The sequence below is a fragment of the Lissotriton vulgaris genome, chromosome 8, assembly GCF_964263255.1.
Source record: "Lissotriton vulgaris chromosome 8, aLisVul1.2, whole genome shotgun sequence".
Classification (NCBI taxonomy): domain Eukaryota; kingdom Metazoa; phylum Chordata; class Amphibia; order Caudata; family Salamandridae; genus Lissotriton; species Lissotriton vulgaris.
Genome location: NC_141696.1, coordinates 1,208,904,035 through 1,208,976,123, shown reverse-complemented (window position 1 = coordinate 1,208,976,123; position 72,089 = coordinate 1,208,904,035).

Below are 72,089 nucleotides of genomic sequence, written 5' to 3'. Positions count from 1 at the left end.
ACATGCACATATATAATGTGGCACACAGGCACAGACAGGTGCACCCGAACAAACAATAGACTGCTCAAACATTAAAACACACATATACAAGCATGCATACAAAGACACACACACACATTCACACCCAATTAGATCTGACTCCTCCCCACCCAGCAACCTCAATAAAACTTGCCCACCAGTTGGTACCATCATCTCCTCCTCTACATTTACTCCCAGAACCACTACTGGCGAGGCACCTGACTGGAACGAACCACAACGTTTTTCCTACACAGCCCCAGCAGCTTCACACACATGCAATGCACTGGTCAATAACTTACTGGAAGCTACATGCTGATTAGTCAATGTATTTATTGAAGTTCTGCACCGTTAACCAAACTGGTTTGGCAAATGAGTTAGATATAAGATACTTGGCTATGTGGACCAAATGGGGGGCATACAAACGCAGGCAAAGAGCCATCCTGTTGTCCAGAATAGTGGGTTCCACCACAAGGCCCTCAGACTAAAGATACTTTAAAGGGGAAAACCTGTCACGCTGCAAAGTTCTTGCCCTAATCAATCAATTAATCAGGGAGATTATAATCGCGCTTATCACCCATGAGGATCTCAAGGCGGGGGGGGGGCAGCTCTGGTCAATCGAAGAGCCAGGTCTTGATGGTCTTCCTGAAGATGTGCAGGGTGGGGGGTGTCTGATGTTGATTGGCAGCTTGTTCCAGGTCTTGGTCGTGATGTAGGAGAAGGTTCTTCTACCCGTTCTTGCTCTGTGGATGCGTGGGGGTTCGGCAAGTTTGGCGGATCGGAGGTTCCTCTTGGGTACGTGGAAGAAGATTCTGTTGTTGGGATATTGGGATCCGGTGTTGTGGAGGCATTTGTAGGCATAGGTGAGTATCTTGAAAGTTACTCTTTTCTCGTTCGGGAGCCAGTGGAGGTTACGCAGGTGCTGTCTGATGTGTTCGTGTCAAGAGATGCAGAGGACGAGTGTGGCTGCAGTGTTCTGTATGGTCTGGAGTTTGCGGAGCAGAGACTTGTTGATCCCGGCATGGTGGGCATTTCCGTAGTCTAGTCTGCTGGTTATGAGTGTGTTGGTGACGGTCTTACTTGCTTAGGGAGGATCCATTTGAAGGTCTTTCGGAGGAGGCAGAGGTTGTTGAAGTAGGTGGAGGCGACGGCGTTGACCTGTTGGGTCATGGAGAGGGAGGAGTTGAGTACAATGCTGAGGTTTTGGGCATGGTCCATGGGGGTGGGGGGTCTGCAAAGAGCGGTGGGCCACCAGATGTTATCCTATGCACAGGGGGAGGGTCCGAGGACGAGGACCTCTGTCTTCTCGGAGTTGAGTTTCAGGCAGCTGCTGCTCAACCAGGATGCAACGTTCGTCATTCCTTCCTGGAAGTTGAGTCTGGTGGTGATGGGGTCCTTTGTGAGGGAGAGGATGAGCTGGGTGTCGTCGGCGTAGGATACTATGCTGAGTCTGTGTTGTCTGACGATGGCGGCGAGGGGGGCCATGCAAATGTTGAAGAGCGTGGGGCTGAGCGACAATCCTTGGGGTACTCCGCTGTTGATTTCTGGGGGTTCGGAGAGGAAGGGTGGAAGTCTGAATCTATGGGTTCTGCTGGCGGGGAAGAAGCGGAGCCAGTCGGGGCCGTTCCCTGCATGCCGGCTTCGTGGAGTCTGGCGCTGTGTGTGCGGTGGGAGACGGTGTCAAAGGCTGCAGAGAGGTCGAGTAGGATCAGGGCTGCGGAGTGTTCTTGGTTGAGGAGGGTGCATATGTCATCTGTGGCGGCGAGTAGAGTGGTCTCAGTGCTTTGGTTGCTGCGGAATCCGGATTGGGAGTGGTAGAGGATGGAGATTTTTTTGATGAATTCTGTTAGTAGGACTTTGATGGTCTTTTCTGTGACTTTTGCCGCGAAGGGGAGGAGGGAGATGGGTCAGTAGGTCTTGAGGGCCGTGGGATCTGCTGAGGGCTTCTTGAGTAGGGGTCTGACTTCTGCTCGTTTCCAGTCATCGAGAAAGATGCCGGTTTCGTAGGTGGTGCTGGTGCGTCGTACTTCCGGAGCAATGGTGGCGGCAGCTCTGTGGAAGATATGCGCGGGGCAGGGGGTCCATGGGGGTTCCTGAGTGGATGCCTTTAACGGTTGATGCGGTGTCTTCGGTTGTGACTGGGGTCCAGGAGATGGTGGGCTGGCTGGCGTTGTTGGAGGAGGGAGCGGCTTGGCCCTGCATTACTTTTAATACATTCATGAGACATGAATTATAAAGGCACTGTGGGTTGGGTAGTGGTGGGACAGAAAAAGTTGAGTCTGTCATCAAACACATGTCTTGTACATTAGAGATGAAGAATTGCTACGTATCGTTTGATATGCTCTGGGAGGAAATAATTTAATGAACTCAAATATATCAGCATTTTAGAAATAATACAGAGCCCTCATAACAAGCAACAACATTTTACAATTGTACAACACATCGTTTATGCATTTGTAGTACATATTGGTTATCCGAATAAAAATCATATTTAATGCGTATTAAAACCCATACCTCATACAACTATCTAAAAAGCCTCCGTAGCCCCTACGGTTACCAGGTGGGGCCTTAAAACAAAAAATAAAACTAAGGTTAGTCACCACCAATAACAATCAGTTCCCGTTGTTCAGCAATTTTAGTTTTATGTACACACTGGGTCCTTCTGGCCATTCCTGTTCTACCAGCATAAACCTGCAATTCCATAGGAATCCCCTGCTGTTTCCTTCTGTCAATTAGCCCGTCTCATTATATATTTGTAAGCACAACACCATCACTAATATTCATGCGCCATTCACTGGTGATGTCTTATTGACGAATTTCCCCGTTTTTAATCACAGTTTTGCCTCGAAGTACTCTCGTATTCCATAGAGCAAGCAACATTAATCAGTGGAAAGACTTTGTGGGAGTGATTCGTACCTTTTTCATTATTATTTTGGCCCGTGATTTACCGACATATAACATCACTTTTGTCTGGGGGGTTTTCAGTTGGTAGTATGTAAGTAATTTTTCCCAACAACATTTAAATGTTCGCACGAAGTCTATTAGGTACACGGTTTTAACCTTACATACATCTTTGTTTGTGTCTTTTAGTTGTACTTTGCCCATTTGATCTAAAACGTCTCACGGCTTTGATGATGTCCAACAAGTAATACAAGTGAGTACACTTCCGACAATCTGAATAGACAGGAAATGCAACTTGATCATGTATATTAAGCAAAATCACCCAAAATTCATTGACAGCTCGGGGCTTTTTCTGATTCATGAAATGAATGCACCCTGTCATTCAAATTATTTCCTTTTGTATTTCTACAATGTATTGGCACATTCAGCTCTATTGCATGTATGATCACTGAGCAGTCAGCATGACTTGATAGCTGAATTCTGATAAAATTACTAAGCCTTTGCCCTAGCATGACACAGAGCTATGCAAAGTGACGCCTGCTATTTACTATTCAGGGTAAAAGGTGGTTTTTGCAGTGGAAAGGTGCCCTTCCCACAGTGCAAAAAATGCTTTGAGCTGCTTCGCATCTAGAGGCTCAATAGTAAAAAGGCCATACGTTTTAATGAAAAACCAAATCTATTAAGATAGCCAGGCTTTTTGTAAAAAAAATAACGCCTACTTAATGCAGGTTCAAACAAATGGAAAGGTGTTCATTTCCGAAAAAAACGTCAAATATGGCAGGTAAAGAATGCCATTGTGATATAGTGAAACGGTTGTCATGAATAGGGTAACCGATAGGGTACCCGATAATGTACCCACAAAATTCGGGAACATATTCTATACTACATATTGAGGTGTTTTTTTGCACAGAACTGCCATAGTCTACATTGAAGTCTTGCATTGAAGTGATGCTGCCAGAAATGGTGGTGGACCACTTACTCCAAAATCAGGTAATCATCTTAAAAGTATGTGCATCAGTGATCTTAACACCTTAACTGAAAAGTCCTCCACATGGCACAACCAAGATTTGTGCCTTTTTTAGGTCTCGCCTATGCAGCGCGCATGCGCTGCGTAGGAGACCTTTAGTAATCGATTTTGTTTTTGGCCCAAAAACGTAAATGTGTTGCATTGCTTTCAATGGCAACGCATGCACGTTTGGCGATTCCCTTGCGGGAGCGAGCTTTAAAACCAACTGTTTGTACTTAACAGATGGTTCCTGCTCGCTCCCGCAAGCAAAACAGGCGCAACCCCCTACTCTCTCCCCTCCCCCTGCATCTTTTTACTATGAGCGTGAGGCGTGCACTGATGTTTGGAATGCATTTGCAATGCTGCAGCAGCAACACAGTTTGCAAACTTGTTCAAGTTAGCACAATGTTGCCAGTTTGTTTCTAATTTACCAGACATTGAATTTGCAGGTAAACTCTCCTCACCCACTTACCTCTTGTCCTCCCTATGGTAATAGTATTTATGTATAGCACTTACTACCCCCGACAGCATTGTAATAATATCCAAGTTTTATTGATGCACAGTAACATACTGGCCTTCATTAGTGGATTATCTGCCCTGCCTTTTGGCTTTAGACCCCGCAAAGTATACTTAGACTCTATTAGCAGCCCAGAACACCGCTGTAATAAAACAGCCTAGAGCCCCACTGTCATTACAGCTGTAGGCCCCAAAAACAGCAGTGGACTACATGTTCATTGGGCTTGCACATTCACACCTCACATTGGCAACAACCCGTCCACCAGTGACGTTAAAACCGAGAGACACTTAACTGTGCTTGCTCTAAACAAATCCTTCAGCTCCTTTAAAGAGACCATAAAATGAAGCTGAACTGTGTAAAGTCACATTACATTTTGGTCGGCACTTGGAGATTAAGTGATTCGCCAAGAAAATGCCTGTGCTAAGAGTAGTGCTATATTAGCGCTTTTATTGGTTAGCCAGCACAGACCGGAGTGTATGACTCATTCTGAAGCTGTGATAGAATAAACGACCTCCTAGATGCTGTCTGTGTGGAAAAATCAGGAAAACAAGGATTAACAAAATCAATAGTTCTGGCTTGCATTTTTTGTTTGTCAGTGCATGTGAATATGTTTGTGGGTGGTTATGCGTGCGTGTGTACTTGTGTTGTAGTGTGCGTGCGTTAATCTGTTTTTGAACGACTGGAGCAGTGTATATCTCTAAGTGTGTGTTTTTGTGTGTTTGTGGATTGATGTGTGAGTGTGTCTACTTCTCAGTATGTTTGCATACACTACCCTGTGTTTGTGCGCACACCTGTTTGTTTATGTGACAGTGTATGTTTGCGTGTGTATATCTATACTTATATGTATACATTAGTGCATGTGTGCCTCACTTGTTTGTGTGTCTGTGCATGTTTTAGCATGTGTTTGCATGTGTCTGTCAGTGTGTAATGTGAAAGATAAATATTTCGCCTTTACAAAAGCTACTGCCTTTGGTTAAACTCGTATCCTCTTTGTACTAAATTTACATTTGGTGCTTGTTTTCGCTATCCTAACTTCGGATGTTTTTACGACCACCTTTTTATTACTCGTGAACACATGGCCCTAGTCTGCAGACTTGTTGAAACAGATAAGGCTGTGCAATGACTCCAGGGCAGTTTCTCCTTAGTTGCACTACAAACCCCCCTACCGCCCCACCCACCTCGCCTTAGGCTGTTTCTAGGCAGTTACACAAGGTGTTTGTAAGCAAGGCCGAGTCTCTTCCACCTTACTAAACAAAAACCTTAGCACTTATGGCAGAGCCTTAATAGCCATTTTGGGGTTTAATTTAAACTTGTATTTGTCGGACTGCTTTTACATAACACATGAATACACACCAATAAATGCAACATAAATGCGCTCCATATTATACCACTCGATGCCACATAATTGCATAACACATAATTAAATTATACTAAATACAACACACACCACACATAATACCACTCAATGCCACATAATTAGATATCACATAATTACACATTTCTTAATACAGCATCAGTACAATCTACATAATATAACTCAATGCCACATGTTAACATGCCACATATTTACACTCTACTCAATACAATATAAATACACTCCACACAACAACACACAAAACCACATAATTCGACCACATAATTACACTCTACTGAATGCAACATACACCCCACATACCACTCAATAAAACATAATTACATGCCACATAATTACATGCCAGAAAATTACATTATACTAAATACAACACACACCCCCCATAAAACCATTCAGTGCCACATAATTAAACATCACATAATTAGAATCTACTCAATACAGCATTAATACAATCTGTTGGACTTGGCCCTTTTGCCAGGTTCACCCCTGAACTTTTTGCCTAGTGATTTCTGGTCTTTGCGCACTTTGACACTGTGGCGCAGTGTAAAGTGCGGGCGCTCCCTGAGTGCGTGTGTGAGATTGGCCCGCTCTCCCATAGGAATGCATGGGGAATGTCTGTGTCCCTGGTAGTTCCTGATGCATGAGGCGTGCATGCTCAAGTTTGGTATGTGCGAACTCGTGAGAGTGAATGCTGTGCAATCGTATGTGTGGCGTGTATGTGTCTTGTGCGGAAGCGCCACTTCTAGGAGTTGGCATATTAGTGTAAAATATGCCTAGCGTGTGATTGGCTGGAGCTGGCTGGGATGCCAGGCTCCAGGAAGTCTGTGTGGTTCTGCCCCGGTGGTGAATGGAGAGATTAGTTCTGATGTGAGGGAGGGGCTGCGCCTGTGTCCTGAATGAGGCTGGGTTTCCCCCACACAATGCTGGCTCCGCCCCCTGTGGTGCGACTGATGACCCTAGCCTGCCTGATGAATGAAAGGGGTGGTTGAGCCATCAACAGTGCTCACAGACCAGCCGCGACTGGTTCTGCCCCCACCCTGCACCTACAGACAAAGGAAAAGGTGTATAAAAGAGGGGCTGTGACCCCATGAAAATGTTCTTGTTTTTGACTTGGATCTACCAGGGGCATGCTGCTGCTTGGGCCCAGGGGAAGGCTTGCCCCCCCTGGGCCCTGCCCAGCCCCTGGCTTACTGATGGACCCCACCAGGACTTTGGCTTGACTTTTAGGGACTTTGGGGCCTGGACTTTGCCTCTAGCGCTTGGAAGCGCTTCCTTGTGGCCCTTAGCGCTGGAGAGCGCTTTCTTTTACCCCTGAAGCGTTGAAAGCGCTTTATTTGCGGCCCTAGCGCTCAGAAGCGCTTTATTTATTGGCTAAGCGCTGGGAGCGCTGTCATTGTCCTTCCGCGGCTGCCCACGCCGCTTTTGTCGATTCTAGAGTCCCCTGGCAGGTGCCCACCCTGCCCGGGACATTGCCGCTGTTTTTCTGCCGAGCGAGTGCCCACCTCACTCGGGGTTTGAAATTGGAGCCGGAGCACACCCGGCATTGCCACGTCCTGAGATATTAATTTATCACGAGGGAGCCCACTCCTCGGATAATGGGACCCCGCCTGCCTGCCTAAAACGGGCCGCCGCGCTGCCAGCGACGACCCAGAAGTATTGGGCCGGGCCGGCCAATCCCTGCGCGGCCCGGGAGAGGCAGCCAGAAGTCCCGCCCCCGCAACCAGGCCGCGAGGGAGAGTCACGAAGGAAAGAGCCCCGCCGTCCCCGAGGGGAGAGGAGCCCCGCGCTGCTGCGAAGACACCCGGTGAGTGGCAGTGAAGGGAGAGGGGCGTCGGGACACATTGTCGGTGTCCGCCCCTCCCCCGTAGCGCGACCATGCGCCTGTAATTGTTGAGAGCCTGAGAGGCTCTAGGCGGCCAGTATCTCCCGAGTCCCCCGAGAGGGACTCCAGCGAAAGGGGGCATTTCTGTGTAATTCAAGTCCCCAGGAGGGGGACTCCAACCTGAGCCAGAGAGGCTCTCAGCCCCACTTATTTTAGAGCCCAGAGAGGCTCTTGCTGCCATTTGTCTTCCTGAGTCCTCAGAAGGGGGACTCCACCGAACCGCTGCAGTTGTGTTTTGGGCCCGAGAGGCTCTGGGGCCATTCCTTTGTTTAAAGCCGGAGAGAGGCTCCCTGCGCCCCTTGATGTTTTAGAGCCCTGAGAGGCTCCCTCCTTGCCCACATTGTTCTGGCCAGAGCCTGCGAGGCTCCAGCAGTGGCCCAACAGTGTATCCAGCTGCCCAGCACTTTGTGGGCAGTTGCTCCATTTAGGACCCTGACATTGGGACTGCCACAAGTTGTGGCTTACGTGACTGTGTTGCGTAGTTGCTGGTTCTTATACCTCTGAATGTATTGTTGATGCATCATGTGTTTTCCTCCCCTGCACCTCTGAATGTGTGTTTATGCATCATGTGCCTTGTTCTACACCGCTGAATGTTTTTATGCATCATGTGCCTTGCTCTTACACCGCTGAATGTATTTTGTGCATCATGTGTTATCTGCACCTCTGAATGTGTTTAGGCGTCATGTGTTTTGTTCCCAGGTCTATACCCCTAAATGTATGGTGATATTTAGTTGGTTGTTTTCTCCTAGTACAGGTGGTGCTAGTGAGGTCCTGGTTCCCTGCGTGACCTGTTCCTAAGGTGGTTAGGATTGCGTAGGTGGTACTTACCTGATTACCAGTAGTTACTGATTGTGTACTTGTTTTGTGCTATAGTGATTTTCTGTTATGTTCTAAGTGATATTCCAGGGGCTTGATACTGAGCTCGCCCCCTGACCAGAGTCCCAGGACCAGTGCACTCTATTGTGCCTTCCCTGACAAATTGCAGGGACTTGTCTGATCTCTCTTGGGCCCCTGGGGCCTCGCTGAAATGTGCCTCGCTCATTCCCCTCGGCAGCTCGTGCACGTCAGCCCGTCCAAGCCTCGAGCAGCACCGCTCTACCCTGAGCCGTGCCGCTTCGCTGGGTCTCCCGCATCCTGCCTCCCCCTCCTCTTCTGAGCCGCACACATTGGTCGCCCCAGAGAAAAGCTTGTACCCTGCCGGCCGCCCGCTCAAGCCTCGAGCCGCGCCGCTCTCCCCTGAGTTGCGCCGCTTCGCTGGGCCGCCCGCTCAAGCCTACTAAGGAGGTCACTCGCATTATCCCGCTCAACCGTCCTGGGAGGTACTGTCAGTTAGGCTCTATGTTCTAAGTTCTAGGCCTACAAGTATTGTATTCTAAGTTCTAAAAGTGCTGATTCCTGACAGCGGTCCAGGTGGCCCTGTCTTGTACATATCCCCTGTAAATTCTGCCCGTGCCTGTTGGCACATTGTAAAGTGTGTGTTTTTATCTAATGTGTTTTGGTGTAATACAAGGGCTATTTTTATATATAACCTTGTGTGGAGTTTCCTTTGTGGTGGGCCTTGGGTGTTGTTGCTGGGGTGCGTGCGCAAATACTTAACTCATATCGCCTCCAAGTTTAGCCTTGCTGCTCGCGCCACGTTACCTAGAGGGTGAGCAGGGGTTATCTTGGCGTGTAACTCCCTTGCCCTGACTTAGGAGTGGTGGTCTCTGACTGACTTTGGCGCAAGCCCTGGCCAGCCAAGGGATCCCATTTCTAGCACAATCCACATAAAATCACTCAGTACCACGTATTAACACGCCATATAATTACACTCTACTAAATACAATATCAATACACACCACACAACAACACTCAAAACCACATAATTACACATCATAATGAAACTCGACGAAATGCAACATACACCCCACAAAATACCACTCAATACCACATTGTTACATGTCACATATTTACACTCTACTCAAAACAATATAAATACACTCAACACCACACCACTCAAAACCACATAATTACATCACATAATTACACTCTACCAAATACAACATACACCCCACATAATACCACTTAATAACACATAATTACATGCCACGTAATAACAGTCAACTCAATACAACAATAATACAATCCACCACTTAATAACACACTACAGATTTATAACTACACTCAATGCAATATAAATACACTACACATAACAACACTCAGTATCACATAATTACCCACCACATAATTACACTATACTCAATGCAACATCAATACACTCCTCATAATACAACTAAGTACCACATACAACTCTTTTCAACATAAAACAAGCCCCAATACTCTACAACATAGCAACAAATTCAAAAATAAACACAAAGCCCCAAAAGCGAGACCTATTGGCTATGCCAATGCTTGTTTTTTTAAACAGATTATTAGTACCATTATATAAATCAAGACCGGAAATACCCCAAACACTTTTTAAAAAATATTTTCCAATGTGTTTAAGATGAGCAGCAAAATGAGATTTAAAAAGGGGAAAAGGGACCCATATGTTTAAGGAAATATTGCATGATCTGTCCAAACTATTGAGCATGACTCCTAAACCAAAGTGGGATTTTGATGAGTTAAATTAAGCCCATCAAAGCCATGACACCTTCACTTCCAAAGATTCTCTCAGCTATTTCTTCCCTTACTAAGAAGTCAAAGATCTAGTGAAATGTATGCATAATTTTAGCAATACATAGTTAGTGTTAGTGCATAGTGATATATTTATAGTTCCTTTTACACTTTCTTTCAGACACTCTTGAATACGGAGGTGAGAAGTTCACATCACCTCTGCATTACCTCTTCAAAACAGAAGATATTAAGGTCTCGTCCTCCCCATTCAAGAGCAAAATCCTTTCTGTGTGCACTCATGCAGTGATCCCTACTTAGAGATTTCTACATGACCTTAATTTCCAAGTAGGGATCTACTCTCACTGAGGGTGGAAGTGTCCCCTGACCAAAGAAATGGAAAAGTCTTTCTTCACCCCTTTCTTCAGGGAGTTGTATGGTCAGATTTATCTTCCAAGCCCACTAGATACCAGGGAAAGAAAATCAAAATCAAAGGGATGGAGCAGGCAACCGTAGCATCGGGCCATGCCCCACCATAAAATTACCCTAATAGTCTAACACCCCCCCTCCCGGGGAAGAAATAAACTAGAAAGAAGGGGTGGTGGTGGCCAACCCTGGCCTTAAGCTTCAACAGTGGCCCAAAATGGTCTCAACAACCTTTCTGACCCCCAGAGGCAGATTGAGTCTCCGGGTGGCAAGAAAACCCATTAGAGCCTGGAAAAAAAAGAAACTTAAGGAAGGAATGGGCAGAGCCCGCCCTGCCATGGTGCTGTGCCTCCACACCAAAAATGCCTTGAACAGTCATTCTGCCACCCGCTTTGGGCTGTGGGCTGAAAGCTCACTAGACACCAGGAATAAAACAGAAAAACAAAAAAGAAGGAGTGGGGACAGCCAATGGAGGCACTGGGGCCCCAACAGTTTTTCTGCCCCACTCTGGAGCAGATGGGACCACACCAGGGAGAAAGACAGCTCTACCATACAGCAGGGAAAATAGATAAACCACCCCTGGCATCAAGCTAAGCTTTCACTCCAAAATGGCCCCAATAGTGTTTCTCCTCCCAGGAGGGATATTGGGGATTTCCCCCCAATCTGCCAACACAGCGGAGGCAGAGAGCGCACTACAACCTTGGATTCTTTTTTTTTTAAGGATGGGGTGGGGCGACATGCATTTACCCTTACCTGCACCTCTAAAGCCCAAACTGTCTTTCACACACCTTTGGACCTAGAGCATCCACATCACCAAGGTAAACAAGAGGAAATTTGTATTCTTTTGGCCATAGTTTTGGCATAGGTGCTTGCTAAGTGGAGGTAAATCCCAATTTCGTCTCACTTTCCATGATGAGGGGCTACTCTGTTTGGGCTCTCGGTCAGCCAGCAACCAGAGAACCCTAAAAACCCTGGGACTTTAGGAAACCTAGCTACCCAAGTTAATACAGGGTGGTGTGGCTTGCGTGGATCTCAGCATTAGTGTAGCCATGTAATGTATAACTTCTGGTAGTTTTCCTGGGGTAGGTGGGTATTACCCAGAATCCCCAGCGGGCACACCATTTTGGGAAACTTCAGACATTTTCCTCACAGAAAAAGAGAGAAAATTTCAGAATATGTGGGGTTCCGTCCAGCATTTTGACACTCCAGATAAAAATGGAATCCCGCTTGTGTGGCTGGGCCTATCACCCGCTACATGATAAGTCCAAAATGCTGCATATACAAATCATGTTTTTTTAATGAGAATTGATAGCAGCAGGACTTGGATCTGGACTTTGCTGTCATCCAGGAAAACCTACTCAAGTCCTACTTTTCTACAAGGAGAGTATGTGGTGTTGAGTGCATGAGTAGCTAAGGGGTTAGGCTAAGATTTGGTAAAAACAGCCTTGCGATACACCTCCCTCCAGAAACAGTCCTTTGACAGCACATTATGTATAGGCTTGAGAGAAATTTAAATCATGCCAGGGTTATTTGTGTAATTTGAGGAGTTTAATTTTAGCTTGTCAAGCGGAAGCCCAAAATTCTACCATTTCACATAATTACCACGAATGTTAGCATTTGCAATACAAATGTCCACAAATGCATGGGAACAATAGAACACAAGTGGCTGTTTTCTGCAGTGTTTTTTTTTTAAATGCGTCCTTGTGCCAAACAATTATGCGAAAATGCATTTTGCACTAACCCATAGCCTGGATTGACCAATTTGCATTTGAACTAATTAAGCATACTTTCAAGTTGTTTTGCTGAAAAGTTTGTATAATTAAGCAAAAGCAAATTAAGCAGTTTGCACACCCCTTATTCAGTGTTGATAAATGTACATCCTGTTACTTGTTTCAGAGGACTGGCCACAAGTCCAGTGGTCAAATCTTAGCAGGGCCAAAATAAGCATTCGTTCTTCTGTGTTCCTTTGGCATCAATGATAACTGCATGGTTGATTAAGTGACAAAAGTAAATGTTGTTTCTTTTGTGCATATTATAGTTACTCCTGCTGATTCTAATACAGAAGCCACTGCTCATAGATTATTTCTCAAGCTAAGAAAGTCTATTTTTGCTTTGCTGGCAATGTGGGCACAATACTAAATGCCACTCTTGCCTCTCCTGCTTCTATTACTTTGATCACAGATCAGTCACCAAATTTGTAAAATTACTTATTTGAGACTTACAGTCACATTTGATTTTCTTGGTATCTTGCCTCTTATGTAGGAAACAAAGTTACAGTTCTGGATACATTGTAGTCAAACATTGCCAGAGTGAAACAGTCATTTATGTCTCATCTGTATTCACAATATATTTAGACCTAACATTTAGTTTCATTTTATCTAAAACTTTTTACTATAAAGACCTATTTATACAAAAATAGAGAAGAAATATTGCATGCTCCCCATGAAGATCATCTGCAAATCAGAGGTTGTTGAACTGAGCTTTTTGTACTTGATGTTGACAAGCATATTCCATTATATAGGACCTTTCATACCTCATTCATCTTGAAAAGCTGAGGAGCCCTTAACCCCTTCGCTGCGGCGGCTATTCTGCCGCAGCGCTAAAGGGGCGGGCGGGGCGGCCGCGCGGCGGCCGCATGCTGGTGACGGAGCCGCTCCATCACCAGCCGCGGTTGAGCTATGCTGGTGACGGAGCGGTTCCGTCATGACCCGCCCCGCTCATTAGAACGCCCGCGCAGGCGCGAAATCAGCGCCGCGCAAGCGCGGAGGCTGGGCCATGACGGAACCGCTCCGTCATCAGCACAGCTCAACTGTAGCTGATGACGGAGCAGTTCCGTCATCAGCAGGGGAGGGGTTAAACAGCCTCTTCTCTCTCTCTTTCTCTTGCTCTACCTTTCTCTCGATCTTTGTTTTCAAGGTATCACTGGTTTGCGCCTTAAGTATGAGAGTATGGATGGGCGTGAGATGGTTTCTGTGGTCAAAAGGCCAACTCCTTTTGACCGCAGAGACAATCTCGCCCGCATCCATATCATCGGATGCTGCGTTTTGTCACGGACATTACTGTCTTTATTTTCACCTCACATTTCAAGACTATTTCTATGCCTTATAGACAACTTGCCTTGAGAAATCCCTTTGCCTGCCAGCCACACAGGAGAAACACGTGTCAGCTTTTCGATTGCTCTCTTACATAATGCCAATAAATAAATAGAAAAATACAATATTCAAAAACAGTATTAGAATATGGGATTCATTTTTTTCAGGAATCCATATATATAGTTAAGGCGCATACCTTGAAAACATTGCATTACATGCAGTGGTCTTTGGGTGAAACCACTTGACAGGTTCGGGCCACACAAAGAATTGGATCATGTCCCATTGTGCATGAACCTTGCCAGCACTCAAACACTCCATCTAACTAAAATATTGTCTCGATCTTTATCTCTCTACCTATTGAAAAATATTAATAACACAGTATGTGTAGAATGTCTGGAAAAAAGACTGCAAGCTTAGCATGCAAACCTTGTCCAGTTGAAGTGTCTATGTACGGTGTGGTGATAGCTGAGCTTAGAGAGCCAAAAGCACATACACCTTCTGAGTAAATATTCGTCCCCATAAAAAGTGTAAAGTAAATGTGTGCTATGGCAAGGGAAAGGACAATATATGGCAGTCTAACATTTTACACAGTAGACCTCATCACTCACTATACTGAACAGTTTATTTAACAAGTGAACCATTGGCAGTGTGTCATCTAGATCCTGTTCTAATATCTTCTGAGAAATCAGTGGCCCCAAACCACCTGTGGCAAGCATGAACGCCAAACTCCAATTACTTACTGAAAAGCTTGGTTCAATTGACTAAAGATTAAATTATGCTAAAGCGGGAATCCACGCCAGAGAGGACTGCATGCCTGCCCTAGGAATGCGAAAATCTGTGTGATCTTATTACAAATATCTAATGAGGTACTTTTCAAACTGTAACTGGAGAAACAACATTAGACCACAGCACTTATCACGGAATACAGAAACCCATGGCAGAATTTATACATCTGCTCTTGTCTTTTGCAAATGCTGGATCGGAGTTAAACACAGAATTGCATATTCAGAGATTATACAAAAAGGACCGGATAAATGTATTTTAGGTACATGTCTCACAGAGTATTCTCAGACCCCTTTTCCCCCTGCCCCAACTCACCACACTTAACTGCACCCGGCCACTACTGGGTTGTTGCTGGTTTAGTGTTGCTGCACACTTTCTCACAGCTGCTTAGTGTTAAAGTGCAAGTGCTCTCATTGTAAATTGAATTGTGGATTGGTGTTTCCATGATTGGAATATTTGATTTACTAGTAAGTCCCTAGTAAAGTGCACTTACAGTACCAGGGCCTGTAAATCAAATGCTGCTGGAGGGCTTGCAGCACTGGTTGTGCCACCCACACAAGCAGCTCTGAAAAGGTTTCCCAGACCTGCCACTGCAGTGTCTGTGCGCAATTTGTAACTGCCATGTCGACATGACAAGTGCACCTACTTCACAGGCTCTAATATTCCCTTTTCTTACATAGAAGTCACCCCTAAGGTACGCTCAAGATATCCCCTATGGGCAGGGTGCTGTGTATGTTAAAGGTAGGACATGTACTGGTTTGTGATATTTCTTGGCAGTAAATTACAGTGCATTTCGTTTTTCACTATGGAAAGACTATCTGTCCCATAGGATAGAATGGGAGTTTACTTAAAACATCTTATAAGCAGAACTTTCCATTGGGACGAGATAGGGAAATGGAGTTTAGTATGCCTGGACTCAGAATATAAAAATGCATCTTTTAGTAAAGATGATTTTTATGTTATGTGTTTGGAAATACTACTTTTCGAAAGTAGGTATTTTCTTTCTTAGCCATCCTGTGTGCCTCTGCTGGGTTTGTGGATTGACTGTCTGGCTTTGGAGTGACAGGGGCTAGGGATGTGCATTCTCTTCAGACTGTCACTAGGGGGTTAAGGTGTGTCCTGCCTTTCCTGGATGAGCAGGATGGGCTGAATAGACCTGTGCTGCAGTTAGAGTAGGTGGCGGAGATTTCCTTGTACCTGAATGGGCCTGGTCTGCCTTGGATAACGCTGTCTCCACCTCCTGCTGGGAAGCTAGGCCAGAGAGGACCAAACTGTATTGGACTAAGCACAGGCATTTTCTGCTCCAGAGAACAAAGAGAGATGCAGTATAACTATTGGGGCTCAGACCCCAGAACTTTAGAACTCGCTGGAATCAAGGAACCTGCCAAAGAGAAGAGCTGGAAGAACTGCCAGGACAAGTACTGCCCCTTTGCTGTGTTGTTGCCTTGTTGGGTTGGTCTGCAGTTGCTGCTTGTGCCTTGAGCAGTGAAAGGACTGGACTTTTTTTACTTTTATCCTGAGTATCTCTAAGGGCTTGAAGTAGAGCTTGCCTCCTGTTCTGAAGTCTCAGGGACCGCAAAGACATCACCGACCTCTGGGAACCGCTTCTGGAACTGTGGTTTCAGTTGCTAAAAAGGAGGAAAAGCAACCGCCTTCAACACCAACCTCTCGCTGGCTCCGTGTCATGAAGGCACCGCAGAGGGCACCACTGCATCTCGCACCCCAACCCTGGTCTCACCGACAAGGACACTGCCGCCACCGAGCAGCTGTTTGCACCGTGACCAGTGGAAACCGCACTCAACATGGCCTTCCTTCACAACGCTGCCCTGGTCCCACTGAAGCTGTTGGTGCATGCTGACATCAACACCGATGACCCCATCGTGACTGGGGTACCGATCAAAGTCGAACAGCGCACCGCCTTGTCCCACACCGCAGTCTGGGCTTACTGACACCAGCTCCCGCTAACCGACTCTGTCGCTTGCACCATGACCACCACGGCAACGAGCACTGCCTCACTCCGCATCGCTGCCCTGGTCTCACCAACGCCGCTGGATGACCATCCCCGAGCCGCTGTTTTCACCTCGCCTTGAGGGCACCGCATGACGCACCGCAACGGTTGCCACGACCGACTCACACCAACGTGGTAGGCCGTAACAAAAAGGTACTGTCTACAAGTATGCTGACACCTCAACAGGCGCGTTCAGATAGAACTGTTGGATTCTGTTGTTTTCAGTATCGCTGTAGCACCAGACAGAGCTACTGACTCCAAGGAACTGCATTTTTAAGGGTATTCTTGCAAAGTGCCTATTTTTAAGTTCTGTATGTTGGATTCTTATTTTTTTGGTCTAGTTTTAAATATATAAAGTATTGGATACTTTTCTAAGCAGGTGTGGTGTCCTTTTGTGGTGCTTTCACTGTATTGCTGTTGGTTATGAAGAAATATTTTACCCACTGCCTCCGAGATAAGCTTGACTGCTCGTACCAAGCTACCAAGGGGATGAGCAGGGGTTATTTTAGGAGTGTCTAGGACTAGGAAGAAGGCTCCCTACTTGGAGATAGGTGCAAACCATTGCCCACTAGAGACCCCGATTTCTAACATGGTTCCTCATCCCTTACTTTTGAAGTAAGAGATTGCAAAGGAAAGTGGTGATGGTGTAAACAGGAGTGACCAATACATTCAAAAGATCACTACCCAATCTGTAGACCTTAGTAATGTTTCATTTCAGTTTCAGATTTTCAGAATTGAAAGATTTGCTTACTAGGGTATCTCTGTTATACATTTATCTGATATGGCTAACAAGCACTGGCAAAGCCAATAGGTCTGGCTTGTTTTAGACATATGTTCATTGTTTGTGATAAGCCTGGATGTGATAACCGAAAAATCATAGTCACCCATTAATTGATCATGTAGCGCTTTGTGTGAAGCTGAGTATTCAAGTTCTCGAGTTATGAGATACAACCTTAATAACATAGGGAACACCTTTGGAAGGACTCCTAATTGGCTTTTTTGGCCACGCCTCTTTTAGATACCCCCTCCACTACCTTCTTCAAGCACTGGTGAAGGGGAAAGATAGGAACAGCACAGGCAGACACATACTAACAAAATAGAGCCAATAATATACCCAGAGATCTGCAATGTTGCTAGGTACAATAAACTGACCTGTTTCATTGCACATAAGGCGAACATAGGTGGAAGCTCCGATGCAGCATTGCAATTTTAGCCGCTTATTGCAGTCTAACCCACAAAACGGGTTTCTACATTAACATCCATTATTTTATCAGCTACAGAATATATCTTGGCACCAAATTAAAGATAAACAAAATTGAAAACGAATTCTGAGCAGACTGGTTACTGGCTATATAACTCCTAAACGTTATTTGTAACATTGTTGCCTTCACCAGTGCTCTTAGCATCATCGCTTTGGCAAAGGCTGTCATTTGGAACAACAGCAATGCTTCATCAGAAACAAGCAGCACGCAGTCAGCCAGAATACTCGCGTCGACTATGTTTGGTTTTTGCATTGGCTGACATTTCTTTTGTGACATCTCAAGCTCTAATTGTGTTACATGAAGGGGAACCCACGTCAGGGACGCGGCCTCTAATCATCCCAGCTTTTGATGACAAAGAATTCAACGCTGAAAATGCAGAAAGAAGAAACATTAAAAAAACAACAATAGTTCTTGCCTCCCAAATGAACTATTTTTGCTTTCTCTTGAACTATTGCTCCCACTTGATGGAACAAATAATCCGGAGTGAATCTGCAAATTGTGGAAGGAAATAAAGCAAACACAATGATGAAGGTCACTCATTGAATTGCAGCTTTAAAATGAAGCGAGTGGGTGGATTCGTTTTACAGAGAGGGGGAAAGAAAGAAAAGTCAGATGCGCTCGCTATATACCTACGCCGTAGACTTTTCTTTTTTTTGTTTTTTTTTGTTTAGCTTGCCCAAACCTGACCCGAAGGTATTGGAATACTTCATGTGAGCACCAGTTACATTAAACATGAATTTATTTTTTTCGTAGGCACGGGGAGATTAAGTGATTTGCCCAGAATTACAGGATGTTAAGCCAACCCCGAGACTCGAACCTGGGTCTGCAGCTCCTAAATCAGCAGCTCTGGCCATTACTGCGTCGTTGTGGAACAATCCAACTGGCTTTGGGCAAAGGGATTGTGCTTTCACTTCTGCCAAGCCCCAACCCTAAGTTTAGGTTCAGATTAAGGAAACCGATTTGAGCATCTAATGAGGGCATTTTATCAGTGGCGGCTACTCCGCTAAGGCAGAGGAGCGTCGCCCCACTGCTTTTAAGCAATGTCACTAAAGGAAAAATAAAATGATAATAACTCAAGGGAGGGGAGGAATGGTTTGCAGTCCCTAAAGTGTGCATTAATGTTTGGCCGGCCCTCTGGGGCTGGTCAAACATTCATGCACACTTTGCATGTTCTCCATGCAGGCTGTGTTACAGCCTGCATGGAGAACATGCCTAGCCTTCTATTCTCTGGCTCAGCACCAATCCACGGCGCTCAGACCAATCACAACGATGCATTGCAGCATTGTGATTTGCTATCGGGAGGCTGGGAGCCGATGCGCCCTCCTTCATACCCTGGAAGCGTGGAAGAGGACTGAGAGGAGACAGGTAAGTGTGATTTTTTAATTTTTTATTAATTCATTCCTCCCCCTACCCCAGCTACCCAAGCCTCCATGACCGTCCCCCCGCCCCCCCCCTCCCACTGCCTTTAAATTCCAGCTACCACTGCATTTTATTAGCAATATTTGAATCGCTGGTCAGAGAAAATGTACATTTGCACCAACCGTTCCATTCAAAAACCACTGAGTCTGAAACTATGATTTTGCTTTGATTTGTCTCATCAAACATCAGTACACAATTGAAGCGCACAAATTTTCTCAGACATTTGACCCCTGTCTGTTCTCTTCCATTAATAATATACAAACTTGACCCTTGGAGAAGTGCTGAAGAACCTGAACCCTAATGGGAATTTATGGGCGGGATGCTCGGGCGGCAGGCAGAAATGAGGAGCCCTATTGTTGAAACAGGAAAAGTCACTGCACAGTTATGAGGTATGAATGGTTCAATCATATGCCCACTGGTAGCCCAGGACCGCAGTTTGATAGCATTGATAAAGTAACTAGACAGTTGTACACGGCGGTGAGGGCCCACGCAGCAATCCCATTGGATGAGCTTCGGGGTACTTGGGCTCAGGACGCGGACACAATACTCACGGATAAGGCGTGGCAGGCTATTAGGGAGCATCCTAGCAGGGTATCGCGGAATGTGAAATTTAGGTTTATGCAAACAATGGTACTACATAGGGCGTACCTGACCCCTCAGAGACTACACAGAATGTTTCCAGACTCCCCCCATTGTTGTCCCCGCTGTGGAGTGGAGGAGGCTGGGTTCCTGCATATGCTCTGGTCCTGTCCACGGCTGCGAGGGTATTGGGCGGAAGTCTGCCAGGTGCTGAGAGTTACAACCACCCAGTCTGTGCCTGAAGAGATATTATACTGCCTGGTGGGGTCCCGTACAAGGTCCAAGGCGCTGAAAGCTAAACTTCGTTTCTTGGACCTAGGCCTTCCGTTGGCAGTCAGGGCTCTGACAATGAGGTGGTAGTCCCCAAGACCACCTGGGACGGCTGTGTGGCAGAGGGAACTGGTAAAGTGGGGTAGAGCGGAAGGAGCGACACTGAGAAAGTAGGAGGGGAAAGGTCAGGGGAAGTACCCTATAGCTCAGGAGTGTGAGGTTATGATAATGACCCTGGAGGGGGTGGACCTAGTGCCATCACAGAATAATCAAGGGTAGGAACGGGACGGAGGGAGGGATGACCTGGCTGAATAGCACAGGAATAGCACAGGAGCCCAGAACACTGCACACACACCCTGATTTGACTACACAACAGTATTTGTTACTGTAATACCAGGTGGGAGACAGCACGCGGGGCATTTCTGATGTGACCAGGAGACAGGAGGGAACTGGGGTGGGATGTTGTGGGTGGATGGGAGGGGGGAAATGTTTGATATTGTTGTGTTCTATGGTGTGACTATAGTGATAATGTTGATTCCCCACACGGGTGGAGATGTATGGGTATATTATTGCTACCCTGGATAGCTGTTAGTCTTGCAAGTTTTGGGACAAAATGTTAAAAACAGACTGATGGCTGCTTACGTTATTCTGTAAATGGTATAACGCTTTGATTGGTCTTGAATAAAGAATTAAAAAAAAATAATAAAAAAAAGTAACTAGACAGATATGGCACAGAAACACAAATATATATATATATATATATACATACATTTTTTCACTTAAAAAAGTATTGAGTTATACATATTAGGAGTGGGCGGAATTTGCGAAATTCACTTTTGCAAACTATCGCAAAAATGTAAAAAATCCCAGCCAACAAGCAGAAAAATCGCGAAGACGCAGAAGTTTTTTTCCGCCCATTCGCGGTACTTTCTGCGTGATCGCATCTCGCCAACTTACCCATGCGGTCGCTCATGGGCGCGGCTATCTTGTTTTCACTTGTTCCGCCCGCTCGCGATGCTTACGGCCTGTTCCGGGTCGCACAATGCATGCTTGCGTTACGTATCTCCTGTTCGGAGCGCTTTTACGTGTTCGCGACGGTTTTTGCATCCTCGAGGAGAAAATATCGCACGAACTTGCGCATGTGGTTGCAATGGGCGCGGCCATCTTGTTTTTCACTCTATTGATATGGTTCAGGGGCTTGATTTTCAATCCTCCCTCTATCTTTCCAATCCTTTGTTTCTAGACACTTTTAAAAATCTTTTTTATTTATTATCTCTCTTACTATTTTCCTGCTTCTATATTTTTGGTTTTTGTCTACTTTTTGTGTGTTTTTTAGCTACTTTTTCACTCTGTTTCTATTGCCTGCTATTTTCATTTCCTTTACTTTTAATTTTGTTACCTTTTCTTTCCCGCCCCATCTCACTCTCCCCAGAACCATGTTGAAGGGTAGGGCTTGCCGCAGCCAGAGCTGCGACCGCCTTCCTTGCGGAAGGCGGCATCCACAAGGGCTGCAGGCACAGACCTTATTTGGGGAGGTGGAGTTGGCTGCACTCATTTTCTTTGTGCAGCGCCACCTTCCCTCAACCCTGGCAGCAGGTGACAGGTCTGGGTCCTGGTACGGGCTCTGGGAGCATCAGCAGCGGTGGGGGAAGGTGCGCCGGGCAGTGTTCCTCTGCTCTGTGGTCGGGCGCACCCAGGCCCAGTTGACACACCCAGGCCCAGTCCGACATCCTAGACCGGGAGCAGGACCTGCTGGACCTGCTAGGAGTGGAGGTCCCGGATCTTGGTGAGTAACTATTTAATTATTACTACTTTGTGTCTGTTCTTCTGCTCTGTGTTATATAATTATATAGCGAATATCTTTTGTTTTCCAACCAACTAGAATGCTGCTGCTTACATTACAGGTAATTACGTTTAAAAGTATTCTGTGATTGTTATGACACGGGTGCTCTTCTGGGCTAATCTTACTTGTTTGCAACTTTGCGTTTGCGCTCGCTTAGCGTGATTATGTACGAGTTTATTTTAGAGAAATTAAGTTACGTAATGCGATAGTGACTCTAGTCCTTACTTTGTCCTGTCACAAAGAGATAGGGGCGGATTGATACTTAGGTTTAGTTACTTTGTATGAGTTTGTAATTTTTTACTGGCATGCGTGATGCCCCCTCTGTCACATGCTGCTGGTACCCTAGTCTTTATTAGAACCTTTTCTAGTTTGTTCAAGGAGTGGTAATTGGCTTATCACTAGCAGAACATCAGCATCAATCAATCAACCAACAATTTGGTGTATACAAAAATGTAGACATGTGTCCTCCATATATTTGACCATATGTACTGTTGAGGACTAAAAGAAGTGGAAATGCATACTAAATGTACAATTGGCACGCCTGTAATAGGTGGCTAGGTCAGGTGGTACGTCGTACTTAGGCTTAGTTAGTATTCTGGAATCAGAATGGAAGACTGGATTAGTGTTGATAAATAGTAAGTAGTCAATCCGCGAATCCCCTGATACTACTTGTTGACCAGATTAGATCAGAGCGGTCCATTTATTTATTGCAATTGTCGTTTACATAAGTGTTTTTTGACCGTTCTTTAAAAATATTTCATTTGTTTGACACCATCCATCAATTTTTGGCTCTTTCTTATATCTTTCCTGCTCAGCACCCAGGGGCAGGCAGACAGGGGCACAGTCGGCGGGACAACAAGAACAGCAAGAGAACACCAACGCAGGCTTTTCTGCTGGCCCTAGTAAGTCTTCTTGTTTTTAATAATAATTCTTATTCCATAACTTTTACTGCACCATATTTTTTCCGAACTATTGTTTCCGTTTCCTAATGCTATTTTTTACCAACAATTATCCTTCGATCTGTACTGTTTCGAAAATCTTGTTATCCCTGCCTCTGCTATGATGACTCTGTACTACTACTACTATTAGTCTGATTGTACTGTAGTAGCTAAGCTTGCCCAGTTGGCCACTTTTTATTTAAAAGGTTCTAAATAAAACTCAGATATACCAGTCCTTTGGGTCGTCTTAGTCTTATTGATATTGAGTCTTTGTTAATCTTGAGGCTTTGAAAATTCTCACCAACAAATGCCCAACCAGATTTACTATTTTGATATGATAGGACATTCTACTACTGTTGTAGGGATTTTGCACATACAGACCTTTGCACAAGAAAATAGGATGTTGGTGATGGGAGGTTGGACCTTCAACAACAACAGGACAGAGCAGGCCCACAGTGACGGCACGTTGCTTAGCACATCCTCCGTTTAGCGTACTTTTTTAAAAAGAGTTAAACAAAGCACATATCCATTCCAAACATAGCATTTTACAATTTAAGTTAGTAAATCAATGCACTGCAGTCATCCCACCGCTACACTCAACTCCACTTCTACACAGACATTTGGGTCTGCTGTGGTTGTTGTTGAAGTGTTTACCTTTAGGCTTTTTTTATGCCACTCATGAAACGTCCTCCTGACTTGTTATTATTCCATCAATCTTCTCCGATACTTGTACTGACTGACTGTGAAGATCGGCCTGCAGTAGAAGTAACATTTTGATATTACACAACAAGAGTAGAAATAATATTGACTTGAGTCACTCTTTAGTGTGTACAGTAAGACTACTAGTACACTTTGACATCACTTCATGCACAACAAACAAACAACAAAAACACAAACACCAATCGCTCAGAGTCAGGTGTCCAATGCATGCCATTCATTTTCAGTACCTGTTACTTCTCATCTTAAGTTAACGGGCCGTCTTTTTCGCCATCATCATCATGGATGGTGCTGTTGTCATACTCAGTGTGCAGATTGAGTCCCCTTCCTGTATTCAATCAAAAGAAATGTATCAAGCTGCAGTAGAAGTACAAATTTCTTATTTTCAAGAAGGGGAACATTGCCTTGAGTTACGTTTAGTGTGTACTATAGAAAGATGTTTAGTGCACAATGACATAACTTCATGCACAACAAACAACAACAAAATCACTCAGTCTCCGACTCTGCGTCCAATGCTTGACATCAATCATTACCTGTTCCATCTCATTTTCAGTTAATGCATGGGCAGTCTCTCTTGGCTCTGAAAGGAGGATAGCTATAGTAGTCATCATGTTCCACTTCTTTTGGTGGGACTAGGAAAGTTTTTATTTTTTCTTCTATTTTCCATCATCCAATCATCTTGAGGGCAATGGATTTAGGCTGGAGATTCAGTATGATGGAGCGGAGGAGCTAGATTCGGAGGACTGTACTGTCAAATGCAGACACCTGAAACTTGTATATTGAAATAAGAAGAGTATAAGGCGGTGGTAATAGATTTGTTGTGATTCAAAGTTTGTAACTGGAACGACAGACACACAAATAAAGGACAAAAAGGGAGGAAGACAGTAAGTGCAAGCCTAATTCTCAGGGACGTATAGCTCGTACTCAAACTCTGGGGGTTCAGCCAGTAGTAGGAAATCATGATGTAACACACTAGTTCTGTCACCTGAGCCGCTGTCCTCATCTTCCTCGCTTGCTTCATTTATTGTGTAATTTGGTGGTATGAAGTGCTGATTCATTTTGATCATTGTTAACCTCTCCACGTTTTTGGGCGAGAGACTGGTCCTTCTCACAGTTACAATGGAACCAGCAGCACTGAAAACACGTTCAGAAGAGACACTTGCGACAGGGCAAGCCAGATAGCTTATCGCCAGCCTGCTGAGCAGTGGCCATTCTGCCCTTTTCTTATACCAATACTGCAATGGGTTTTGATCAATGTACACCTCTGTTGGGTCGTCCAGATAGGCCTGGACCATCCGTTCAATGTTCAGGGGTGCTGCTGCTAACCTTTCGGGCTCTTTTCTCTGTGCATCAGCACTGTGCTTATTAATGCCTAACTGTAAATACCAATCGTGTAATGATTCTACTGGGTCTAATGATCCAGTTATTGTTGCTGTTGTCGATAGTGATGGTGATTGTTGTGAGCCAAGTGCACTGCCCTCAGCCTCCGAAGTTGCACTTGATGTCACATGCCCTGCTGCAGTACTTCTTGTGGGTTTATCTTGCGGGCTTTTAATTAGCAGCCGTTCATTTTCCAACTTACTCGCTGCCTCAGCTATCCAAGTTTTGTAGCGGGCAACATCCATCTCTGAAAAAGGAATGAATGTTTTCAGTCCCAATTTTGCCTGTGGATCCAGAATTGTGGCAGAAATGTAATGCTCTTTTGACAAAATCTTATTTTGCATCCTTGTATTTTCAGCTAAGCAACGGGCTAAGCTCTCTACCAAGTCATAGGCTTCCTTTTCGTCCTCTACACCTTTGTATGATTCAGACACCTTCTTCAGCTGATGCTCTAGCATTTGCAAAAATGGGATAGCCTGGCCCATTGTACAGTCTTCCTTACTGACTTCACGTGTGAAGACCTCAAATGGACAAAGCATCTGAGTCAGGCATTTAACTAGGCACCATTGGTCCATCTGAAGGGTCATGGCTTTCGCAGTAGCATCCAGTCTTTGCATGACATATTCATTGAGTGGCCTGTACTGCTCAAACAGACGATCAAGCATGTAATACCTTGAGTTCCAACGTGTTGCCACCTCCTGGATGAGTGCTTTGACTGGCATCTTATATTCACGTTGAACGATCCTCAGCTGCTTCCGAGCTTTAAAAGAAAAGTTTAAATGAGTACATATTCTTCGGCAGATGGTCAGTAAGTTGCTGACTTTGGGTTCTTTTTTCAGAAAGTCTTGAACTATAAAGTCTATGCAGTGCGCCAAACACGGAACACTGAAATAGGAACCAAGGTCCATGGCCTTAAGTACATTACTGCCATTATCTGTGGCAACAAAACCAATACTAAGCCCTCTTGGGTACAGCCATTCAAAAACCTTGCTGTGAAACGCTTGCAAAATGTTTACAGCAGTATGAGATTTCTCCATGGCGAACATGGCTACAGTTGCATGTTTCTGAGTAGCTTTAAACATCTCAGCTGTGTCAACGGCACCTCGTTCAGATAGCTTATCTTTAATGGTCCACATGTCTGTTGTCAGGTGGATATTGTGAACAGCACTCTGCTGCCAAGCTTGTCCAACCAATTTCAGCACATCATGATGTAGTGCCCGAACAGCAATTTTTGCGATATAGGAACTGCTGGGAACCTTCCATTTAGGGCAGATGGCTGACACAAATTCCAGGAACCCACACCTTCCACAAATGAAAAAGGGAGAAGGTCTAGTGCTAACATTTTAGCCAGCTTTGCATTGTACAACCGTGCGGTTGGGTGGTTGCATTGGAACTGCTCCTCCAACCTAAGCATGCTCTCAATGGTAGGCTGGATTACTTTCCTTTGTGGTGCTGTTGTTTTCATTAACCCACTTAGGCTCAATGACGCAGTTTGTCTCATTGCGGTACTCAGTCGCCTTGGTGTCTCAGCCTGACTCTGAGTATGGCTTTTACTGCGGTGCCACTCAGATGTTACTGAGGAGGATGCGGGCGGTGCTACTACACTACTGGGGACAGGGCTATGAAATGCCTCCCTCTCCTTCACCTTCCACCGCAATAATATGGTCCCCTGATTCTTCCTGACCAACTTCAATGGGTTGAGTTTTTCTACTTTGCTTTAAGTGAAGTAGGTGATTCTCGCACACGATAGTGTGGTGTATTCTGAGATGACTTGCTTTTTTTTCCTTCTTTTTCTTAAAGTTCTTTTTATTGCCATTTTTAAAGACATAACATGTCAACAGTAATCAAAATTATGGACCATTGCACTACAAGATCTGTCATCCAGGAACAAGAAGTATACAACAACAGAGCGAATATAGAGCACCACACATTGCAGAAAAATTGATGGACACAGATGGTGAACACTTTTAAGTAATCGGATTTGTAAGTAAATATGCAATAAAATATTTCCAGTAGTCTCTTGGCCGTGATCCGGCGGAGAGTTCTTCTTCATAAGTTTTTCATGTGTCCTGACAGTATACCATTTGTTAACAGAGACAATGGTCCCTAGACAAGGAAAGATGAAAAAATAAATATAGACTAGATAGTGCTATATTCCATATGTCCAGCCGGACAGTTTAATTTCTCGTGGTCAAAATAGACAAGTAATACACAGAGTGTTACAAGTGGGACACCAGCCGATGTCCAGACTAACACACTAGGGGGACTGAAAAACAAGGGAATTGTAGGCAAAGTAGGGTCATCTGAATATCATAAATCATAAGCTGAAGATCCACAACAAACACATATGCATGCACAAATTCATTATTCAACTATGCATTTAGTGCGCTAGGTCGACGACGTTTCGAACCATATGTAATCTTAGGTTCATTCTCAGGACAATAATATATGCCTAAAGAACAATAAAATAGCAAAATCCACGGGGGAGCAGGCAGGAGCGGTGTAGCTCACAAGAATGTAACCGCCGAATATCAATTATCAAGGAAGCGGTGTCCCGTCCTGCAGAATCGCAGAGAGATGCAAGCACCGGTCCTCAATGGGGGTCCTTGTGCATCGTAGCTTCAGCACAAGTACCCCCAGCATAGGGTGGAGATGATCGATACAAACGCATGTGGCAACACAGTGAACAGCCCTTCAATGGGCAGGTGACAATGCAAAAGACCCCCCGACCTGGTCACTACAAAATGCCCAGAGCTTAGTTCTCCGTGACCTCAGTAAGACACTATTTCCTTCCTGGTTTAGTTCAGGTACATCAAATGCAAGTCATAACAAATATTAGAAATTAAGCACTGTACATACATCATAACTCCATGCACATCCCCCATCACGTAATGCGCTCTCTTCAAGTAGAGTCATGTATGGGACACTGGCTCCTCCGGAGGGTCAGTGACATTACCAGGAGAAATGAAAAGTAATTGGTAACCTGTACAGTGGCGGCCAGCCCTCCAATTGTGCACCGTGACCCAATGTCGGGGATACCTCACCTGCAGGCATCACTTACGATCAGATATCCCAGAGAGCTACTAGGCCAGTTGCGGCATCATACAGTTGTTAATGGTAGTCAGACAACAGAGCATCTACAAACCTTTTAGTAGCGATATCGTACAATTGGATATTCTACCACAGCGGCTGCTCCCTACCAGGCAGTGCGGCCTACCACACATTTATTAGTACTGTACTATACTCACCACACGGGACGACAACCGTGTGTTGCAAAGTTGTATTGTTCAGGCCGTCAGGGGGCCATGACATTAGTGTGCAGTAGAGATTACCTCAGTGCGATTGACATCATCCAGCAAAAAGCTCCTTTATGATGACAACCTAATCCGATTCTTGGTGTTGGTCATTGCATTTCTGTTCCTTGCGCTTAGTGACAATTTACTTGAGGAAGTCTTGCGCAGCTTTCGGTGTCTGGAGGATCGTTGAGTGACCATCCCATGTAACCTTCAATCACGCTGGATAGAGCATGGTTGAGAGTCTCCCTCAAGTAATAAACATAAAGCAATTCAATTCAATTAATCTTTATTCTATTTTTCAAAAATCCCATAAAAGAAATACAGTACAATTTCTACAACAGCAATGTAAAAGCAGCAACCATGGCAGCAATAACGTTAAAAAAAGAATAAAATACATACTATAACCACTAAAAATACAATCTATGTGGCCATGCTAAAAATAACACTTTGGGATAGTTGCAATCAAGCAGATAAAGTGCAACATAGCAGAGGATTCACAGGCTTTAATCCCAGAGAACTCGATTACATGACATGAACTCTAAATAGAGGGTGCTATAAAATAAGGTGAAATAAAAGAACTATTTATGATAAAGCAATTCACTAATAATATAAAGAATATATAAGGCCCAGACTGCACATGACTCATACTTGGAATAAGCTGTTGGTCCCATAACTCATCCCTTCATCGATTTCCTACACCTCACTGACACTTTGAGAAAAGAACAGACTCTGTACCAGATGTCAGGGCTGCCCAAAAGCTGTAAATAAAATAAGTAATCTCTACACTTCCGCAACTCTTGGGGCTTTAAAATCGGCTTAAGGAAAAATAAAAAATAAAAAATCTATGGACTTTACAAAAAAACATAAAAGATTGAACAAACAGCCCGTCACCTGGACAAGCCTATTCGCTAGTGCCCAAGTAAATTGGAGCCTCCATAAAACACGAGTCGCCTCACAGTGCTAGCTTTGAAATGGAGGAGAAGTGATATCCCTCAATGTGAAAGTTCTAGGGCTCCACAGATGCAAAGAAAGTAATATAATCACGGATTGAGCCTTTTCTGCATTCCCAACTCAACCTTTGGGAGACACAACATTCTTGAAAGCAAGACTTGACCACCAACTAGTTAGACTTGAGTAAAGTGGCACGTGCAGAGTACATATCAAGCAGGCTTAATTCATCTAAAATAAGACTTAAAAACGTACTTCAGCCACGGAATAGAAAGACCCTTATCTAAATTAAGGCAGTCTAATATAATATTCCTATTTCGGCAAGCCTCGGCATCAGCCCAAACACTAAAACAGAGCAAAATTGAGGCCAACTTTACTTTGTTCAAGATATAATTGGAGCTAGTGGGAGAAAGGTCAAGGAGTTACCTATAGACTCGCAGGGACATTTTAAGGATTTTGGATGCCCTGGGCCAAATGTATTTTTGGGGGGCCCTCTTTGGAACAGTTTTAATTTTTTTTAATCCAATTTGAGCTCTTTCATGCCGTCTTTGGCCTGGTCAGTGACAGTGCCCTGGCCCACTCGTCCAAATGCTAACAGCCAGATTCACAAGGGTAAACTTACGTTTTTGTGTAAGTTTGATTTTTTTCAATTCACAAAGGACTTTTCTGAGTAATATCTTCACGAATGCGGAAGCGCCGCACATAAAAGATAACCAGTTGTACTACTACTACTACTTGTGAAATTGCTTGTATTGCAATAAATCATAAACTTACACAAAAGCGCAAGTTTACCTTTGTGAATCAAGCCCTAAATGTCTTTACAGATAGTGACCTGTGTTTTCAATATTGTAACACAGCAGCTCACTAATAATACTGCAAATAATCTTTGTGACACCCTCCCATCTCTTATATCAGAGATCCTGTTTTGATTTAAAAGAACTTTTTTTATGGATGTTGCATGAAACATAAATAGAAAAATTCTCTGAAAAATGACTGTAATAGACTCTCACACATCACCCACATAAAGATATTTAATGAAATAAAACAGTATTTAAAACAATCAGTGTAAAAAGTATTCAAGGTCATTAGGGCAACACCAGAGCTGGCTTTAATAGGGGGCACCCTGAAAGGCTGGGGCCCCGGGCCACAGCCCACTTTGCACATGCCTTAAAACGTCTCTGTAGATACAATTTTATGGCATGGAAGGGCGTCCAACATTATGCAAATCTCCTTTATTGCCACAGCTCAGCAGCAAAAATTAAAAAATACAAAACTTCAGTGAACATTCCAACATGCTATAAAGTCCCCCCACAAGCAGCCATCTTCCTTCTTTGTTGCTGCTGCTCACAAAGATACGTACTATCCTTTATGAACCTAAACTCTTTTATAATAATTACATTACTGATTTCTATACCATGCTGTTTACTTATACAGTAAATGTAGTTTTAAGACTACTGTCTAGAGTACTTTGTGCTTTCTACTTTTCTCCACTCTTTTTTATATGTTTAACATATTAATCTTTCTGTCTTAATTCCACCTACTAAATACAACCTCCGTTTTAATTTTGAACCGGAATGATCCCTTTTTTCCTAGCACCCAGTCATTACTATTTCTTCCCCTTTTAAATGCTTCATGTTATTGGCCTTTAGTGGGCCACCATCACGAGGCTTCTCACGCGCCCGCATGCTTCCCCTTAGTGCCTTCTCAGTTGTGACTTCTCGGAACTCCTCACACTCCTAGTCAAGCTCTCCCTGCTAAGAAGGAAGGGAGGTGCTCGGAGTTACAAATAAGGGATCGGCAATAGATCTGAGCCTTCAGTACGTTTGGGGAGGAGGGCCAAATTAATCGCATAAACACGCATTAGAGGAAAGGTCTTAAGAAGCAGCCACACCCGATAAATACGTGCATGGCCGCCATTTTAGATGTTTGGGACAATACAGCAGTCCCCAATCCAGCCTCCATTTTAGGTAATAGGGATTAAAGACGATGACAGTTAACGGCTCTATCTTCCGAGCCCAGTCAGCTGTTTGGCAGTCAGCTGTTCTACTTCCTAACGATCTCCTGATTCTTCATTCAATCCTTTTGCTAGGTAGGATAGATTAAAAAAAAATAAAACATAAAAAAGCTATTTAGGATACAAGCATTTAAGTTAATTTAGGATATCCTAATTAATTAAATAGTTATTTAGGTATCTTTATCCCTATCAAGATCATGTCAGCACTCTCACCTGAATTAAATATCAGGGATAAATTAGAGGAACTAGTTAATATGCACTAGAAAAAGTTTTAGGTTCCCTTGATGAAACTCTTAATAAAAAAATCAAAAACATCTCCATTAAAACAAGGCCATCTAATAGTGGCCAAGAAGGGGCGACTAAGGCCCCAAGAAAGAGGGCTTCTGGAGGAAATATACCTAATGGGCAAAGAAAAGTAAAACCTCCAACCCCTAATCAAGCTCTCTAGGCGGTGACAAGATTGGTGCCTCGGGCACTCCAGTTAGGCAAGAGAAAGGCCCTGAGCTCCATATCTCCATCGACAGTGATAATTTCAAACCAGAAATTTAGCTTTCTTGCTCTTCTGAGTTCAACACTTATGTCGAAGAGGTCAAAGTAAGAGGAATGGGATGCTCCGAGAAGGCATCCAAGGCCTCGGGATCCAAAATAGGTATTGTGGATCCGTTTGGAGTTGAGATGTTCGACTCACTATTAATTAAACACCCCTTATCTCCGGAGTGGACTCCATCACAACATGTGGCGGACTACCTCTCTTTTTGGTTGAGGAAAGAAATTCCCAAAGAGGTTAGGTCCAAGCTACACTCTGAATTCCCACGTCTGTCATTGCCTGACAAAGTGTCTAGGACTCTTGACCCAAAGGTGGTAGCATTTATATAAAAAAATGCTAAAGACCCTAGGAAAAGTATGGCAAGGACTAAAGTCCTGTCCGGACAGCCTTCTCGATACGATAGGTCCACTCACAAAGATATTTCAGATGGCCGAATCAGCATACCTAGGGGATACCCCAATCGACCCTAAAGAACTAACAGAATGGGTTCAGAGGGTAATATGCCTGATTGGAAATGCCAATACTGCAATCTCCACAGAGAGATGCAAAGTGGTCTTACTTAAGATTATGCCTAAACTTATTGAACTAGCTAATAAAGATCGAGGGCCTATTTCTCAGGGTCTACTCTTTGGAGAAGATTTAATTAAGGAGATGGCTAAATATGTTGGAGTCTTCAACTCCATTCAAAAATCACAAAAGGAAATTAAAAAGGTCTTTCACAATAGGGTTTTTGGCTGGGCTGGGAGAATGTAGGGTCGTTTACCATTGGACTAACTCCCTCAAGACCCTTCCTGGACAGTGGCAGAAAATTCCAGAATACCTACGGCACCCAGCATTTCTACCCTCACAGGCAGAGGAACCATGGACAACCCTTCAGAGGCAAACGGAGACAGCGTTCTTTTTCCTCAGGTAGGAACCTTGAAAGACCATTCAGATATCCTCCAAAGGTGGGAGGGATATTGCGCCAATTCTCTGGCAATTGGAACTTAGTAACTCCCGATCCATGGGTCTTGAATACAGTCAAGGGTTACAAGATAGATTTCCTTGACTCCCTTCACAGACATGTTGCCCACGGGAGATTTCATTCTCATTTAAAGACAATAAACTGGTCTCTCAAGAAGTAAAGGACCTTTTAACATTAGGGGCAATTATAGAGGGCACACAATTTAACTTCTTCAGCAATATCTTCCTGGTAGAGAAGAAAAATAAAGACCAGTCATAAATCTAAAGGATTTAAATCATGGGTAATCTACCACCACTTCTAGATAGAGGGAATACACCTTTTAAGAGACATCTTAAGGAAAGGGGACTGGCTGACAAGACTAGACTTGAAAGACGCCTATTTGACAATCCCAGTCTGGGGATCTCATCAAACATTCCTCCAATTCACATGGGTAGGAAGGCTTCAGCAATTTCACAGTCTTCCTTTTGGACTTTCGTCCGCCCCTTGGTGTTTCACCAAGGTAGTAAGCTCTGTGACTACTTGGCTCAGGGAAAGGGGAGTGAGACTAAATATATATCTCAACGACATTCTTATAATGGATCAATCAAAACAGACTATTTCCCTTCATACAACCTTGCAATACAACTCTTAGAAAAAAAAATCTTGTACAATACCAAACCAACAGACACAATTCCTGGGCTTAGTGGTAGATACAGTAAAAGCAGAACTGAAACTACGAGGAAGCAAAGTAAGGAAAGTAAGGAAAGAACTAACAAAGATACTCTCAAAAAAGACTTTTCCCCTAAGAATTCTAGCAAGGATCCTGGTTCTTCTATCGTCCACAATTAAAGCTATTTTCCCAGGCCCACTACACTATCGAGCACTGCAGAGGTTAACAGCAGGGGTTCTGAGATCGACACAATCATATTCCAGATGGTCTCTCTAGACCAAGAATCAAGGAGGGAACTCTTTTGGGGGTTGAAGAATGCAGAGGCATGGAATGGCAGAGCCATTTTCGGGGAAGAACCAGACTTAATAATAGAATCGGATGCGAGTTTGGAAGGATGGGGAGCGAGATGTGGGAACTCCTCTACAGGGGGACGATGGACAGATCAAGAGAAGAAATTGCATATCAACTGCTTAGAATTACTATCAGGTTCATTTGCAATTCGCTGCTTCACCCAGAAGTCAGTGAAATGCTGTGTAATATTACGTACGGACAATGTGTCAGCAGTCCGGTATGTCAACAAGCTGTGTGAACCCCATTCCAAAGGTCTATCGGATATTGTGAAGGGTTTATGGGGATATTGCTTGAACAAAGGGATGTCAGTTATAGCAGAACCCATTCCTGGTTTGAGCAATGGTGCAGCGGGCTGATTCTCAAGGAATTTCAAGGATTCCAGCAACTGGAGACTAGACAGAGAAAAATTCTTGAATATCCAATCCAGATGGGGCCCCTTCAGGACAGACTTGTTTGCAGACCGGTAAAACACTCAATTAAAAGTTCTTCAGTTGGAGACCAGATCCTCAGGCTCTGAGGGTAGATGCTTCCTCCAAGATTGGAGAGGTTTAGCTCCCTATGCTTTCCCACCATTTGCAATGCTGCCTCGCCTACTCCTTCATGCTCGACGTTACAAAGACAGCATAGTAGTGATAACTCCCCTTTGGTTTCCAATCATCCTGGAAATGAGCATAGACTTCCCTATATTAATTCCTTCGTTCAGAGTTACTCCTAGGTCCAGAGGGAGGCAGTGGTGAATCCCAGGGCCTTCGACAGATGCTTTCAGACTCATGTCCGAGTCATGGGCATCTGGAACAAGGAAGGCATATCAATTGGCATGGAACAAATGTGTTTGCTGGTGTTTTTAACAAGGTTTTGATTCCGTTTCAACTGATCTAGTGCATGTCGTGAACTATCTTTCAGAACTGTTTACATCAGGTCTGTCTTACAGAACCATAAATATTTATAGATCTGCTATATCTGCAGGTCACTGTTTAGTAAATGGTATTTCTGTGGGACAGACTTTACTAACTAAAAAGATAATGAGAAGTATGAGAGTATCAAATCCTCCAACTTCTAAAGATACTTCTCTATGGGATGTTAGAGATGTGTTACAAATCCTATCCTCCTTGGACGAGAATTCCTCTATTTCCTTAAAACGCATTTCATATAAACTTACTGTTTTATTATGTCTAGTACCGTTCAGAAGAACTTCAGATGACAAAGCACTAGATATTTCTAGCAGGGCTTTCCAACCAGAGGGTGTTTGCTTTTACCTCAAGAAGGGAACCAAAACTATGTATTCTTCTATCTTTTACCCCTTCTTTCCTCAGAATGAAAGACTCTCTGTGGTCAAATGCATGAAAGAGTACGAAAAAAGAACTGCAAGTCTCAGACTGAATGAGAGTCAATTACTAATTTCTCACAGATCTCCTCATAAGGGAGTTTCTTCACCAAATTTATCAAGATGGGTGAGGGAAGTGATGTCTGAAAGCAGTGTAGATGTCTCTATTTTTGGAGCTCACTCCCTCAGAGGTGCGTCTGCTTCTAAAGCCTTTATTCTTGGTGGGGGGGGCTGCAGGAAATCCTTAGGACAACAGACTGGTCGAACAATAGTATGTTCAAGAATTGTTATTTCAGACCAAACTCTAATGTAATTGATAATGTTCTTAATGCACTTTAAACTTGCATAATGTTGGCCTCCGTGTCATGCCATAAAATTTAGATTTTTCACAGCCTGCTGGGCAGAAAATCTGGATTTTATTAAGGACACAGAGGCTAATATCATCCCTCCACTTTTTTAATGTAACCCACCCTGATGTTTATGATGTTATTTGAGATACTACGGGAATCTATTATTTTTCTTTTAGTATAAGAATTCTTTTCTCTCCGGATCTCAAGTTGGAAGATGGTCCTTCAATTGGAGTTTGATCTCTTCTTGTTGTTTTATATTGTTCGCTGTTTAACAAAGAAGGAAGATGGCTGCTCGTATGGGGACGTTATAGCATGTAGGAATGTTCATTAAAGTTTAGTATTTTTCAACTTTTGCTGCTGAGCTGTGGCAATAAAGGAGATTTGTATAATATTAGCCTCTGTGTCCTTAATAAAATCCAGATTTTCTGACAGCAGGCTGTCAAAAATCTAAATTTTCCTGTCTGTACGGAGAACGTATGATGATATCCCCAAACCCCTGCCCCATGCAAAGCCGCTGGAACATTCTGTAAGTTGTATATTTTTAGGTAGTGAGAAATGGTCTCCCTGCCTACAGTCTAAGGGAGATTTAAAATACCACCAGCTGACCTGCCAACGTTACACAAGGAGTTAACCTGCAGCTGCCAGGAACCAGCGAATCGAAGACAACACCAAGGTGACTAAAAATATTCACACTGCTCAGGGATTGGCTACTGATCAACAGAGTAGGGACGTTTTTCTTTCATGGGCCACACAACATAATTTGGGACTTCCCAACATTAGTGGCCAGATCTAAATTGCTCATGAAGTGCACAAAGATTATCCACAAGTGTCCCCAGAGCTCTTGCACCTCGACCCAAGACGTAAAGTGACCTTCCCTTCAAGGCGGGAACAATATATATATTTTGCACCAAACAGCATATACACTACGTTTGTATGTGTTACATGATCCAAGAAGTGGATACGTATAAATAACTTTGTTTAACTTTTTATTCATCCCTTCGACGGGGGTCGCATTTAAAAATTAAATGAGAGTCATTGGCTTAAAAAATTGTAATTGCAATTTTGGTGGCCTCTCATTCGACCCTTTTCTGAAGGCATTTAAAGGCAAAATTCCACCTCAGGCTTACATGGGTCTAAGATTTTCATTTTGGATCCCAGGTTTCCTGGGAGCATCTAGAATGCAGCTCTTAGGAAAAAACTTTTATGTTTGCCCAGGTGTGCCATGATTCAGGCTATTGGATTGGATATTTAGCCCAAGCCGGGTGTTTTTTAGAAGCCAAAAATCTCAGCATTATGGTCGAATGTACTTAATCACAGTAATCTTAACGGTGCTAGGAAAATCAGAAAACAAAATTGTTCTAATCAATGAGTCTTTTAATCATTATATTAAAATGCCTCTATCACAATTTAGTTTGTCTGCAGTAGAAATGACAAAGATAGGTGTATATACTTCAATAAAGATTCATAAATTGTATATTGAAACAAGTTCAGAGAGCATAACAATGAACACAAAGGGAACCTAATTATTTAAAAATATTTTTATGTTCAGCATGGACCAAAATAAATAAATAATTTAACTTTGCTTAAAGATATGTAATTTCTCCAGGACCAGAGAATTTTTTCTTAAATAATCAAGTTTAAATTTGGACTAAATACCCTTTAACTGATTCCCAAGTCTGCAACTAAATTGAAACTTTCAGGTGGATTATGTTGGCATGCACTTCAGTCGAAATGTACAGGTACTCATATTTTACATGATTATTTTCTTTTTTATCTCCTGTCCCCATGCTTCTTAAAACCCACTTTTTCACATGTGGTACTTTGGCTCACCATCAAGTTGAAAAAATATGATTAGCTGAAATGAGATTTACGGATGCTGCAATAGCTCGAGCTCGATGTGTGATAGCTATACAAAAGAAATGTGCCTTATGATGTCATGATTTTATGGCATAATGTATATTTTAATGAATTTATAACGTACATGTATATTTTTATAATGTGTTTTAAATGTTTTTCCCATATTTGATTGTCTGTTGTCTAAATAAATAAAATGTTACTCCTGCTACTACTACTGCACTTGGTGTATAGCAATACTCATTCATAGGTCGCTTGATTGTAAGTTACACCACATATATTGGGGCCCTAATGGCAAGTTTATAATGGTAATTGGCTTAATATACAATATCCAGGTCATTCTACTTAATATCTGTGCTCTGAACGCCATTTCACCAGATTTCTTTGACAGCATTCTGCACACTGAAGGCAATAAAATGCCTTCAAGATGTTGTGGGGGTTGGAGAATTCAACCTTAAGTTAGACCCCTCATTAGATCGATTTAGAGCACAAGGGTTGCCAGCCTTAAAGCCATGTTGGCTTTACATCCGATTATGGATAAATCATGGTCAGAGAAGAGGATTATACAGAATATCTGCATACCTCCTAATTTCCTAATGACGTCAGTCTTGTTTGCACTGTAGAAGTTAGAGATGTAGTATAATGGAAAACAGGTTTAGAGTAGGTGGAGAAAACGACGTTGGGTCACCAATGTGGGTCAGTAAGCACATATGTTTCACCATTAGTCTTCAGGGCAACTTTGATCAGATTACTCTTACTAGTAAGGCTGCAAGAATGCATGGAGACAGTAAAGTGGCAATGTAGGAAGTTGGAATCTGACTGCATGGTTACCCCCACTTTTTGCCTGGTGTTTTGATGTTGTTTTACTTAGTTTGGCTGGGAGCCTGCTATCCAGGGTCCCAGCCTATATGTTTCCCTCTCTAAATTGATTGCATGTACATTAGGTACACTCCAGATTGGTTACTGGGTTACCCTTGTGAGTCCCTAGTACATGGTGCCTTAGGTACCAAGGGTATAGATACCCCAGAGGCCACCAGGGGCTAAAGCATGTATTATGCCACCCCTGTGAAGCCTTCCAAAATGACACCATAGGTCTGCTACTGCAGCCTGGGTAAGGTGGTACTTGTACCCCTTACTTAGATATAGTATACCTATATCTACCTATATGTAGACACATATAAACCTATAAGTCACTCCTATGGCAGGCCTTGACAATCCTGAAGGCAGAGTGCTTAGTTTTGTGTGAGAGGGTGCTCAAGCATGAGCTGCGCCCCTCTGCAGCTTTCGGAATCCCTTCCTTATAGCTGTTCTATGACACAGCCAGATCATATACTCTTAAGTGCATTACAACCTCGCGGTAAATGCTAACTTTGGAATGGCTGCATCAAAACATGTTGTGTTTGGTGTCAAACACTTAGTAATCCTGCCCCCCGCCAGTCCTGGCGGCAGGGGTAGAATTCCATCCTTCTAGAGGGTCAAGACATGTACACACTTTCTTCCCCAGTAATAGTTTTAAAGAGCCCCAGCATCACAAAATGGATGCTGCTGCCACAGACAAGGGGAGGCTTGGACAATAGGTTTCCTGTCCAGGCAGGTGCTAGCACCTCCCCAGACAGGCTTTAGTGTGTTGGGGTAGGGTGGGTTGCATTCAGTGAATGCTTTTCAGACAGTGCCTGGGGCACACAAGGTGTCCCGTGCATTTCCCAGTTCAAACCGGTTGCTGGGGCACTCAGCCCCAGTTCTGGTGCAAAACTGGACAAAGGGTAAGAGGTGTAACCACCCCCTCCCCAGGTCCTCCCATAGGTGGGACCCTAGAGTTAGTCCATCCCCTAAACTTAGTATAAGTATAGGAACCCAGTCCCTAGGACTTGAGATTACCCTGGCCGAGACTCTGAAACATAATTCTTGGACCTTCGACATTCCATATCGACTGGAAGACAGAAGGAATCTCCCTTGAGGTCAAGGAGTGACTCCCCTGTTCAATCAGGCACCAAAGAAGCATCTTGCCGGTCTGCATTTTTGAGGGTCCCGCCGGATCCCGAAGAATCTGCAACACAGGACATGGACTTCCAGACATATCCGAGGCTGACACAAGTCCCCAGCAAAGCTGAGACCTGTAGCTATCACGAGAGATGTGGGACCAGAACTCCTGGACATCCTGCAAATTTGCTAGTGCATCGACTTCCCGAGCTTTCATGAAGTTGTGCATTGGGCTACTTGTAGTCCAAGCCCTGAGCACCTTTTACATTGAAGATTGTGGGCCTACACTCCACGAGTGTTCCATGGGCCAGCTTTTAGCATTTCTGCTCGAGGCTCCTTTGCGATGTCTAGTCCGTTGACTGGTGGGTCCTTATGAAGGTAAATCCTTTGTTTCTTGGGCTTTCCTGATTGCTCTAGACGTGCCCTGACTCCCCTCTAAAGGGTGTGTCCCTCAGACCTTGCTGGTCTGCACCGAAGCCAATCTTGTCATCTTGTGTGGGTTGCTGTTGCCAAGGCTTGTTGGCTCCAATCTGGATACCGACGCAGCAGCACTCGCCATCTGACGTGGGACAGCTCGAATCCAGCTCCTGGTTGTTGTCAACACCTCCTGGTCCTCGAGTCAAGCTTCACCTACATCACCTTAAAGCACCCAACATCGCCTGGCATCTTCTTGTCGCCTTCCTGGTCACTGGCTAGTGACCCAGACTCTGTACCCTCTGCTTTTAGGTTCTTCAGATCTCCGATCCACTCTTGGATCCATCCGGACACTTTTCTTCTGGTCGCCTGCAGCACTTCTTTGCAGCTCTCCATTGCAAACAACGACGAAACCCGACACGAAAAGACACCTATGCACCCGGCTTCCCTGGGTGAGGTAACACAAGTACTTTGGTGCTCCCCTGGGTCTTGACTCTCGAAGTGTCCAGTACTGAAAGGGTTTTACCGTAGTCCACTCTTAAGTGTCCTTATTCTTTAAATTTGTTACTTTAACTTTCACCATAGAAGTCAATGGTCATTCGCATGCATCCCCCATGGGTCTCCTGCTTCCCTACCTTGGGTGGTTCCTGGTTGCCCCAGCGGTTCTACAGGCCCTAGGCCTAACTTCTATCTCTCACGTGGTTCTTATACCACATTCTTAGTATATGGTTTGTGAGGCCCCTAGGGCAAACTTATACTGTGCTAATTTACAGTGTGCAATTTAAGTCTTTGTATTGTACTTTTGCCTCTACCCTCATAAAGAGACTAGAGGGGTGTGTTTAGAATAAGTACATATATTTTATATATACCTGGTGTGGTTCTCCTTTCATTTGATCATTTATGAGATTACAGACTGGTGAAACAAGCTGCTTTACATTCCTTCGAGACTTAGCCTGAAGGCTGCTCTACACAGCTACCACTAGGATAGCTTTCTTTAAAGGTTTTCTTAAACCTACCATCAATAAGGGTAATTTGGACTGGTGCAAGGTGCTCCCTAGAATAGTGGACATCATATGCCAGGCCAACTTCTCACAGGCAAGAACCCACAGAGGAGCCTAAAAACACAAGGTGTTCCCGAAGGAAGAGGGCATGATGAAAGAAATAGTTAGCAGGAGAAGAACCCACCAACTACAGACATTGGGAAGCATAGACTAGGAGGCAGAACTGGTTTATGTACCTGTGGTCAAGATGCCAGGGAGGTGACAGGAACACCCTTCAGAGCAGACAACGCCAGCCCGAGGGAAATGCTGAACAGCGTTATAGTGGTGGAGCGGGACACGTTCCCTGATGAGGCTGGGCCCGCTTATATGGAGGACACTGAACTGGGAGGAGTGTGCAGAAAGGCAGAGGCGGAAGCAGCACAAGAGGCGGAGAACCAAGAATAAAAGACCGAGATCACAGAATGAGAGGAGAAGATGCAGTCAACAGAAGAAGAACGGAACAGCGTCATCAAGAAAACTATATCAGGACCTCAGAAATTCTGGAAGGACAGCAGCCAGAGAGAGGAGGAGACACGGGTATAGGTGACAGGATACCCTGAATCTGTAGTATCTGATCACTAAAGGGCTATATTTTATTTCCCTGAGGGCTGTCCTGAACTATGAGGAAGGGCGAACAAGAGAAGACTATAACAACCACGCAGATTCTGAGTCATATCTGACAACCTGTTAAAGGACTGTGAGCACTTATTTTAATCTACAAGTGAAGGATCAACAGCCTGAACGTCCATGATGTCATGTTGATTTGGGAAATATGCCATTAAGGAACCAGAGGTCATACAAATGTGGTAGCCATTTTGAATCAGGCAGAAACATGCAAAAGGAAGTGATCATGATGGTCAAACAATCTCCTTCACTGTTATTGCGAAAACTGAAGCCATCCCCCAAAAAATGGTAAGCAGGTCCCCCCATCAACCAGTGGATGGAGAATAATGATTCTTATAGGCTTTTTGAACAAAGAATCAAGATTGTATTAAAGACTAGGCTGGCGTATAACTTTTATTTGCTCCTTCTGAGCAGCAAACCATTAAATGTTTTCAATTAGAACTTTGCAAATATCACAATGAAAGAAGAACTGCTTGACCTCCAACTTCCTCCTCTTTTGTATGTTCTTCTTCTTGACTTCCCTACAAACTTCTTCTTTGTATCTGTCCTCTTATAATTCTCTGTGAAAAATAAATCAAAGCATGAAACCAATTCATAAACTCCCAGCATCAGCATAAAAAGTTAAATTTTCAATCCAAGATCTGTAATAACAACATTACACAAAATATCAGTCCACAACCCCCAACCCTTCCACAAAGGATGGGCGGGTGGATAACGCTAGCCTCCAAGTCTTTGATACAATCTCGATTCTTTGTTAAGTAGACCAATAAGAATAGTTATTTTATGTCAATACTTGAGGCTAGCGCTATGCATGTTCAAAATCTTTCAAAACGCACTTTGAAACATGATCAATAGACTTAAAATAAAATGTCCTAAACATCTCCGCAGAAGACCAATCAGCTGCTTTCAAAATACCTTCCAAACAACCACCCATCATTCAAACCTTACTTGCGATAGTTCCTTCACTGAATGAGCTATAAACTTTGACACATCCACACCTGCCTTTTTTAAAGCAGATTTAACCCATCTTGTGACTGTAGCATTTGTTAATGCTTTAAAAGATGTCACATACAAGTGTAGTGTAGTTCTTATATTCACAATAGGCTCTGCGCATTAGAATAACATATACTATAGATTTGAAGTAGGACTGAGGTCTACTAGGTCGCTATCGAATATATTAGACTTAATTGTGAGTGCCAGCTAGCTCAGAGGTGACTAGAAACTTTCTCGAATGAACAAGAAGGGATTAGTTCCTTACAACTTTGTTTCCCAAGAATAAGAAATGTATCTCTAGAGTCACGGAAACAATAGATAGTTAGATCACAGGCACAAATATGGTGACAATCACATAGAGATGCTGCAAAATGCACCTCCAGACAACAAATGGCATCAGATTTCACGCGAAACATACAGATGCATGCTTCGTTTTACCAGAGGTGCAAAGAAATAGAGAGACGGGTGTTTTCAATAAAAAGTATTTATTGAACAGTCTTTTTTCTCATGCAGTGGAAATTAAATGCTACAATCGTAATACTGGTTGCACAGTACAATGTGTACAGTACGAAGAGTATTATAAAATAATACTTTAAAAGCATGATATGGTTTCTAAGCCATAAAATACATAGAATACATACATTAATAAATAAAGACTAAAACGTACTCAACTGGTGCTTCTAAAATACGCCTAACCCGGTGTACCTAACCTAGGTCTAGTACAAGGTAAAAAGTAAGTGAGGTGTAGCTTAGTTTCAGTATTCTTTTGCCAAGAACCTATCCAAGAATTCTCTAAGGGTCTAATCAGCTCCGTACCTTGGTTTTAGAATGAAGGAGGTCTGGTATCTCTCTCTCAGGACTCGATTTCCCAACAACCCGCAAGGGTAGCTTGGAAACACTGGAGCTGTATTTCTCGGCAAGAGAAAAGACAGCATCTCTCTGAGTGCGTCTGCTGGAGGGTCGGCTTCCTTCGGCAATTGCTGCGGCGAGCTGTGTCGTGTAGGTAGATAGTCGAACTGCTCCAAACCACTGTGTGTTTGCCTGGGCAAGAGTGGGCATATTTATACCTTGAAGGTGCCGAGTTTGACGTAAGGTTGGACATAATAACGTCATCAAAGACTCAGTTCTTTGAAAACTCCATGAGTTGTTGGTTAAATCAATATTCAAGCAAGGGGAAGTCCCTGACTGCTGAAGGCGGGTCTTTCCAAGAAATCATTGTGGATTTTCAGAACTAGTGGAAGTAGCCATGCCGTATTTGGACTGCATAGGCTAAGTCTAAATATGGTTAATGATTTCTATGCCTATATAAGGATAGGGTGATTTATACCTATATATGGGCATGAATCGGGAAAATTACACTAGTGTCCTAAATTCTTATACATCACCCACTCCACTATATTATGTTTAATATTATTAAATTATATGCACTAAAACATGTCTGAAGCACGTGTTTACAATCCCACCCAAAATACACAAAAATGCATTTCAACATGGTTGCACACGAAAAAAATGAGCATTTGTACAGTACGCACATAAAAGGAATGATTTAATCCTAAGCATATAGTATGATATTGGTAATGATAACTGAATGAATCATGAGTTTACATATTTATGAAATGGCTCTAGGTTTATAGAAGAAAAAGGTTGAGACCATTCCATAGCAGAATATATAGACTGTTATTGTTTTTGAGGACAAGGAAAAATATTGTCTCTAGGAAGTGTTTAAAAAGAATTTCCTGTTCTCTAAGAATAGTTCTACTTCGAAACAGATTACGTTGTGCCAAAAAAAAAAAATATGCAATTTTGGAAAAAGTCAAATCAAAATAGGAGAAAAATTAGAGTTCCAAAGTTAGAACCTTTGTTTTTGAAAAACGAAGGCCGAATACAGAGCTCATGGAATGCTGCGTGCAGATTTCAAAAGTTATTCTCGGTGTCAGTAGAAAACATCAAATCGTCTAGGCTATCGTCTATCACAGGAGGTGAAAGTGGAACTACTTCATTAAGTAGATCAATTGTGCACAGATAAGAAGCGTCATTCGCATTAGCAATGTTTGCAGCAGATGGTACCTGTGTGCCTGTTGTTCCACGTACCTCACCATTAGCTTTAGTTGCTGGTGAGATCTCCACGAATGCCGTCATCAGGATTGGCAGCCGTTGGGGGCAACACGATGCATGAGCCGTTACCGGATCTAGCAAAGCGTCAACATCTGTTGGCAGTGCTGATGGAAGTGTAAGACAAATATCCAGCACGCATTCTTCTCCGCAAAGCAGGCATCATAGAACAGGTAAGATGCAATCTTGCATAGATTGGTCTAAACGAGAGAAACCACATGGTATTCAGATCTCTTAAACGAGCCAAGCCAAGAATCTGTGTAATTCTGTCACGGTACCGCATGGCTAGGAGAGCATTCTCCATGGTAGTCTGGGTATCGTTGGCGACTGGACTTGCCATATCAGAGCAGAAGAAACAAAAATAGAATTCCTGCTACGAGTCCCAAAAGACGAGGCAGGCCGCCGAACACAGAGTGTACGAAATTTGGAAAAATGCCTAGGACTGCTTGAAAGAGTGCTAACAGTCCAGAAAAAAACTGCTTTAAATACATGTACAATACCACTGGTATCAGACATGTTTAAGATACGACCTAACATTTCTGCAAAATGTATTGGGCAGTTCGTTGATAATATGGCATGTATCTCCGCAGAAGTCTTTGCGACTTGCAGATCATTCGTTTCTCTGGACGAGGTCAGTGGCACAGTTTTTTGCAAAAGAATGGCTTTAATTCTGCTTACAGTATCTATTTGTATAGAAGAGATATTCAGTGAAGGCCATAACAGCGACTCCCCGTCTGTCTTGCATTTAGGAAACAATACTTGCAAACAACAAGTGACACTGGCTGACACACTAACAAGATAGTCTATACCTGGCATCATTCCACAACAGCTGCTGTAGTGTAGTTCCTATATTCCCAATAGGCTCCGCGCATTGGAATAACATAAACAGCAGTGTAGACGTAGGACTGAGGTCATCTAGGTTTCTACTGACTATTTTAGACTTAATTAGTTTTGCCAGCTAGCTCAGAGGTCACTAAAACGTTCTCAAATGTTCAGGAAAGGGTTAACCATCCTGATTTAAACAAGAAGGGATTAGTTTCAGACAACCGCATAAACATGACAACTTTGCTCCCTCAGAATAAAGAGTGTATCTCTAGAGTCATGTGAAAACAATAGACAGCTATTTCACTCAGTCAATCGTGCATGCTTAATTTCACCAGAGTGCAGAGAAATAGAGACGGGCGTTTTCAATAAAAGGTGTTATTTTATTGAGCAGTCTTCTTTCTCATGCAAGAGAAATGAATTGCCACAATTGCAATACTTATCATAAAGTAAAGTGCGTACAGTAAAAGTAGTATTATGAAATAATACTGTAAAAGCATTGATATGGTTTCTTAGCCATATGATACTTTAAAATGGATAAAATATATACATACATAAAAACATTGACTAACAAACTCAACTGGTGCTTCTAAGATACGCCTACCCCGGTGTACCTGACCTAAGCCTAATACGTGGGAAGGAGTAAGTAAGTTGCAGTCTTAAGTTAAGTTAGGTTTTTGCCAAGTATCGGAATCAAGAATTCTCTCTAAGGTTTTAATCAGCTCCGTACCTTGGTTATAGAATGAAGGAGGTCTTGTATCTCGCTTCTCAGGACTCGATCTCCCAGCAACCCGCGAGGGTGACTTGGGAACACCGGAGCTGGATTTCTCGGTGTGAGAAAAGGCAGCTTCTCTAGCGCATCAAAGGGGAGGGGCGGCTTCCTTCGGCTCTCGCATCAGCTGAGCTTCAGATAAGAAGACAGCCGCTCTGCTCCACACCACCGTGTGTTTGCTTAAGGCAACGTTGGTATATGTATACCTGAAAGGTGCCGGGTTTGACGTAAGATTGGACATAAGACGTCACTAAGAACTAACAGTTCTTTCTGAACTCCAGGAGTTCTTGTGCAAATCAAAACAAAAGCAGGGCGAATTCCCGGGCTGCTGGAGGCTTGGTTTGTTTAAAGATCGCGTTGTGCTTTCTAGGAGTCTTTGGGAGTAGCCTTGCCGTGTTTTGTACTGCATGGGCTATTACTAAATATGGATATGATTCTTATGCCTTTATAAGGATACTATATGTTATAACCACATAAGGGCATGAATCAGGAATATCGAATTAGGGTCCTAGATAGAAATACAACACCCACTCCACGTATTAATGTCCATCATTACTAAAAAATAAGCAATATTTAACATACGATGCATGTGTGTTTTCCAACCCACCCCAAAATACATAATTGCATTCGAAATGGTGTATGGTTTATACGCGAAAATGAGTATTGGTACTGTGCGTTTTTTTCAAGCAATGTTATCATTCAGTTAAATGCATATATAACAGCTGAATGAATCTGCGAAAATTACACATGAAATGGCTCTATATACAGAAGAGAAGGTCGAGACCATTTCATCACATATTTATACGATTATGTACATGTGCTAGAGGCTGAGGTAAAATATTGTCTCTAATGTCTCTAAAAATAGAAGCTCTGTTCTCTAAGAATATTTCTACTTTAAGCAAAGTACCATGTGCCTGAAAAAATGGTAAATATTTTTGATTTGAAAGAAAAATATTTTCGCTTTCAGGGGAAAAAATTGTTCCAAATGTTTTCAGTTGCTTTGTTTAACAGAACTGTACGCCAAATTCAGAGTTCAGGGAACGCTGTGTGCTTGTTGTTTTTAAAAATTATTCTCATTGTTCAGGGAAGAACATCATATCAGACAGGCTTGCAAAAAATTGGTCTACAACATCAGGTGAAAGTTCGACCAAGTTTGAAAATACTGTAACTGTGCAGTTCTGTGCGCGATTGCTATCATCGATGATTGGATCAGCAATGCTCACAGAAGGTTGTACCTGTTTGGTGCTGCTTTCCTCTGGTACTTCACCGCCACCTACTCATAATGGTGAAGTCTCAACGAATGCCGTCATCAGAATAGGTAGCCGCTGGGGACAACACGTTGCATGAGTCGTTACCGGACAAAGCAAAGTATCGATATCCAATGGTTCTGCTGATGGTAGTGTAAGACAGACGTCCAACACGCATTCTTCTCCGCATAGCAGACATCGAAGCACAGGTAAGATGCAATCCTGCCAGATTGGTCTGAATGAAAGAAACCAAGTTGTACTCAGATCTCTTAGCCGGGCTAATCCGAGGACCTTAGTGATACGGTCTCGGTAGTGTATTGCTAGGATCGTCTCTTCCATCGTTGCCTGAGTCTTGTTTGTGGCTTGGCTTGCCATATCGGAGCAGAAGGAACAAAAAGAAAATTCCTGCTACGAGTCCCAAAATTAAAGGTAGGCCGCCAAAGACAGAATGGACAAAATTCGGGAAGATGCTGTTTCAAATGGTGTTAACAGTCCCAAAAAAATTGTCTTAAATACATGTGCGATGCCACTGGTATCAGACATGTTTAAAATTTTACTTAACATTTCTACAAAATGCACGGGGCAATTTGTCGATAAAAGGGTATGTATCTCTGATGTTGTCCTTGCAACTTGCAGATCATACGTTTCTTTGGACGAGGTCAGCGGCACAGTTGTCTGTAACAGAATAGACTTCATTCTGCTTAAAGTATCAATTCGAATAGAAGAGATATTCACATAAGGCCATATTGCCGCCTCCATGTCTGGATTGCTGTTTGGATACAATACTTGCATACAGCAAACGACCCTGGAAGTAACAGTTACGAGATAGCATTCTCCTGGCACCATTCCAGCTGTGGTCATTTATTAAAGCGTAGCTACCGTTGGAAAGTTGTCTGAAGAACGGTTCTATCTGTGTTGCAGGAGTGCCTTGCAGGTGATATGAAAGGTTATTTGAAGACCCTTCGCAGGCTCCATGCAAGTTAATACCTTGGCACAGAAGTGTACCGCTTAGTGATTTTTTACAATTATTGCCACAAAGGAATACCTCATTTTTCCCTTCACTATAACATTTGTGTGTGTAAGGTAAATCCCAGGTTGATTTGATGTATCCTTTACCCAACCTTTCATACTGGCCTGCTGGTATATATTCTTGGCAATATTTAAACTGGAAAGTTGTTATCGGAATTGTAATTGTTCCGTGTATTATCCATTCAATGACAGGTCTCTCTGATATTGTCAATGGTAATCTCTCAAGTCTTTCAATGCTCAGCATCATATAGTCTGCTCCTTTTTGTGCCAAACTGATTTGTTTATCAGTAAGGTTAAAGATAGAAAATAATGACGTTATGTTTATTAGACGTCATGGCACGTAGCCTGAATGTAGGTTTTGCAACGTCCAGCCTAGCTGTACAATAGAACGCAATTGGGACTGACCATGTTGTAACATTAGCAAGTCATGCTCTATTATATCAAAGGCAGATGATACAATACTGTCCAGTGAATATATTCTGGAAGACAGAGTCGTTAACACATTGTCCCCTACAGAAAGTGATTTTTCCAAATTTATACGATCAATTTCTCGTATTTTTTCTGCTGTTTCAATTTGCATTACTTTCCAAGCTTTGTTGTATGCAGCGTATATACCGGCCGCTATGAAACATTTTTGACGCTGTTTGCGAGGTCCCATCATGAAATCTCGCAAGTCAGCACCTTCTTTAAGTAAAGTCAAGTGTTGCTTAATTTCAGCCAGTGTAGATTTCTGTAGCCACTCAAGGCATAATTTCCCTACACTGTATGTTGTAACTATCCCTGGATGTTGTCTCTGGGAATATCTTGGGTCTGGCCAGGTCAGTTTGAACCCCTGTCTTTTGTTCAGGAATCTATCTTGACAGGTTTTTGTGTCTGTGGGCCAGATCAACCATTTTTTCCAATCAGGATTTGTTCTGTTTTGGTGAAAAATATGGGATACGTCTATTTCCACATCCGTAGTACTATTACTATCAGGTATGGGTTTCGGAATAGACGGTTTATTTAAGTCTTTTATCTTAGCTAAACCAAGACAAGTAGTTTGTTAAATGGTATCATTTAGGAACATTATTTGTTCTGGGATCATGCAGGCTCTAAATAATGATTCTACACCTTGTACCTGCCAGTCTTTTGTTCCCCAGATGGTTTTTGTTTCAATGTTACTTTTCCAAAATTCAAAACCAAATGTAGACATTTTGTCATAAAACCTTTCAGAATAAATCAAAGTCAGCACCTTCTTTAAGTAAAGTCAAGTGTTGCTTAATTTCAGCCAGTGTAGATTTCTGTAGCCACTCAAGGCATAATTTCCCTACACTGTATGTTGTAACTATCCCTGGATGTTGTCTCTGGGAATATCTTGGGTCTGGCCAGGTCAGTTTGAACCCCTGTCTTTTGTTCAGGAATCTATCTTGACAGGTTTTTGTGTCTGTGGGCCAGATCAACCATTTTTTCCAATCAGGATTTGTTCTGTTTTGGTGAAAAATATGGGATACGTCTATTTCCACATCCGTAGTACTATTACTATCAGGTATGGGTTTCGGAATAGACGGTTTATTTAAGTCTTTTATCTAAGCTAAACAAAGACAAGTAGTTTGTTAAATGGTATCATTTAGGAACATTATTTGTTCTGGGATCATGCAGGCTCTAAATAATGATTCTACACCTTGTACCTGCCAGTCTTTTGTTCCCCAGATGGTTTTTGTTTCAATGTTACTTTTCCAAAATTCAAAACCAAATGTAGACATTTTGTCATAAAACCTTTCAGAATAAATCAATTTAGTATTTGTCAACATCGTTTTCATTCCTGTCTTATTTAAAATTTTAAAATAAAAGGTTTCTGGATCACTGTTGTTAAACCCTGAGAAGTATGCACATTTCTCAAAAAAGGTCTTCGAGCTTCCTTTTGGTGGAGTTGGACAATGTTCCCATTGATTATAAGTAAAAATATTTCTAGGTTGCACAGATTTATGCAAATAGTGATGACCATAGTGATTGTAACAGTATAATTCTTCATAATTGGATGAACCCTGTAAATAATCATGTTCTGTAAATTTAGCTGACATTACTAAATCTGACATCATATTATTAATATTTTCAAAGTCCCAATCATCAGAAAAAGAACTTGGTATCACAAAATCCCTTAAGGAAACCTTAAACTGGTGTGGATACTTCAAGAGCTCAATCGCGCCATAAATTTCATATTCAGTTCTGTCCCATGTTATACCCCCCAGGTATTGGATTGGCTGTGATGTTCACTGATGATAGTTCTCTTTTCTCGATGTGAGAGGATCTGTGAGACTTTAGGACCAAGTTGATGTTCTGACTTGCTGTGTCCATTGTACTATATTTTCCATCAATGAATTTACCCAAGTATAAAACCATGATGAGCCAAAGCAGGAGGAAAAGTACACCTAACTCAGTCCAAAATTCAATCCATGGTGAAATCAGATATGTTTCTTTTAGTTGTTGAAAAAGCTCGGTTATTTTTTCTTTGAAAGTTTTTGTTGCTGGCTTGTCTCCATGTTCACTTGGATCATCGGAAAAGTCATCAAAGTTGATAAAATAGCCAGATGCAGTTCTGTCAATTGGTGGGATTGCTTCGGGATTTCCATTGATTTTTGCATTTTCTTTTGTTACATTTGTACAGTCTGAGGCTACATCGTTGTAGATTGGTGTATCATCAGGAATTGTTGCAATTTGGGTTCCAAGAGGCAACAGTTCCATGGCTTTGTTGCATAGTCCTTTTTTATTTACTGCAGGTTTATCGAATGTGATTAGTCTCTCAGTTTGAACCTCTTGGATTGTAGCAAAGTTTGGTCTTCTGCTATTTCTTGGTAATCCACTGGGCCTGCTATTTATTATTGGCCACATGTTTGTGGTTTCACCAGGTCGATGGAAACAATTCTGTTTTCCTTTTTACCAGCAAGTGGCGGTAGTACTACTGATCTTGTTCCGCTGATAGCTAAGACAGGTACTGCTTTTCTGTAAGAAGGCCCAAATTCCTTCTTCACCGTGATCTTTTCTCTGACCGGATCCCCAATCTTTGGAATCCAGACAGGTCTTGCTGGGACAGGTGGTTCTTCAGTGGTTGTTGGCTTAAACTTTATGTTACTTAGACTTTTTCTTGTTTCATTCAAGTCCTGTAAAACAGCCAAACGATCTTTGATATGAAACGTTTTTTCTTCTACCACTGAAGTTTGACGATCCAGATCCTGGATAATCATTCTAGTACCAGACAAAAGTTTGTACGGACTGATACCTCCTAGAGAATTTCTTGGCATGTTATTAGGACTACGTTGGACACTTATTAGATGTTTGACCCACCCATCACCCAAACCTAATACCCTCGCTGTTATAGATTGCTTTATGTCACGTTTTTTTCTTTCCACTACCGCATTTCCCTCGAGATGGAAGGGAGAAGAGTACCGCAATGCAATGCCCATGCTGGTCATGGCCTCTTTGTAAGCTCGAGAGCTAAACGCAGGACCCTGGTCAGAATGTAGCATGCCAATTGCGTATGTGCCGATAAAGACTCGCAAATCTTTTATAACAGTTCTGGCGTCAACCGAGCGCTGGGGCCACTAATTGTAAGTGAATTCAGTCTTAATAATTATGGGGATGCATTTCTCCGGCTGGATTTCTGCGTATAGATCACCTGATGCTTTCTAATAAAGGTGTCCTGGCAATAATCTGGTCCGGTTCACAACTGGGATCTCTGTTGCAGTACGGACTATCCATTGCAAATTTGTAAATCTGCAAGCTCATCCCCGGCCACCAGTATTCTGATTGTAATTCTATTAGAGATTTCAAGATCTCTTGCTGCCTCGGACCCAGTCCCATGTGTGCGTCTTCAATCATGAAAACTCTCCGGTTCGTGTTTGGAATTACTCTATCCCCCTGTAACGGGGTCGGGTTGGGCTACCAAGAGGAGTGGTGGAATCCTGATTGTACCCCTTCTGCTTCACAGACTGCAACTACGAGGGGGGCCTGGGACGCGGAACCACCCGATGAGTCGTCCACAGTTCCCTTTAAGTGGGCGTATGAGGACTTCCCGGAGGGCCAGCCTACCTCTGACGTCGACGATCCTGGATGGATGAAAACGGGGAAGGCCCTATACGTGGCGTGTGACGTCACCAGCACACCGAGAGACGGAGAACGCGAGGAGAATCGAGCGGAGGAAGAAGACGAAGGAGAGGACGGAAGACGAAACGAAGAAGGAGAGCCAGGAGGCCAACGACCCCGTGTTCCGCCGTGCCACGCTCCCGAGGGAGGAGTGTGGCTCAGCCAGGTACGGCGGCGTTGGGCGGCTTGGGTGGGGAGGAAGAGTTCCCCGTGTGAATAGCGTTAAAACCCCTGTACGTACTTCCCTCTGTGTTTCCCGTTCCCTTAAAATACCTAGTCACCTACCTGCATCACACCTTCCCCGCTCTCCTCACTCATTTCCCTTTTCCCCCCGTCACAGCACTGAGTCACTTGCGTGTTTATACTATACACCGGTGTCCTTCACTATCACGGGTCCCATTAGGTGCAATACCTTGTCAGATAAAAAGACTAACGGCGTCCCTCTGTCCATTTCCTTTCTTACATGTGAATATAACGGGAGAGCAACGCCACAGTCTGGAACCCTACGGGAGTGACGACAACCGGCTTTCCAAGACGACATCACTTCCCTGACGACCAACTCTGAACAGCGGGACTTTCTCTGCCCTGCGTGCCCCGAAGATCACCACCACGGATAAAATAGAGTTTGCAAGGGAAAGACTGACATTCCGCACAAGACGCACGTTAAAAATAAAACCTAGTCTAAAAAGATATACGGGTCTCGTATCTGTTGAGCCAGAGTTTGTTACCACTGCAAGTGTTCCCAAACCCCCTGCCCAGCCTACATTGGTGTCAGAAGTGGGATCTATTCCCTCCACTCAAACAGCAGATATGGAACAAGTGGTGCAACAACTCATAGAAGGCCAACAGAAGTTGGAATGGGCTATCAGCCAACAAATGTCGGCCGCAAACGCTGACCGGGACATGTTTAAAAATTCCATTACGGCCCAACTCGAGGGACTACACAAGGTAGCACAGAACCCCGGGGTACCTCCCACAGAACGACGGGGATTTGGACCCCATCCGTCCGGAATGCAGTTGCAGAAATACGTGCCAGGGGAAGATCCCGACGCGTTCCTACTAAACTTTGAACGAGCAGCTAGAGCATGTGGATGGCCCGAGGAAAAATTGCCATTCTTTTTGGCTCCGCTACTGTCAGGTGAAGCACAAGCAGCATACCAAGTGGCCAACCATGCGGGAATAACTCCCTATGCGACCATAAAGGCCGTTATCCTGGACCACCTGGGGTTGGACACAGAGGCCTATAGACTGCGTTTTAGAAAAGAAAAAGGGGTAGCAGGGGAACACCCCAAAACCTTGTACTTGCGGTTAAAAATGGCCGCCGACAAGTGGTTGAAGCCAGAAAGTAGGAGCAAAGAGGAAATCATGTCCAGCATATACCTGGAACAGTTCATGGAAGCCTTACCATACGGCACTCAGCGTTGGCTCAGACAACATTCAGGCCTCACCGCTGAACAGGCCATAGAGATGGCTTCGAACTACAACAGAGCGATGCCACGAGCCTTACCATGGGATATGGACAAAGGCAACAAAGGACCAATAGGGGCGGCAAAACCTGAGAAAAAAACAAAAACAGCACAGGAACAGTGGAAACCTCGCCCCATAAGATATGAACCTCCAAGCCAAAGAGGTCCTCAGTGCTTTGACTGTGGAGAATGGGGCCACATAGCTAGAATGTGTCCCCGGAAAAGATCGACCGAGGAGCCGATGGAGGTTGGCTACATACCAAAGGCCGTGATGTACACAGCGGAGATGGGACCCTCCTTCTACGCCAGGGTAATAGTGAACAGTAAATGCATAAAAGCCCTTTTAGACTCCGGTTGCAAACAATCTGTTATAAAAGAGATACACGTACTGCCCTCCCAGGTGGGCCCTGACCTGACCGTACACATTAGATGTGTTCACGGTGACGTGAAACCGTACCCAGTGGCTCATCTTACTCTTAGGCCCATAGGTGGTGAACCTTGTAGAGTGAAGGTGGGAGTGGTAGAGTCATTACCTGAAGACCTAATCTTGGGGTTAGATAATCCTGATTTTTTGAATCTCTTCCGCAAACAGTTAGAAGCACCAAGAGAAGCTTTGTTATCCACTGAACCCTGGGAGACAGACCGGAGTTTTAAGTTTGCCCAGAGTAATGACCCTACGCTCCTGAATGCATGGGAAGCAGCCCATATCAATGAAACCACACCATCATCTGGGTATCCTAGATTTAAGATCATTAATGATCTGTTGTACAGGGAAGGGAAGGCAGGTGATTCCCCACAGCTGGTAGTCCCAAAGGACTTTAGAGACCAAATTCTGTTCTACGCACATACCCACCTAACTGCAGGTCATAGCGGTGCTGAGAAAACCCTACAAAACATCACAAGACTGTTCTTTTGGCCTGGCATTTATAAAACCTCCGAAGAGTACTGTAGACAGTGCGAGGTATGCCAAAAGAAAAACATGAGCAGACCTCCGGCAGTACCTCTCCAACCATTACCCATCATTGGCAACCCTTTTGAAACGGTGGGCATGGACCTTATTGGCCCCCTACCTCGCACTTCTAGGGGACACACTTATGCCCTGGTTGTCGTCGATTATAACACCAGATTTCCTGAAGCTTTTGCTCTCAGTGCTCCGACAACCCGGAATGTGGCAGACAAGTTGATAGAATTATTTTCAAGGGTTGGGTTTCCAAGAGAGATCCTCACGGATCAGGGGACGCCCTTTGTGTCTAGAATGATGGCTGAGGTTTGTAAAACTTTAGAACTGAAACACATACGCACCTCTGCGTATCATCCCCAAACGGATGGGCTGGTTGAGAGATACAACCGCACTCTCAAATCCACATTAAAGAAAATGTTGGTAGCCGAAAACAAAGACTGGGACAAGTTGTTACCGTTGGCCCTCTACGTGCTGCGGGCCCAAGTACAGAGCAGCTTGGGGTACTCCCCGTTTGAGTTGTTATATGGCCGCCAACCTAGGTCCTTATTAGAGATCACGAAGGAGGCCTGGGAAAAAGAAGGGGAGGCGGAACAAAGGTCTCTATTAGAGTATACCAATCAGTTGAAATCCCGGTTGGGTAAACTCAGGGACCTGGCATACTCAAACTTGGAAAGATCCCAGGTGAATCAGAAACACCAGTACGACAAAGGCAAGAAATGGCGGGTGTTGAACAAGGGAGACTGGGCACTAGTGCTTCTTCCTTCATCAAGTCAAAAATTCAAAAGTGAGTGGAAGGGACCCTACCAGGTCATAGAGACTATAGGCAAAACCACCTATCGATTGCAAATCACACCGGGAAGGCAACAAACTTTCCATATAAATTTGTTAAAAAAATGGATAGGACCCCCACCCAAGGCAGCAAACCTGACATTGCCGTCGGGGAGAGAGGGAACAACCCTCGATAAACTGCCCCTCAATCCTGAACTAACAGACCTTGAAAAGGAAGAACTAGTACAGGCTTTACAACAGTTCGCTCCGATGTTTTCGGATGTGCCAGGTCGCACTCATTTAGCCGAGCACTGTATAGAAACTGAGCCCGGCAAGGTGGTGAAACAGAGGGCCTACCGCATTCCGGCGGCCAGGAGAGCTGACGTAAAAAAAGAGGCCTTGGACATGCTACAATTAGGGGTCATCCAGCCGTCACACAGCAACTGGGCTTCCCCCATAGTGATGGTGCCAAAACCGGATGGGTCTACCCGGTTTTGTATGGATTTTCGCGCCCTAAATGCCATCTCTTCCTTTGATGCCTTTCCGATTCCACGAGTTGATGAACTTATAGAGAGAATCGGAGAGGCCAGATATATCACAACTCTGGACTTAACTAAGGGGTACTGGCAAGTGCCCCTACGAGAAACAGACAGGCATAAAACAGCATTTGCCACGGATGATGGGTTGTTTGAGTTTACAGTATTACCTTTCGGGCTACACGGAGCCCCAGCAACTTTTCAGAGACTTATGAACACTGTTTTAGCTCCCCACACCAAGTACAGTTCCGTGTACCTCGATGATATAGTCATCTTTAGCAAAACCTGGAAGGAACATCTTACCCATGTAACCAACATTCTACGGGCACTACAAAATGCGGGCCTGCATGTAAATTCAAAAAAATCGAGGGCTGCTTTCCCTCGCGTAAAGTATTTGGGATTCATGTTGGGCGAGGGGGTCATCGCTCCTCAGGAGGAGAAAATAAAAGCAATCACCAACACCCCCTTTCCAACCACAAAAAAAGAACTGCGTGCATTCCTCGGTCTGATTGGATATTACCGACGGTTCATCATGAATTTTGGAGAGACCGCGGCTCCATTAACTGACCTCCTAAAGAACAATGCTAAAAACAACCTAGGGAAGAATCCTCCCTCAGAGGCCTGTTTAGCCTTTGAACAATTGAAAACAGCAATCACATCCAGTCCTGTATTGATACCACCGGACTTTAACAAACCCTTCTCCCTGGCCACTGATGCCTCTGACGTGGGGATCGGGGCCGTGCTATCGCAAACGGGGGATGATGGCTTAGAACACCCCATTCTCTTTATCAGTCGAAAACTGCATCCTAGAGAAAGTAAATACCCCACAATTGAAAAGGAGTGCCTGGCAATCCGTTGGTCTGTAGACAAGTTAAGGTATTACCTGGAGGGCAAACCTTTTACCCTGTTCTCGGACCATGCCCCGCTTCAGTGGATGCAGCGGACCATGTCGCAAAACTCCAGGGTGTTGAGGTGGTTTCTATTCTTACAACCCTTTTCGTTCACCCTAGTACATAGGAAAGGGGTACACAACGGCAATGCAGACTTCCTATCGAGAACACCCATTCTCCCCGATCGGGAGAATCCTAGGGGGGAGCAGTGTAACGGGGTCGGGTTGGGCTACCAAGAGGAGTGGTGGAATCCTGATTGTACCCCTTCTGCTTCACAGACTGCAACTACGAGGGGGGCCTGGGACGCGGAACCACCCGATGAGTCGTCCACAGTTCCCTTTAAGTGGGCGTATGAGGACTTCCCGGAGGGCCAGCCTACCTCTGACGTCGACGATCCTGGATGGATGAAAACGGGGAAGGCCCTATACGTGGCGTGTGACGTCACCAGCGCACCGAGAGACGGAGAACGCGAGGAGAATCGAGCGGAGGAAGAAGACGAAGGAGAGGACGGAAGACGAAACGAAGAAGGAGAGCCAGGAGGCCAACGACCCCGTGTTCCGCCGTGCCACGCTCCCGAGGGAGGAGTGTGGCTCAGCCAGGTACGGCGGCGTTGGGCGGCTTGGGTGGGGAGGAAGAGTTCCCCGTGTGAATAGCGTTAAAACCCCTGTACGTACTTCCCTCTGTGTTTCCCGTTCCCTTAAAATACCTAGTCACCTACCTGCATCACACCTTCCCCGCTCTCCTCACTCATTTCCCTTTTCCCCCCGTCACAGCACTGAGTCACTTGCGTGTTTATACTATACACCGGTGTCCTTCACTATCACGGGTCCCATTAGGTGCAATACCTTGTCAGATAAAAAGACTAACGGCGTCCCTCTGTCCATTTCCTTTCTTACATGTGGATATAACGGGAGAGCAACGCCACAGTCTGGAACCCTACGGGAGTGACGACAACCGGCTTTCCAAGACGACATCACTTCCCTGACGACCAACTCTGAACAGCGGGACTTTCTCTGCCCTGCGTGCCCCGAAGATCACCACCACGGATAAAATAGAGTTTGCAAGGGAAAGACTGACATTCCGCACAAGACGCACGTTAAAAATAAAACCTAGTCTAAAAAGATATACGGGTCTCGTATCTGTTGAGCCAGAGTTTGTTACCACTGCAAGTGTTCCCAAACCCCCTGCCCAGCCTACACCCCCACTCCAGGGATTTCAGCAAAAGGAACGGAGTTTGCATCAATTATGTATGTATTACTGAGTGGATAGTTGAGAGGTAATGCTGCATAATCGCCTTTTAACAACACTTTTACCGCCAGCATGGTTTCTCCATCTATGTGTTTTTTGAACGCTTTTTTGTGGCTACGGAAGCCGGTTGAACCGCTGCCGCAGTGGCTCTGTTAGCCAATGAATTCCCTGCAACGTGAACGCCATCACGTTGATGACTCAGTGTATGTATCACGTGAGTCTTTTGTAGTTCTTTCTGCAAAAGAACTACTTGTTCCCAAAATGTTTTATGCTTTATTGTGGCACCTGTGTCATCTTTGTAACCGTTTTTGCTCCATGTCTGCATGTCACTGTTGTATGACTTGACGCAGTAATGCGAATCGCACACTATTAGTGTGGGGAATTCGCGATCGGCATTTTCAAGCGCCATCTTTAAAGATCTCATTTCAGCTCGCTGAGCTGAACAGTTTCTGAGGGATTCAGTTTTGGTAATCATCGGTTTGGATTTACCAGAGCGCCAGCGACCTTTAACAATCGCGCACGCTGCATTGTAGGATTTTTTTCTCTACATCGTAATGGTGTGCAAATCAGTCCATATAGATTACACAGGTATATTGTTCGAGAGGTAGAATTTCGATTGGCAGAGGATATTCTTGTTCGTATTCTAGATCATCTAGGGCCAGATGTAGGTAGACATTTACCAACTGGTAAATGGCTATTCTAGATGTAGGTGGGCTATTTTACCGATTCGGTAAATTTACTGAATAAGTAAATTTACCGAATCGGTAAAATACTGAATCGGTATTTTTACTGAGTCAGTAATTTTGAAATGTAGGTGGGACTCTTCTGAGTCCCACAGGCCTTACCGAATCAGTATTTTACCACCCAATCCAATTGGGTGGTAAAATACCGATTCCAGGTGTGCATGCACATGTGTGCATGCACACCCATGGCATGTGACAGACAGACATGCCCTTAGGGCATGTCTGTGTGCCACATGTCACATATGCCTTAAATCGGGGTGCTAGAGGGTGTCAAAGTGACACCCCCTGCACCCTTGCAAAATTCGGTATTTACCGAATTGGTAAATACCGATTCGGTAATGCCCATTTATTCCTATGGGCTTCAATGCCCATAGGAATCAATGGGCATTACCGAATCGGTATTTACCGATTCGGTAAATACCGATTCTTACAGAATTGGTAATTCAATTACCGATTCTTTCTACATCTCCCCCCTTCTATTTTACCGATTCATAAATACCGAATCGGTAAAATTCGGTATTTATGAATCAGTAAATTTAATTTACCTACATCTGGCCCCTAGTTTTTTCATTTTCGGGTCAAAATAGTATTTCACGTCTTCTTTAGCAAGAGAATTTTCCCATTGTATCCATTTTGGATCTAATGCCACTGCATTCAGATTGTGTGGACTTGTTAATGCCTCAAGGGCTGATTCTTCTGTATAAACAGTTATTCTCTTGCCTTGGGCTAGGGCTCTTTCTCTTGCTACAGCAGTTTGAACCGCTGTCAGAATTTTTTCTGTAGAGCTGAATTTCATTTCAGCTTGAGTGTACAAATGTGATTTGTAAGCTATAGGTACCGTTTCTCCCTCATTAGAGGTCAGGTACCTGAATCTGCATCTTCCTGGGATGACTCGGATTACAAGGTTGCATACGTTTTTGCGTGTTTGCAGTTTTGTTTTAGTTAACATGTCAGTCTGTAATAATCTCAAAATTTCTGTGTGTTTTTGAGTCCAATGTATTGGTTTGAAATCAGGTTTTATGAATTCATGGAGAGGTTTAACCCTCTCTTCATAATTTAGAATGTATGTTCTACCAAAATTCAGGAAGCCTAATATTGATTGTAAATTTTTCAGCGTTTTCGGTGCTTGGAGTACTGCACACTTCTCTAAGAAGTTGTCTGCCAGGCTTTGGCCTTCACTTGATAATTCATATCCTAAAAATAGGACTGTTAGATGGGCAATTCTTGACTTTTTAAAGTTGAATTTGTAACCCTCTGATGCGAACACAAGAATTATGGTGTTCACTCTTTTCAAGTGGGTCTCCAGGTCATCGTCTGTAAGATAGATGTCATCGACATATGATAATGCCTCATCATCATATATTTGTAGTAATTCTTTTACCCTTGCTGAGAATAATCCTGGGCTATTCTTGAATCCCTGTGGGAGTCGGCAAAATTGTTTTTGCGAACCCATTATTGAGAAAGCGGTCAAATACCTGCTTTCAGGTGCAATGTTTTGACAGAAGAATCCATTAGAGATATCTAATGTCATTTTATATTTTTTGCGCACGATGTTGTTCATTAGTGCTTCACTGTGTGAATTTTGTACTGCAAAATATTTGCAGCAGGAGTTTAAATGTCTGTAGTCCTAAACTAGACGATATGAATCGTCTGGCTTGGAGACAGGAAACAAAGGATTGTTCATTTGTGAGGTGCATGTTTCAATCACCCCTTGATATTCAAGTTGATCTAAGATCTCCCAGACTTGCTTTTTAGCTTCTTGTTTAACTGGGTACTGCCTTTGTGCAGTGGGTTGATTTTTTAACTGGATTTTGTGGTGAGGAGAGTCCTCATCCCATCCTACATGATTTTTATATAATGCAGGGGCTTGAGCTACTGCCCATTTTCTTGCGAATGTGTATTTGTTAAGAATTCGAATATGATTTGAGAAGGCAGGCATAATCATTTATTCGCCATGAGGGCACTCCCTGACAAACTCTGGTGGCCAGTCTTTTTCAGCTAACAGGATGTCATAGTGTTTAGAAAGATTCTCCCAAAAGAGACCTTTTACTAGTTTTATCTCCCTCTATACGTAATGTTAGTTCATATAGTTTATGGGGCACGCTAACTCGTGTTTCTGCAGTTTCCACCTGAATGTATTCATTCGTGTCCACTGTCTCCAGAAGATTAATCAGGATCTTGCGAGCTATGGTCACTTCTGCTGCGCTGTTTATTATTGTCTGGGCCCACTCTCCGTTTTTCAGTTGTGTCCTCAGAATCCTCGGCATGTTTAATTTTAATACTTGCTACCTTCTTTCTGGGAAATTGTGATTTTTTACTTTGATGAGGAGGTTCTTTGTCTTTGGACTTGACGTGCTCTTCCTTGTGTTCTGACCGACCTCTTCTTTCCGATTTCTGTGAGGAAGTCTGAAAAGAGCGAGAGGGACGTGTATCAATATCTTGATATCTATCAGGTTTTCTCAATTTATCCCTATCTCTAAGATTATATCTTTTTTCAGAGGGTTACCTTTGGGAAGACTTGCCTCCTCGGCCAAGAGATCTTTCTCTCCGCTGAGGAGACCTTCCTCTGGACTGGAATCGTTTTTCCTTGGGAGTGGATTGTTTATTACCATCCCAACTCTTTTTTGGAGTATTTAGATTATTTTTAATAAATGTTTTTTCAGGATTTTCAGTTAGTTGGGGTTTTATTGGTTTCCCACCCAAACTATCTCTTCCTAGTTCTTCATAGGATTTTTCTATGATTCTGGCAAGTTCAAATGGTTGGTCTGTTATATCTGTCTCCTTCAATTTCTGGCGGATTGCTACACATGCTGCTTCTCCTTTTATGTTGGCTAATAATATAGCCGAGACCTGCTTAAAGTCTTTTAGTAATTTCATACCCAGAGATAAAGCGGGTTCTGGACCGTATTCGTTCTGAATTTGTCTTAGTACATCTGGTATGACCGCCATAGACGGAACACCATGTGTTTTTGTGTAGATGGAAGCAAAGATCATGCCCCAAGTGTCATAGTCCTCCACATGTGGTGCGACCCCCATTGGGAGGCAGATAGTCAGAATTCTGTGTTTTTCATGAGGTGTAGTATTAGGAACTACTGCTTCTATTTGAGTTATTTTTTGAGCTAACCAGAATGGAATTTGTTCTCGTTTTATGGGTGTTTTACCAAGACATGATTGTATGTTCTGTGGTGTAATTTTGTTTGTATTACCCTGATGAGGGGTCAGTTGTGGAATGTTAATTGCTGGTTGGACTGTTGAAGTCCGCATGACATATTGGACCAATTGTCTATGTATTTTAATTAATAGTTTTAGCTGAGCTAAAAGTTCCCGGTCCGACATTTTATCAATGTCTGGGTGTGATGTGTAGCTGGCTAGAACTGGCCACGTGGCTCCTGGTCTACCTAGTGGACCGTGCCTGGTGATGTGATTTTAATGTTTTAGGGCGCCTTTAAACCAGAGCAGGTGCTCTTGGTAAGTTAGTGGGATTTCAACTTCCTCGAAAGGAGTGTATACATCCGGAGGTTCCCCTATTTTGTAATAGTGGAAATCCTTTGTCACAGCGTGTGCTGCTGGAAAATTTATCCATGAATAGTATACCTCTGTCTGCCGATACTCATGTGCCTCTATCACGAATATGACCGTACCACCTCTTGGTGATAGTCCATTTTCTATAAGTGTAAGAGTTATAGTTTTTCTTATATTGACCGGAATGATTATAGCATTTGGGTCATCTTGCTGGAGACTTGTGTCTTCCGCTAAGAGTTGAGTTGCTAATGCTTCTCTATCTCTTTCTTCTTCACTTTCCCCCATTTTACTGAAAGAAAGTTTTTTGTTGCAGATCAAGTTTCAAGGAAACAAAGATTAGGTGCACAATATTTTGAAACACTGTATCTTTCAACGTTGACTATACCAAAAACTAATACATAGGATTCTCATCCTACTAAGTTTCGGCGGATATTAACCTTTCATCCACTCCAGACGTCTATTGGAGTTTTTACAGGAGAAAGGGGTCTGTGTGAAAAGCACGACTGAGTTAATCTAGTGTCTTGCGTTAGATTATCGCCTTACCAAACGTTGGGCGCCATGTAGTGTAGTTCCTATATTCCCAATGGGCTCTGCGCATTGGAATAACATAAACAGCAGTGTACACGTAGGACTGAGGTCATCTAGGTCTCTACTGACTATGTTAGACTTAACCACTTGGCTGCTAAGGCAATATTTTACTTTTCATTGATTTTCCATTGAAATCAATGGAAAGTCCATGACGAGTTACCCTTGTCATTAGCGGCGAAGAGGTTAATTAGTTTTGCCAGCTAGCTCAGAGGTCACTAGAAACTTTCTCGAATGTTCAGGAAAGGGTTAACCGTCCTGATTTAGACAAGAAGGGATTCGTTTCTGACAACCGCATAAACATGACAACTTTGCTCCCTCAGAACAAAGAGTGCATCTCTAGAGTTGTGTGAAAACAATAGACAGCTATTTCACTCAGTCAATCGTGCATGCTTAATTTCAACAGAGTGCAGAGAAATAGAGAGACGGGCGTTTTCAATAAAAGGTGTTATTTTATTGAGCAGTCTTCTTTCTCATGCAGGAGAAATAAATTGCCACAATTGCAATACTTATCATAAAGTAAAGTGCGTACAGTAAAAGTAGTATTATGAAATAATACTGTAAAAGCATTGATATGGTTTCTTAGCCATATGATACTTTAAAATGGATAAAATATATACATACATAAAAACATTGACTAACAAACTCAACTGGTGCTTCTAAGATACGCCTACCCAGGTGTACCTGACCTAAGCCTAATACGTGGGAAGGAGTAAGTAAGTTGCAGTCTTAAGTTAAGTTAGGTTTTTGCCAAGTATCGGAATCAAGAATTCTCTCTAAGGTTTTAATCAGCTCTGTACCTTGGTTATAGAATGAAGGAGGTCTTGTATCTCGCTGATCAGGACTCGATCTCCCAGCAACCCGCGAGGGTGACTTGGGAACACCGTAGCTGGATTTCTCGGCGTGAGAAAAGGCAGCTTCTCTAGCGCGCCAAAGGGGAGGGGCGGCTTCCTTCGGCTCTCGCATTAGCTGGGCTTCGGATAAGTAGATAGCCGCTCTGCTCCACACCACCGTGTGTTTGCTTAAGGCAACGTTGGTATATTTTTTTTCCCTGAAAGGTGCCGGGTTTGACGTAAGGTTGGACATAAGACGTCACTAAGAACTAATAGTTCTTTCTGAACTCTAGGAGTTCTTGTGCAAATCAAAACAAAAGCAGGGGGAATTCCCGGTTTGTTTAAAGATCACGTTGTGCTTTCTAGGAGTCTATGGGAGTAGCCTTGCCGTGTTTTGTACTGCATGGCCATTACTAAATATGGATATGATTATTATGCCTTTATAAGGATACTATTTGTTATAACCCCATAAGGACATGAATCGGGAATATCGAATTAGGGTCCTAGATAGAAATACAACACTGTGATCACTCAACATTATGTAGTTACCATTGGATAGGTGCCTAAAAACTGGGTCTGTCACTGCTGCAGGAGAACTGTGCAGGTGGCATGAAAGGTTATTTGAAGAACCCTCGCAGTCTCCGTGTAAGTTAATACCTTGACATAAAAGTGTACCACTTTGCGAGTTCTTACAATTTGAAATACCTCCTTTCCCCTACTCCAACATTTGTGTGTGTATGGTAAATTCCAGGTCGACTTAATGTATTCTTCACCCAACCTTTCGTACAGGCCCGCTGGTATGTGTTTTAAGCAATACTGAAACTGGAAAATCGTCACTGGTATCGTGATGGTGCCATGTATTATCCATTCCACGACTGGTTTCTCAGAAACAGTTAATGGTAATGTTTCCTGTTTTTCTATGCTTAGCACCGTATAGTCTGCTCCTCTTTGTGCCAAAGAGATTTGTTTATCTGTAAGGTTAAAGACAGTAAACAAAGACGTGGTGTTGATTAGACGCCATGGCACGTAAGCTTAACTGAGATTTTGTAATGTCCAGCCTAGCAGCATTATAGAACGTAATTGAGACTGGCCATGTTGTAACATTAGCAAGTCCTGCTCTATTATGTCAATGGCAGAGGATACAATGCTGTCCAAAGAATACATTCTGGAGGACAGAGTTGTTAACCCAATGTCCACTACAGAGAGAGCTTTCTCTAAATTAATATGATCACTTTAACGTATTCTTTCTGCAGTTTCCATTTGCGTGACTTTCCATGCTTCATTGAAAGCAGAATATATACCGGCGTATATGAAACGTTTTTGATGTGGTTTACGAGGTCCAAGTAGGAAGTCTCGTAAATCAACGCCTTCTTTAAGTAAAGTTAAGCGTTGTTTAATTTCTGGAAGTGTGGATTTCTGTAGCCACTCAAGGCGTAGTTTTCCTACACTGTATGTAGTAACTATCGCTGGATGTTGTCTCTGGGAATATCTTGGATTTAGCCTAGTTACTGTCAACCCTTGTGTGCTGATCAGGAATCTATCTTGACAGTTATTCATGTCTGTGGGCCAGATTAACTATTTTTTTAAATCAGGATTAGTTCTGTTCTGTTGTAAAATCTGTTTTAACGTCTACCTCCTAATCTGCAGTGCTATTACTGTCAGTTCTGGGCTTAGGTATGGACGGTTTGTTTAACTCTTTTATCTTAGCTAAGCAAATACAAGATATTTGTTGAATCGTATCATTTAAAACATTATTTGTTCCGGGATAATGCAGGCTCTGAATAAGGCTTCTAAACCTTGTACCTGCCAGTCTTTTGTGCCCCAGACAGTTTTTGTCTCAATGTTGTCTTTCCAAAAGTTAAACCCTTTAGTAGACAGTTGAGCATAAAAGTTCGCAGAATAAATTTGTTTAGTATTGGCCAACATGTTTTTCATTCCTGTCTTATTCACATTTTTGAAATAAAACGTTTTTGGATTTGTGACATTAAAACCTGAGAAGTACGGAAACTTTTCATAAAATGTTTTTGAACTGCCTTTTGGTGGTGTTGGACAATGTTATCATTGATTATAAGTAAAAACATTTCTAGGGTTTGCAGATTTGTGCAAATAATGGTGACCATAATGATAAAAACAATACATTTGTTCATATTCTGATGAACCTTCTAAGTATTCATGTTTTGTGAATTTTGCAGACATTTCTAAATCTGTCATCATGTTATTAACAGTTTCAAAGTCCCAATCATCAGAAAATGTGCTGGGTGAGACAAAGTCACTCAAAGAAAAATTAAACTGGTGTGGAATCTTCAACAGTTCCACCGGGCCATAAATGTTATAATCAGTTGTGTCCCATGCTATACCACCAGGTATAGGAACGGCTGTGATGTTCTCTGATGACAGGTCTCTTCGCTCACGATGAGATGATTTGTGAGGTTTCAGGAGCAAGTTGATGTTCTTATTTGCTGTGTCCATTGTACTGTATTTTCCATCTATCATCTTTCCCAAACTTAAAACAAGAATGAGCCAAAGTAGGAGAAAAAGTACACCTAACACAATCCAAAACTCAACCCATGGTGAAATCAGGTATTTTTTTTCAAGTTGATGAATTACCTCTGTGATTTTTCCTTTGACATTTTTATTTGCTAGCATAGTTTCAGGTTCACTGGGATCCTCAGAAAATGTATCAAAGTTGATGAAATAGCCAGAGGCAGTTGTGTCAATTGTTGGAATTGCATCAGGATTGTTTGGAACCGTTGGAGCTGCTTCTTCCTTTGTCATATTTGTATAGTCAGAGGCTATATCATTGTAGACGGAATTTTCTTGACAAACTGTTTAGGTCTCAAGAGGCACAAGTTCCATTGCTTTGTTGCATAGTCCTTCTTTTCCTACTGCAGGTTTATCAAAGGTGATAAGTCTTTCAATTTGAACCTCTTGTATTGTAGCAAGATTTGGTTGTCTGCTACATCTCGGGAGTTGACTGGGCCTACTACTTATTATCGGCCACATGATGTGGTTTTACCAGGTCGATGGATACAGACCTGTTCTCCTTTCTTCCAGCAAGGGGCGGCAGTAACACTGTTCTTGATCCGTAGATTGCTAGTACAGGTACTGGTTTTCTGTAAGAAGGCCCAAATTCCTTATTATCCGCGATCTTTTCTCTGACTAGATCCCCAATCTTTGGAATCCAGACAGGCCTTGCTGTGACAGGTGGTTTCTCTTCAGTGGTCATTGGCTTTTGTGTTGTGTTGCTCAGACTTCTTCTTGTTTCATTTAAGTCCTGTAAAACAGCCAAAAGGTCTTTGATATCAAAGGGTTTTTGTTCCACCACTGAAGTTTGACGATCAAGATCCTGGATGATCATTCTAGTCTCAAATAGTAATTCATAAGGAGTGATTCCACCCAGAGAATTTCTTGGCAGATTATTAAGACTATGTTGGACACTTAGATGTTTGCCCCACCCATCACCCGAACCATATACCCTAGCTGTTATAGATTTCTTTATGTCAAGGTATTTTCTTTCCACTACCGCATTTCCCTCAGGATGGAATGGACTTGAGTACCGCAATGCAACGCCCAAACTAGCCATGGCCTCTTTGTGAGCTATAGAGCTAAACGCAGGACCCTGGTCATAATGCAGCTTGCCGATTGCAAATGTGCAGATAAAGACTTGCAAATGTTTTATAACAGTTCGGGCGTCAGCCGAGCGCTGAGGCCAAATCCAAATGAATCTTGTGCAGGAATCCACTGCGACCATGATATATTTATAGTTGCCACCCCTTTGTAAGGGATCACAGTGGTCCAGGTAAACACACGCTAATGGTTTATCTGAAATTAGAAGGGGCGTCTGCGCAGGTTGTTTCACTGTAGAAACTTTCATTTTTTGGCAGATTTCTCATTCTAGAACATAGTTTCTAGTTTGTTTCCTCATGCACGGCCACCAATATCTCTGTTTTAATAATGACACTGTGGCGAAAACACCTGCGTGTGTACAGGCGAGTCCTTCATGTGCTGCTAAGATTAGTCCTAACTTATGTTCCATGTTTCGGATTGCCCTATCCCCCACTCTAGGGATTCGAGCAAAAGGAACATTATTTGTATCAGTTATATATGAGTACTTTACTGGAAAGCCTTTTGGGAGTGTTTTACCATTGTCTTTTACTGAGGCAGAGACAGCTAGCATTATGCCGCGGTCTATTTTTGTTTTTGAACGAGTGATTGCAGCTACGGAAGCCGGTTGCACAGCTGCCTTCGCGGCTTCATCAGTCAATGAATTCCCTGCAACGTGAACGCCATCACGCTGATGACTCATTGTATGGATCACGTGAGTCTTTTGTAGTTCTTTTTGTAATAGAACTACTTGTTCCCAAAGCATTTTATGCTTAATTGTGCCACCTTTTGCGTCTTTGAAACAGTTTTGAACCCAGTTCTGCAGATGGAAATGTAAATGTAAATGTATTTGTAGTGCGCACTGCCACCAAACGGTTTCCTGGTGCTATTACTCATACCGCTGTGGAACCCTTCCTGGCTTTCCCTGTGAAGTGTCCACTCCTGGGCACTCCCAGGGTGAAGCCAGGCATCCTAGCGCTGTTAGGGGCCGGTGTGGAGGTTAAGCAAGCTATTGCCCAGAGTTGCAGCGTGGGGCCCATGATTAGAATAGGCACCGAGGCGAGAATTGTCAGGTCCGAGGAAATTGAGCCCAAGACCCGCTGAGGCGGGCATTGAACCCTGGTCCCGGGCCAGAACTCTGCATCAGGGTCTGCCGCTCTAACCATTGAGCCGCACTCCTCCAGATATTCATTGTAAGACTGAACACAGTAATTTGAATCGCACAAGTGTGGGGAATTCGCGATCAGTATTTTCAAGTGCCATCTTGAAAGCCTGTAGTTCAGCTCGCTGAGCTGTACAGTCTCCGAGTGATTGAGTTTTAGTGACCATTGGTCTAAATTTACCTTCGCGCCAGCGACCTTTAACAATCGCGCACGCAGCACTATAGGCTCGTTTACCCCAAATTGCGGGCTGTGCTGATCCGTCAGTATAAATTATACATCCGTAATGTTCTAGAGGCAGAATCTCGGTTGGCAGAGGACATTCGTGTTCGTATTGTAGAAATGTTTGTGTCTTTAAGTAGGGGTCAAAAACGTATTCAACGTCGGTTGCAGCAAGAGAATTAACCCATTGGATCCATTTCGGATGTAAAGCCTTAGCATTTGGAATGCTCGCTTTTGGTACTGCCTCTAAGGCAGGTACAGGTGTAACGATCATTATGTGTTTACCCTGCGCAAGAGCTCTCTCTTTTGCTACTGCAGATTGAACCGCTGTCAGAATCTTTTCTGTTGAAGTGAATTTCATTTCAGCCTTTGTGTACATGTGTGATTTGTAAGCTATTGGTACCTTTTCACCTTCTTTAAAGGTTAGGTATGTGAATCCGCATCTCCCTGGGATGATCCGAATCACAAGGTCGCGTACGTTGTTGCGTGTCTGTAATTGTGTTTTTGCTAACATGTCTGTTTGCACTGAACGCAAAATTTCTGTGTTTTTGAGTCCAAGTAGTTGATTTGAAATCAGGTTTTATTAGTTTGTAGAGAGGTTTAACCCTTTCTGCGTAATTTAGAACGTAAGTTCTTCCAAAATTCAGGAAACCTAGAATTGACTGTAAGTTTTTCAGCGTTTTTGGAGGTTGGAGCAGCGCACATTTCTCCAGAAAGTTGGCTGCCAGGCTTTTGCCTTCACTTGATAATTCGTAGCCTAAGAACAGGACGTTGAGATGGGCAATTCGTGATTTCTTAAAATTGAATTTGTACCCTTCAGAAGCGAACCCAAGTATTATGGTGTTCACTCTTTTCAAGTGCACGTCCAAATCATCGTCTGTGAGATAGAGGTCGTCGACATAAGATAATGCCTCATCATCGTACGTTTGTAGTAACTCTGTTACTCTGGCTGAAAATAACCCTGGACTATTCTTGAATCTCTGGGGGAGACGGCAAAATTGTCTTTGTGTCCCCATTATTGAGAAAGCGGTCAAGTACCTACTTTCTGGTGCAATGTTTTGAAGGAAGAAACCATTAGAATTATCTAATGTGGTTTTATATTTTTTCCGCACTATGTTATTCATCAGTGCTGCACTGTGTGCATTTTGTACTGCAAAAGTTTTGCAACAAGTGTTTAAATGTCTATAGTCCAAAACTAGACAGTATGAATTGTCTGGTTTGGAGACAGGAAACAAAGGATTGTTCATAGATGAGGTGCATGTTTCAATCACCCCTTGGTATTCAAGTTGATCTAAGATCTCCCTGACCTGTTTTTAGCTTCTTGCTTAACTGGATACTGCCTCTGTGCAGTAGGTTGATTTTTTAACTGGATTTTCTGGTGAGGAGAGTCCTCAGCCCATCCTACGTGATTTTTGTATAATGCTGGAGCCTGGGCTACAGCCCATTTTCTGGCATAGGTGTATTTTTTTATGAATTGGAATGTGATTAGAGAAGGCTGGCATAATTATCTCTTCGCCATGTGGGCACTCCCTGACAAATTCAGATGGCCAGTCTTGTTCAGCCAGAAGAATGTCATAACCCTTAGAGAGCTTCTCCCAAAAGAGTTCTTTTATTTTCCTAGTTATGTCCCCCTCCATCCGGAGTGTTAATTCATATAACTTATGGGGTACACTAACCCTGGTGCCTGCAGTTTCAACTTGAATGCATTCATTCAAGTCCACTGTCTCCAGATGATCCTTCAGGATCTTGCGAGCTATGGTGACATCTGCTGCGCTGTCTAGCATTGTCTGGGCCCACTCCCCATTCTTGAGTTGTGTCCTCAAGATCCTCGGCATGTCTGATCTTTAGACTTGCTACCTTCTTTTTGGTGAATTGGGTCTTCTTATTTTTCGGAACGTGCTGTTCGCCTTTGGACTTTACGCGTTCTTCCTTTTGTTCTGATCGTCCTCTTCTTTTGGATTTCTGCGAGGAAGTCTGAAAGGTATGAGAGGAACTTGTATCAATATCTTTATATCGATCAGGTTTTCTCAAATTATCCCTATTTCTGAGGTTATACCTCTTTTCAGAGGGCTCCTTTTGAGGAGACCTTCCTCTGGACTGAGAGCGTTTCTCTTTAGGAAGCGTCTGTTTAGTGTTTTCTCACTTCTTTTTTGGAGTAGTGAGATTATTTTTAATAAAAACTTTTTCAGGATTTTCTGTTAGTTCGGGTTTTACTGGTTTCCCCCCAAACTATCTCTTCCTAGTTCTTCATAGGATTTTTCAATAATTTTTGCAAGTTCATATGGTTGCTCTGTTATATCAGTTTCTTTTAGTTTTTGGCGGATTGCCACGGATGCTGCTTCACCTTTGATGTTAGCTAATAGTATAGCCGAGACCTGTTTGAAATCTTTTAGTAACTTCATACCAAGATTTAAGGCATGTTCTGGTCTGTATTCATTTTGAATCTGTCTTAGGAAGTCTGGTATTACCACCATAGACGGAACACCATGTGTTTTTGTGTAGATTAAAGCAAAGACTGTACCCCAAGTGTCGCAGTCCCCTACGTGTGGTGCAATCCCCATTGGTAAACAGATTGTCAGAATCCTGTGTTTCTCATGAGGTGTACTATCGGGACATACTGCCTCTATTTGAGTAATTTTGTGAGCTAACCAGAACGGAATTTGTTCCCTTTTTGCGGGCAATTTACCAATGACTGATTGTATAGTCTGTGGTGTAATTTTGTTTGTGTTCCCCTGATGAGGGGTGTGCTGTGGAATCCTTATAGCAGGTTGGACTGTTAAAGTCTGCATGACATATTGAACCAATTGTCTATGTATTTTAGTTAATTGTTTTAGCTGAGCTAATAGTTCTGGACCTGTCATTTGTTCAATGGCAGTATGTGGTGTATAGCTGGCTAATACCGGCCATGTTGCTCCTGATCTACCTAGTGGACCGAGCATGGTAATGTGATTTTGATGTTGTAGGGCACCTTTAAACGAGAGCTGATGCTCTTGGTAAGTTAGTGGAATTTCAACGTCCTCGAAAGGAACGTATTCCACTGAAGATTCCTCTACTTTGTAGTAGTGGAACTCGTGTGTTACCGGATTTGCTGCAGGAAACAG